The 72,089-nt window shown below is 35.3% G+C and overlaps 2 protein-coding genes and 2 long non-coding RNA genes across 4 annotated transcripts; 3 read left to right on the top strand and 1 right to left on the bottom strand.

Moving 5' to 3' along the window:
- Nucleotides 1-26,080: 26,080 nt before the first annotated feature.
- Nucleotides 26,081-27,316, bottom strand: LOC118491167. Its single transcript, XR_004890671.1, has 3 exons — nucleotides 27,186-27,316; nucleotides 26,616-26,668; nucleotides 26,081-26,302 (listed from the first exon to the last, which is right to left on the bottom strand). It is a non-coding gene; the product is annotated as an uncharacterized LOC118491167 (long non-coding RNA).
- A 4,433-nt stretch (nucleotides 27,317-31,749) lies between these two features.
- LOC110937512 (rho GTPase-activating protein 5) lies at nucleotides 31,750-34,352 on the top strand. Its single transcript, XM_022179944.2, has 5 exons — nucleotides 31,750-32,432; nucleotides 32,986-33,106; nucleotides 33,180-33,299; nucleotides 33,383-33,613; nucleotides 33,693-34,352. The coding sequence occupies exons 1-5, from the start codon at nucleotides 32,020-32,022 to the stop codon at nucleotides 34,101-34,103; spliced, it is 1,296 nt and encodes a 431-aa protein (XP_022035636.1). The 5' UTR covers nucleotides 31,750-32,019; the 3' UTR covers nucleotides 34,104-34,352.
- A 6,285-nt stretch (nucleotides 34,353-40,637) lies between these two features.
- On the top strand, nucleotides 40,638-41,256 carry LOC110935155. The gene is made up of 3 exons (XR_002588911.2): nucleotides 40,638-40,827; nucleotides 41,046-41,096; nucleotides 41,236-41,256. It is a non-coding gene; the product is annotated as an uncharacterized LOC110935155 (long non-coding RNA).
- Nucleotides 41,257-42,634: 1,378 nt separating this feature from the next.
- LOC110937514 lies at nucleotides 42,635-45,285 on the top strand. Its single transcript, XM_022179945.2, has 4 exons — nucleotides 42,635-43,089; nucleotides 43,154-43,463; nucleotides 43,546-44,613; nucleotides 44,698-45,285. Exons 1-4 carry the CDS (start codon nucleotides 42,635-42,637, stop codon nucleotides 45,199-45,201), a joined length of 2,337 nt encoding a protein of 778 aa, XP_022035637.2. The 3' UTR covers nucleotides 45,202-45,285.
- The last annotated feature ends 26,804 nt before the right edge of the window (nucleotides 45,286-72,089 follow it).

Below are 72,089 nucleotides of genomic sequence, written 5' to 3'. Positions count from 1 at the left end.
GTAGATGAATCATCCTTCGTTGGTTTCCTTTTTTAGTTGGACAATTCCTTTTATCATGCTCCTTACCCGTTTCCCACAAATACTACATTTTCTTCTCTTTTTTTTGAATTTCTTATTGCTATTTCCTTTGAGCCACCGGTCGTTTATGCTTTCCACAGCCTTTGTTACTTCGGTGCAGTACACGAGAGCTCCTCTGGTATGGCATGCGAAAGAATTTCCTGGTAGACGACATCCTTCTTATTAATTTCCGGATCATATGGAACTTCTGCAAAGATCTTATCTTTTAATGCCTGTACTTGAGCATCGAGTTCCTCTAATTTATCAATCTTGCCTCTCACTCCTGTCTCTACACATTTCCAAGTTATCTAATATGCTGCGCCATAATCTTCCGCTACTGCTTTGATCAATAGATAACCTGTTCTCAAGGCTATACACACTGCTAGGAATAGCATCTCTCCTCCATCTTGGGTTGAATATATTGTGTTGGAATCTTATGTACGTTATGATGGCCAAGTACGCAGAACACATGACGACATAGATATCCATTTCGGGTGAAACCCATACACTTGCAGGAACTAATAGTTATACACAGGGAAAAATATGACTGAAAACTCTAGTTCAACCAACAAAAGACTAAAACTATAATTCGAATCTTGGTACCTGGATGATCCATTGTTGTAACGAATATATTATCGCCAATGTTTTGGTCAGAATTGAGATTGTCGATTTCTGGGTCGGCCATGAATGATCTTGATACAATAGCACCTGCCAGAAAAAAACTCAAATATGTTCAGCAATGGAGTCAAAACGACATCAATTTAATTACATAAAATAAACACTCAAGTTCTCAGTCAATATTCAAGACGTAATTGGAGCATATTCGCCGGAAATTTATTCCGGCATAATTTTCGATTTCCGGCGTCTGACGGCGACTTAAGCAAAAAAGATGAATGTTACTGATGATATCCAGCGATTAGAGAAGACTTACTCAGCAAAAATCAAAAAGCGGCGATATTTTCAGATCCTTGAAAAGGTTGATGTCCGGCACGATTTTAGGTTTTTGAAAGAAGACGATGTCCGGCGACCTAATCGTAAAAATCGTGAACTGTGGATGATATTTATCATCTAGAATTGTTGATCATGAAGATATCGTTTACGTAAGAAATTGTAACTGAAGATTATGATATGAAAAGATTATGAAATATATTTTTGATAAATATAAAATATGTTAAGATAATCTTTAATACAAAAATTTGAAATTTAAGATTCTATAATTCTCCTTGTTTACGGAAATTGTAACTGAAATTATGATATGAATTTGAAATTAATAATATAATAATTAAAAATCAATATTTATATGAAGTTACAATCTTACCCTTATCAACTGGATATGAAATCAATGGTTCAAAAGAGTTCACGCAGTTCACGTTGGAGAAAATGTTCACGTTTGAACCTAATCCTATATATATATATATATTATATATCTATACAATTAGTAACTTAAAGTTGCCTCTAAAGCAACATCGCATCTTTTCAACGCACCATTTAATAACAAATTAGAAACGTAACGTGTACATTAACAACGTTATATACCACTTTGGGTAACCGCTTACAAAAAAGCAACTTGCACTGCCATTTTGCCATATAAAAAAACCACCAAAAATTGAGTCGGTTTATGGACGCACCGCTTCACGCTCAAGGGCTGCATTGTTTCGGTTTATGACGCGATGCTTCAAAAGATATTCCCTCGCGGGTTGCGTCGCTTCCGTTTATGGACGCACCGCTTCACTAAAATTCCGACAAGTATAAATACTAGATACACAATTGTAACTGTTGGTTCGATTGGTTCAACGTTAAATGAATCATGTAATTGTTTTGTTTCTTGATTCCAGGAAGTAAAGATCATAAATTCCTGATGCTTACTTGCCTCCCTCCTCCACCATCGAACACAAAGATGAAAGAATATAATCCATGTTCATTTTTCTGGTGAGGGGAAACCAATCCGCCTCCGATTGAAGAAAACCCACTTCATGTCTTCGCGTCAGACATTGCCTTTGGTCGAATAACTGCTACCTACCGGTGGTAGTTGCGAGAGCCTGTGAATCACGGCCAGTTCAGATCATGGTGGTCATATTATTTATAGCCGGTTACCGCACTTGGCTTTACGGGATGATAGTGTTAGTGTTTTTGTAGGCGACTGTTGCTTAAATTTTCTGGACCCGATTGTTTTCGATTTGTCCAGAAACAACCGGTAATGACTGTGGCAAAAGTAGGTTGTGTAGGGGTTGATTTCCTGCGAGAAAGCCATTAAATTCCACATATTGGGGTGTATGTGTTTGAACGGGTTGTGTGATTGAAGATGTGTGTGAGCGACGGTGGGTGGCTGTGTTTGAACGGTCGACGATTAGACAATAGGTTGTCATCTTCGTATTTAGCGGAAATATTCTCGATCTGAGGGTTCGCCGGAAATATATTCGATCGGCGGTTGTGGGAGATGGCGGTGGTTGTTTTCCCTTTAGCGGTGGTAGTGGTTTATGACTCGGATGAAAATTGAAAACGTAAAAGCTATATTTGGAATGTTATTATCATAATATTTTAATATAAATAACACCCTATTATAAAAATAATATTTTAATTTAATAAATACCTATTAAAATCTATAAATAAGCCACAAGAGCAGCTTAGGTTAGTTGTACCCTTGGCTTTGGGTGTTTTTAAAAAAAATTGGATTATGTGTTTTGCTTCATACAACATCGTCTTCCTCACCATAAATCCTTCTATCATCAAGAATATCCTGTGTCCCCTGTCTCCGAGCATTCTTTCCATCTTCCCCACCATAAAACCATTCTGTCATATAAAATATCCCCTGTCTCCGAGCATTCTCTCCAAATCAGGTAATGTTTGAGTTGTTGATTTTTAGGGATCGATTTATGGTTGCGGTGTCTTTGTGTTTAAGTATGATGTTTGTTAGACTTTCCAACTTGCTTTAGGGCTGCTTATGGCTAGGTTAGACATGATATGTTTTGTTTTTTGTTGCTTAGTTTATTCTCTTGAGTTTGGCTATAAATGAGAAATGGGCATGAATTGTCTAATCTAGACCTTTAGATTTATTCTCTTGAGTTTGTCTAACCTAGACCTTTAGGTTTATGTAATTGTGCTATATTTTGTTTGATTGTTGGTTGAATGTGTTTTTTTTGTGCGTGTGAATTGTGGATTTGTGTTATGTTTATTAGTTTGAAGACGAGCGGCAAAAGAAAAAAAGCCCAAAGTTTGTGTCCAACCCGATGAACACAAACACAAACATGTGGAACGAATTCGAAAGTGAGAAAAATGAAGACCAATGGGATACACTTATTGAGGGGAGAAAGCCAAAAAATGCATTCGGGGTCCTTTATGCGTGGAAGGAGAACAAAATTTCACATGAGCGGTGGATTTTGTGGTTGTGGCGATGGTTATATAGAGTGATGAAAATATGTCAAACGGTAGGAAACATTGATGGGAGGATATGCCTCGGTTAGGTCGCTAAGTGTGATGAAGCCACACTAGAAGTTGGATGTTTGTGGCCGTTTCATTTGGTGTATCCCCATTGTAACTGTAACCACCACCGATGCGATCACACTCTCACCTTTCTGAATCTCGGTATAGGTACGGAATAACCTCTATTTCTAAAATTCATATTTGAGTCATATGTTTTGATAAGGAACGAATTAATAGGCTTAACATAAATATTAGAAAAGATGATGCGTAAGATTTGAACGTATATATGTATTTTTTTGGAATTGAATTACGTGACTTTTTAGAATTGAATTCTGTGATGGTAATTAAGGTGAGTTTTTATATAATAATGTTAACGTTAATTATTGTTTTTGTTAGTATTATAATTATATAATTCAAACCATAAATGCTAAAAGGGTTTTTAGATGAAAATGGTAATATATATATATATATATATATATATATATATATATATATGTTATCTAACCAGATTACCCATAAGTTAATTGTTATTTTTGGACGAAGTTAATGATTTGAACGAAAATGTATTTTTTTTCAAACCTCAGGGACCCAAACAAGAAAAAAGAATTATTTAGTAATCAACTCCCGCCGCAGCGCGCGGGTAGCGTCACCTTGTATATATATATATAAATTTAAAAATTTTCCGGTCCCTATATTGATTTGGGCCCTGATCGCAGGCACCTCCTGCACCCCCTGATAGACGGCCCTGCAACAAACGACGAATAGTTGAGATTATTAAAATTAGGTGCAGTTAAATTGAATGGTGGATTAGTGACTTGGGTATTTGGGCTGGATGGGTGTCATATGTGTGTCAGAATTTTACAAAAGCTTAATTGGATTTGGATTGGATGGACGGTGGGCTTTGGCCCACCCTCCTTAAGCTTTAAGAATCATATCAATTACGAAGGTTTTAGTCGGATTATCATTGACAAGCTGTTTCCATAGTTGAATCAGCTTTAAAAGCGTTAAGTTTGTTAATCACGGTTATTTTTGTTGAATCCATTTAAGTTGTTGTATGAAGATCAAAATAAAAATGAAATTAATGCAATATATTAAAGATCTAATTTTGTCAAAATTATAAAGATTTTAGAAAATGAGTAAAGGTTAAAAATTATACTCGTTTTTTGGTGTTTAAAAATGTTTTTTAGCAAATGTAACACTCGACAAAAAGGTGCAACAACTTTTACACCTTTCTCTTTTCTCTTTTCTCTCTACTCTGACCCAAAAGGTGTAACAGCTTTAATTTTTACACAAGAATCTTGCCGATCAAAAAATGTAACATATTTTTTTACGTGCACTGCAAATTAAAAACTCCGTAAATTCTAAGTTATAAAATCTATACACTTAAATAACTGATATCGAAACCCATAAAAAATGTAACATGTGAAGTTACAAAAACTGTAAACATGTGAAGGTTGTAACACATTCTCTCTCCTCTTTCATCTGACACAAAAGGTGAAACTGCCAAAAGTGTAACACGTGGAATGTTTGTGTCCACCCATTTAAGTTGGTTTGGTTTTCTTAACTCAAGAGAGATTTCTCTCTATACTTGACCTATATATATCTACACACATTGGAGTGTAGATCCCGTACAAGAGAAGAAATGCATATGAAGTATACGAGACACTCACAACCCTTGTTTCCAATGATCAATGACTCAAAATTAGGTAATGGCATTATGGTAAGTCTCAAGTTCAAAAACAATTGAATAAAACAAATAGAGAAAGGGTATTCTGGTCTTTTTTCACTTGAACTCCCCCCTCATTGATTGTAACGTTTCGTAATTCCGAGACTTGATCATGATGGAAACTATATTTTATATCATTTTTGTTTAATCATACTTGCAAAATTTGTAAACAATAACGAAAAACGCGTTTTGTATTCAAAACCAAACAATATATCGAGATTATATTTTCTCGGAATAATAACGAAAAACGCGCTTTGTATTCAAAACCAAACAATATATCGAGATTATATTTTCTCGGAATAATATCCATACGTGTTTAATTATTATTATTCATGCTTGTATACACCTTAAAACCCTAAAAACATGTTTAAACATTGAGTTTTAGGCATAAAATAACAAACCAAGCAACACAAGGGACTAAACTTGAATTTTTAGATTCCTGACGGTCCATGCGGACCATATGGGATGTCCCCTACGGTCCGTATGGAGCCCATCTGATGCAGAAAATCGTGAATTTTGAGTTTTGAACTCCTTTCCATCTCTTAACTCCCAACCACCTTCATTTACTCTCAAACCCTAGTCTCACTTATAAATACAACACTCCCACACCTCCTAAACACTTTTAACACCTCCTAAACACTTTCAACACCTCCAAAACACTTCCAAACCCCTTTAATCTACAAATTTCTCAAGCTTAGGAAGATTGTTCAAGCTTCAAAACAACGAAGCTTTTCTTGCACTTTTTCTTCTTGTTTTCTTCTTTCCCCTTCTTTAGATAACCTCTAGGAGTATTACCACATGTTTACCAAGGTAAACGAAGATGGTATACCATCATTTTGAGGTCCAAGTTAGGATTTTTTTTTTTTTGTTAAACTTTATGAACTTGTCCTTCTTTAGCTTTGTTCTTGGAACTTTTGCAAACTAAACGAAGCCACCAACTAACTTTTATGTTGAATGAGTTGTGTTAAGGTTTTGTTCCAGAAACTTTGAGGTCATACACCTCCATTTCTTATTCTTGTAAGGCTCTAAGTAACTTCCAAGCAATAAAGTGAATAAACTACACTAAGTCTCCAACCATCAATGTTGGAAGCACTCGTCTAATTATCCTCACTTGGTTACTTAGTAAATTGGATAGTTTATTTATGTAATCACACTTGCATTCATGACCATCCGAATCATCCATGTTGATGATTTGTGCATTGACGAATTTTTGAGGTTAATATATCTAATAATATATACATAAATAATACCCACTCCAAAAACCCAACTATGATATCAACCAAACCATGGTTAAATATTATGTTAAGGTGGAGAATATCCAAAGTCTTGGATTCGTTATTTCAGATTTCTAATGGGTAATAGGACTCAGGAAAAACACAAACAAAATAATAGTTTCCGAATAAGTGTCTAAGACGGGATACATTTTTATGTAATTTCATACTTGTAACTTTCGTTTACATTCCAATCTCCAAAATACTCATACACCTTTGTTTACCATTTTAGGGTAACTTCGGTGTTCCATCCTTCAAATCCGCTCGCTCACACTTTGTTGAAAATCTTCGCAAACTGTGAGTTCATACTTGACCCATTTTACGCTTTAAACACTATTTAGGTTGTAACATGTATCCGTAATTAAATACACAATCACACACATACAGCCAATCTTATGCAAATACCAATCATTTAACATGCTTATTTGTTATGCTAAATCATCATACATGCTATAACAATCTTATGCCATGCTATCTATCATTAACTATAAAAAGTCTCCCTTAACATGTATAGTGTTATAGGAGTAGCACACTGCCCCATTTGTTGGGTCATTGTTAGGTATTCAATCTTTACGGTCTTATTCACTTCGGTGATAAGGTTACGTTAGTGGAAATGTTGGGTTGATTTTTAGCTATTGCATTCTTGTATGATTACATGATTGATATACTTTAAACATGTGGATTTGAGACTTTATTCATACTTATGTTGTGTAGACAAACTAGTATGTTCACCGACATAATTTGTGTTAACGGATATTTTATACATGTTGCAGGAAACATTTGATCAAGCAAGAAATCTACTTATGGTGGATTTAGAAACTCACCAAATTTTTATATGCATTTTTACGTTTTAGTCTTGTAACTTGCAGTTTGTTGTATTTCCTTTCGAGACAATGTAATGTTTGAATTTGATGAAATGAAATGAAATTTTGAATTTTAGTTTATTGTCACAAATTTAGTGTCATATTGTTTTTGAGCAATCTATTACGTCTCGTCCCGATGTTTTCGCCATCGGTTGGGGTGTGACATTGATTTTACGGTGAAATTTTTATGAAAAAATAATGTCGTATAAAAAAGTTATGAAAGTTTAAAAAATGAGCGTGAAATATGCATGTGCCTTGCATGTGGAGAAGGAAAGTCCATAAATAGGATTTTTCCATGATACCCTTGCACTCCTCCTTTTTCCTACACTTTCACCTTAACCATTGATTTGAAAAATGAATGGTTACTAACCGACTAGCGATTAATCACCGACTAGTCGCCGCCTAGTCGCGCTTTTTACAACACTCGTACTTGTCTATACTTTCGTTTGCTTTGTTATCTTCAACCTTGCGTGAGTATTAGTTTTTCTATACTTTCGTGTGCTTTGTTATCCTCAACATTGCGTGAGTATTAGTTCTTTCTATTTATAGACCTTTTAGAGTATTTACTATTTAGTACTTACACAGGGGTTGGTACTTATCTTCATTCTCTCTTTGCTATGTTATATGTAGCTATTATGGTTTCCTTATCATAGTTTGTAGTTTCACTACTATACATACTTTTGTATGTATGCTTAGTAACTCTTTTAGCTTATGTTATTTAATTAACTTACTAGACTTTATACTCTATGCTCTATATTGTTCACGTAAAAAAAGGATCATGCTAATTATACACGACCAAAATAATTTTCACACCCCTAAGCGCTGCGCTATGGTCAAAGCGGGGCGCTTAGGGCGACAAAAGTTGATACGAGGTTTCGAATGACTGACTGACTGACAGACTAACAGACATAAAGGTGATACGAGGTTTCAGTCGCCCCGTGAACCCTAAGCGCCGCGCTTTGGCCATAGCGCGGCGCTTCGACCCCAAATGCTGCCTTTAAATCCCTGGCCAGACTCGACATTCATAATTCGGATTGTTTTTTGTCGATCTTCTTTGCTCTGTTAGTTACATTTTTTGAAAAAACGATGTCGTGGTTCAGTAACTATCTTTTCGGTCAATATTCTGACGAGTCAGTTGTTCCTGATTCTTACGAGGGGACCGCTATTTCTGACTCGTTTGAGAAACCGGTGTCGTCCAACTTGAGGGAGACAGAGGTTGTATCTGGCATTCGTTATCGTGATAACACGGTGCAGCTGGATTTGAATACCCCTGTGGAAGACCCTTATGCACAACAAGGTTATTCGAATTTCGGTTACGGTGGCGACAGAAGTCAGTCCTTGTCTGTTGACCAAAGCCAAAGCGCCCCGCTTTGGCCATAGCGAGGCGCTTTGGATGTGCAAAAAGACAACAGCCGTGTGCGAATAGACCTGGCCTAAAAAAATGTTTTTGGAGCCGATAGTTTTAGCGGGAGCAACCTCCCTATTAGGAATGGCAATGGGCCGGGCTTGGGCCGGGTATTGGTAATCCCAGGCCCTTACCCGGTTGTAATTATTTGGCCCATACCCGGCCCGTTACCCGTCGGGTATTTTTCGAGTAATTACCCGTCGGGTATCGGGTATACGCGTTAATTTCTTAAAAATACATGTTAGGACAAATATGCAATTTTTACTTTGATGTTTATATAATTTACTATTTTAATGACTATAATAAATGAAAATATGACTAATAACTTACGTATCATAATCAGACCACATATACTAAACTAAATTAAAACGATTACTTAATTAAATAATTGTATCAGGACCACCTATTTGCATAAAACATCCACATAATAAAGGGTGATAGCTTCCATATCCAATATACATGCTTAAAAATAAGTTATATGTTAACTAAACACTTGCCAAATAAATAGCCACATATGACTATAGAGAAGGTAATAAGTACATTTACTAAGTTTGTATATATGGAAATCTATAATTCAGGTATTATTCGGGTAAATGAGCCGGGTATCGGGCGGGTATCACTAATTCCCATACCCGTACCCATACCCGATTTTTTTCTATTTTTAAGCCCGTACCCGGTCCATACCCATTGGGCTTCGGGTATACCCGGCCCGAATGTTTCGGCTTTCGGGTATACCTGTCGGGCTTGGGCTTTTTTGCCATCCCTACTCCCTATCTCATGAGATAGATGTAAGACTTGCTTCATCACACCTTTTCAAATTCTACCAATAGCTCTGCTATATATGAAAATTATATTACGTATGTTGTTTGCTATGAAATTAAAAACTAGTTTGTTGACACGCAATTCAAAACATAGTAAACGCTACCAATTGAAATCAATACTAGAGTTCCTACCATGTCACTATCACGTAAGCAACAAGGCTTTAACTAACTAAACTCTCAAAAGTGTGTAGTGCTTTAACCCCTCCTTAGCGCCCAAATGGGCATTCACATCCACTACACCCTACACCTAGTCTAAAAGTTACCGATTTTAAATGAGGAAAATATCTTCAGACATTTGAAACTAGAAGGGTAAATAAGTCGACTACTAATCTCAAAACTTGATTGGTTAAAATTTAAAAGGATTTGAGTTCGAGTTGGCACGTTTTGAAATCTATTTATAAAACTCAAGCTTGACTCGTTTATTATTTATTTATATAGAGGTCAGTTAACGCACACAATGGCTTAACGTACATTGCATACGCGATTGTTTTTCAACGTGTGATTTTTATCTTCACCATGCGATTTCTGATAAAACACAATCATGCGGATTTGTTTTTTCATCCTCCCATGCGATTTCATCATCTTCACCGACATGCGATTTCATCATCTTCACCATGCGCTTTTTCATAACGTGCGATTTCTAATCGTATACGTAATGTAAGGCCAATTATAAGATACACTTTTTCTATTTATATATAACTTCTTCTAATACTATGCATAATAGTTTTTGTAAAGCTATAATTATATATAACCAAACACGTATGTTGGTTAGAAATCCATGTATCATTGTATTACACAAGTTCAATACATAGGTAGTAATGAAAGATTGACATTTGTTAATTAACCTTTTTAGATTAAGAATAAAATACAAATTAGTGAAATAAAAGAAACAGGATAAAAAATATTAGATTCACATAATTGTGATACATATAATATTATATTTATATAATAACATGCTCATGAGCTAATCAACTCAATATATGATATTTGGGATTCATCTTGTTCAGTGGCGAAGCTTGAAATTTTTACCGGGGGGGGGGGGGGGTCGAAAACGTATATACCCAAAAATTTCTATAGAACCGGGGGTCGAAAATATATATACCCAAAAATTTCTATACGAAAACTATATATATAACACTACTGGCCGAAAAGTTCGGGAGGGTCGGGCGCCCCTCCCGGCCTCTTCAAAGCATCGCCCCTGATCTTGTTTATTAAACGAACTCCAGTTTAAACTTTAGTTCACCTTGATTCAAGTTTCTAACAGGTTGAAGCGCTATCTAGGCTTTATTTCAGCATGAACAACTCGTTTGTTTACCTGAATATAATGGTTCAGTCAATTTGATTTGAAAGCTTAGTAATAAACTAATAATGGTTCATGGTCTACCAAATTAGGATAGCAATAGGCCACTTAAGAGTAGCTTCAAAGGTACTCAATTTGAAATTAACAAAGATCAGATTATAAACTAATGATGCCATGAGATACCATGTCACCTTTTCATGCTAATCTAGATTAGTGAAATGGATGGAGTAAACGACATAGAGTTGGTATGATGTTCAAATCCCACACCCATAAAACAATAAAACACATGCATAGCATATACATTTAATAATAATTGCAAAATCAATATGGTTTGCATGTCGTATTTCTTTTTTAAATTATTTACTCCAAAATACTCTCATTTACTACCCTCCAACAAAGAGAACCAACGAGTATATCTCAAAGGTTAGAACTTGAAGTTGTTTGATGAAAAATATATTAATTTTTTAACCAACAAATGATCGAATAAAAGATTTTGCGTAATGCTAGGATGAAACAAAAGTGGTCACTCGTATCTTGTGCTTAACACTTGTAGGACACCAGATTTAATCGGAGAGACATAAGTGGATCATATAAAAAGTTGGAATTGATAGGTAGCCCGTTTAAAATATAAGGACGATTACTGGACCACACGGATCACCATGTGACCTTCTCTATCATCCCAACTATCTTAAGTTCACTTGTTGCTTTTATCCAAATATACACACATATATATAATATCATATACTTTATATATTTCATACAATATAATATTGGGTAGACTCATATGCATACCACTAATTAACACAGTATCTACACATCATTATTGAGTTTTTTAAAGAGTGAAACCCAAGGGTTAAACGCTTATACATAATTGCTCATTTATATGATTATATAGTTGTTTAAATAGAAAATATATGTCTATACGCTACGTTAACTGAAATGGCCAAAACCTAAACACCCGCTTTAGAGTTGAAACAATACGGGTACTAAGAATAATGTGCATGCATAGAACGCTAGGTATATACGTATAAAAACACTAGGGCTGACAAGAGATATCTGTATAAGACACGATTAGACCTATTTACTGAAAAAGTACACAACGTGATTTTTTTACTTTTTAAAAATAAATATAATTATGAGGTTAGGATCTATCATTTCTTCTTTTGGTACATAAAACGTAAAACTGTGTTATAAACATGAGATATAAAGTAGTTAAACGAGTTGTATTCAAGTTTAATACGTGTGTTACACGCGTCGTTAGAGACCTGTTAAACCCGATGAGACATGATTTGTCAGCTAAAAACATCACATAATGTTGCAAGACAATCATATATTGTTAAAGCTTGACAGGGGGTATGATTCTTACTTTTTACTTTCACTATAAATTTATATACGATTTATAATTTGCGAAGGACTAGAGGCGTAATGTGTTTTGGCCTTCAAAGAAACTTAATAAAGAAGATCTTTATTTAAAAGAGATTTTGGTGACAACTTTTTTTGTTTATTCATGCACAAAGATAAAGTAAAGTTATTTGTTGTTACCAAAGATATAAAATTGTAAAAGTACGTTAGGTAATTTTAACATTTTAAGGGTTCATGTCAGGTAATTTTAACCTTTTTAGGGTCTACATGATATACTTCAATTTTAATTGAGGAACATTATGAGATGTAAAGTTAGAATTCTAAAAGCTTCTTTTTTCAGAGGTTGGAACTAACAATTTTGTATTATGCATTATTTGATATGATTTCCAATAATTATATATTAACATATATAACTTTATAAATTAAAGTCTTTTAAAATTAGGGACAATGTGATACGAAATCATGAAATAATGGATTGGTAGACCCAAGTCACCATAACTTTGTATTGTAGCTGCTAGAGGTTTTGGTTGCAAGCATCGCACCTGAAATTGAAGTATAATTAAGTAGGTTAATGTTACATGTCTATTTGGGTCAACTCTATGTGGAATCTTTCAAAAAACTATGACTATAAAAGGTTGATATAGCTTCTCATGTATTGAAAATGTCCTAAATATTAAATATATTATTTGTTTATCGTCGTCACTAGTACATACGACAATAAGTTCAACATTATTTAATTATAATTTATGAACCATCCCATGATAAAAATAAAGAAAATGTAAGATCATCCCATGAGGAGGATTACCACACCTTCAATTTAACAAATAAATATAATAGAAATAGATACCCTCTTCACCCTCTAATAAACCATAAAAAATAGGTAGGTACGTAACACTTTAATGTAGCCTTTCTTATCAATTGTATATTTTAGCAATAGGTAATATCCCTATAATTCAACTATAGGGGTATTTGCGTGATGCGGCGACAAACACAATTTTTATTTTGTTGCGTTTTGAGTCTTCAATGCCACAAAAACTAAAATTATGATTAAGGGGATTTTAAAACAATGAATTTCGTTATTGGTGGTCATTTAATTCGGTTTTTTTCAGTTATTCGTGAAACCAAAACCTTTGGCATGAGCTATTTTTTTAACTCTTGGTTAAAAAATAAATCAAATCTAGATAAATATATTACAACTACATGAGAAAATATTATACTCATTTAATGAAAATAATATTATTTAACTTCAAATAGTCCTTGTAGTAATATATATGGATAATTATTATACACATTTAATGAAAATATATATGGATAATTATTATATTCATTTAATGAAAATATTATGATCAAACCTTAAATAATTGTATTAAGTCTTTGTAGTAATATTTAGGATGTGCATGGTTCTGTTATTATACTCAACCAAAGGCGAAATCGAAGTCATCGGTTTTTTCTTAGAAATACATTAAATTTAAGTATAAATACATGAAATGTTTTGTTCAGTTCAATTAATACGAAATACCTAAACGGAAGGTATAAAAACAAAAAATATATGAAAATATAAATGGTTCGCTTCAATTAATTTGGGTTAGACGAGGGTACAAAAAATGATAACTGGTTTTTGGTTGATTAGTTTTCGGTTAATCAGTTCTTAGTTAATTCAGTTTTTGTTGATTTCGGTTTAGTTTCATTTGTTTTCAGTTCGGTTTTGATTAACGATCTAGTTATTGTTCACCTTAGACACTGTTAATCACATAACATATCAATTTTTTAATTAAAAAACTATAGCAATACTATACTCAAATTAAAGAAAACAAAATGCTTGTTTTTATTGTGTATTATTTAAAAAAAAATTATCAACGTTCAAAAAAATTATGCTTGTTTAAAAATCATGAGGGTAGGTTGTTTTTTATAAGAGAATAAAGTGTAACTACTAATTAATTATCTATAATTTTGCTAAAGATTAGTGAATTAAAGTGTAACTAAGATGAGGGGATCAAAGTGTAATTAGTGTTGAAAGATTAATTCACCATCATTTTAGGTTATACCTTATAAATTAAAGCAAAAAAAAGTTCTTAACTTTTGAGTAACTTAAAATGCTATTGTCTCATGCATATTATATATATATAGCGTGGGGTTCATTGGGGAACATTAAAAAAGTGGAGAACAATGAATATAACATGTTAAATATATCATAAAATTCATTATCCTCAATCGAAGTTATCGGTTAGCCCATTTTATTAATCAATCGGGGTTTTATTAATCAGTTCGGTTTATTTGGTTAGAATAATGGTTTTTGGTTCGGTTCGTTTAATTTATGTTAATAACTAAAACCAAAATTAGGCAAAAACTTTTGCTTAGAAATATATGAAATTAAGGTATAAATACATGAAATAGAGGTACAAATATATAAAATGGAGGTATAAATATAAAATACATGAACTTAAGGTATAAATGCTATAAATTTATGAAAATATGAATGTTTCTGGTTTAGTTTGGTTAAATTTGATTAAACGATGGTATAAAAAACCCAAAACAGGTTTCGGTTAACCGCTTTTCAATTAATTCAGTTTTTGGTGATTTTGGTTCGATTTCGTCTAGAAGAGTGCTGTGATGCGGGGGGGGGGGGGGCAGACATTACTAGGGTGTGCATTGGTCTATTGGTTCGGTTATGATGCTCAACCGAAACCGAAGACATCGATTAGACTATTTTATTAACCAGTCGGTTTGGTGAGCTCGGTTAGAATGACACTTTTTGGTTTGATTCGTTTAATTTCGGTTAATAGCCAAAACAAAACTTGAGCTAAATATTTTGCTTATAATACATGAAATTTAGGTATAAATACATGAAATATATGTATAAATACATGAAGAAGTACAAATACATAAAATGGAGGTATAAATATGAGTTACATGAACTAAAGGTATAAACCATAGAAATATATGAAAGTATGAATGGTTCGATTTGTTTAATTTTGGTTAAATGATGGTACAAAAAAAATCGATAACTGGTTTTGGTTAATTATAGTTTCGGTTAATCGGTTTTCAGTTAATTCAGTTTTTGGTCGATTTTGGTTCGGTTTTGTATGTTTTCGATTCAGTTTCGATTAACGATTAAGTTATTATTGTTGTAGATTTAATTAAGTTAGATCACAAGGTTTGGGAGTATATCAGCTATCTGCTGAGCGATCATTGTCGCCTTTTCTGCATCCTGAGTGGCGTCACGGTGAGGAGGCTTCTTGAAGTAATAGCTATAGTGATATCGAATAAGTGAGATTCATAGACCACTAAAGGGTCTCTTTAACTAGATCAACACATGATCTCTTTAACTAGGTCAACACATGACCTCTTTAACTAGAAAGACGAACAATCTCTTTAACTAGACCACCAGATGGTCTCTTTAACTAGATCAACGCATGATCTCTTTAACTAGATCGACGAACGATCTTGTTAGGATCGGAGGCTGTCATGATTGTGTTTGTTTGTATAATTTTGAACAAATCAACAGAAATGAACAGAGTTTAAGTGCAGCGGAAATGAACAACAAACTTTGTAAACACAATAAAAAGAGAAAATAGCTTTGATAAACACTTGCTTTACTTCAAGCTGAATGATTACAATAGAATCAAAAGATTACAAAGCATGCTTACAAAGCTAATCTCCCCCTCAGCCTGATACTCCAAGGTTGGTTGCACAAGATGAAAGGATTGGACTGGAGGAGAAGAACCCACTCAGTCAATCAAATGTAACAGTACAGGGTACTGTTGCATTTATAGGCAAACCAAACCACTGAGGCATCTCAGTTGACGTCACCATGAAAGTGACATCTAACAAACTAACAAACTCTAACATCTGACCTATACAAACACTGCTATGCTAACTATTGATATTACAATACATTACATAAGATGAACAAAACTGCTGTTGCATCCTTCCACTGTTGTGAACCCAGCAGTACTTGTCATGATCAGCAGTGCTTGACTCAAGGCAGTAGATTGGGCAGCAGGGCTTTAGTTCTTCATCAGTCTTTGACTAGATCAGTAGTTTCCAGAATCAGCAGTTGTTGATAAGGGCAGTACTTGGAGCATATCAGATGTTGGAGCCACAGTCAAGGGGAAAGATTAGTGTAATCAGCTGCTTATGACTAATCCACTGTGGTGATCCGGTTTTGGCTTTTATTATCTGTTCCTCTAGTAGGGTTCAATCCCAACAATCTCCCCCTGGAACAGATAATGCCAAAACCCTTCATTATTTTGGATTTTTATTTCTCATCAAAAGTTCCCTAGCTTGTCTTTTAAATTCATCTTCAAAGTCCTTGGAACTTGAGTCATCCTCATCCCTGCACAGTGAAAGTTCAAGGAGATCCTGAAAATCTTCAACACCAAGACCTAGTGCTTCTTTCCTTGATATGTACTTCACTTCACCATTGGATCTGACTAGGGTCAATACATGGGCCTTTTGATCAGATATCCACTTTAGTATTTTTGCTCCTAATGGGTTTCTTGGGAGAGATTTATTTCCTGGTGAGTTTGGTGATGTTGGTCTTGTGAAAAGCTGTAAGCTATCAGACATTTGTTTAAAGGCCATTTCAATGACATCATTTGCTACAGCTATGTCTTCTGCAGTCTCTTTTTCAATCTGCTCTTGTCTCTTTTGTTAATCTGGCTCAATATCTTATATTTCTGCTGAGTCATTTGGTGATGCAGGTTTGGTTAATACCTTTTTGGCAAGGTCTTGAAGCTTTGCTGATCTGTCTTCTTTTAGATCCATTTTCTTGATGGCTTCTGTGAAGTACTCAGCTTCTTTCTCTTTTTCTTCTTCACTGGTCAACAGTTTTCTTTTTTCTTGGTTTTCCACTAGGATCGGATTATCTGTTGATGTGACCAGTGTTTTAAGAGCATCAATCTGCTGTTCTAGCTTTTTGTAGTCAGGCTTCTTTGGAGTGTCTGAAACAGTTGTTCTCCTTTTCTTAAGCCTTTCATAAGCCTCATCGGTATACTGCTTTGTCCATTTTGCTATGGCTTCAGTAGTGTCTACCTTAGCATCAACCAGCTCCTGTTTCTTCATTTTGTACTCAGATGTTAGGTCAACAATGAGCTTTTTGTATTTGTTCCAATTTGGAGCCGTCTTCTTCTTTCTTGGATCATTTTTAATCCTTTCAATTCTATTAGCCTCATGCTTTAAAGCAACCATTGGCCATTCTTCAAATTGTTTTTCTTCAGCAGGATAGAATTTTTCTTTCATGAGGTATGCAAGATATTTTCTTCTCATCTCTTTTCGTTGATCTGCCTTTTCTCTGCTCAGCTCTTGTGCATAGTCTTCCATCAGCTTGACTTTTGTGAGCAAGAATTCCAATTTTTCAGAAATGGCTTCGTCACTTTGACCTTCACATTCAATCGTGGCTCTTATCTTAGCCTGCCTTGCTTTAAGCTCAAGATATTCATCTATATCTTCTGGGACTATGAAGCCTATGAGTGAAGGGAATCTTCTGTTTGAAGGATCATCCTCAGTGTAGAACTGTCTCATCTCATTTTTTATAGCCTCTAGTTCCAGTGGATATTTTGTAGCAATAGGATCATATTTGTCCTCATTTTCCTGAGTAATTTTTCTTTTTCTGGTGTAAAGCTTTGTTGGTTGTGATGTAGGAATGGTGAGAGCAGTGGTAGATGGTTGACTAACAGCTGTTGAAACAACTGGTGTTTCAACCACTGTTGTCATTACAACTACTGATGTGTCAGCAGGTGTCTTCTGCTTTTGAGCAGGGGTTGAAATGGCAGTGGTTTGAGTGGTGGAAAGTGTCTGACTAACAGCAGTTGAAACAACTGGTGCTTCAACCACTGTTGTCATTACAACAGATGTTGTAACATCTGTTGTCTTCTGCTTTTTGGGAGGAGGAGATGGTGGGGTGGCTGTTTTCGGTGGTGAATTTGGTTTTGGTGATGGTGATGTAACCACAGATGATGATGATGATGGTAGAGCAGTGGTTGTGGTGGTGTGTGGTGATGTGGTGTGTGTTGATGCAACAGCTTTGGTTTGGCTATCTTTTTCAGGTTCAATGTAGATACCATCTTCAATTCCCTTTTTCTTCCACTTAATCTTCTCCCCCTTTTTGGCATTATCTGGAAAGGGTTCATTCATGAAAAGGACAGTGGGAGGGACTTTTCCAGTGGTACTTTGGATGTGAGCCTTGATAGCTTTGATGTCTGACTGAGTATCTTTAAACCTTGACTCAACCATGTTTGTCAACATTTGTACTTGTATTGCATGCTGTTGGTCGGCCATTTGTTTTTGTTTTTCAAGCAGTGGTTAGAACATGTTCCATAGCTCATTTGCAGCAGGTGCAGGTTGTGCAGGTGCTTGAGCTGGAGCAGCAGTGGATTGTGCTTTTTGAGCTTTTAATAGCTGTTGCACCATATCCTTTATTTCAGCAACTGATTTTTCAAGGTTTTCAACTCTGCCCGTCAATTCCTGATATTTTGAGTCATCACCCAAGTTAATGGGATCATCTGAATCCCCACCAGCAGTGGTTGTACCAATGTGTGACTTAGGAACTAAATCCCAAAAGTCATTCATTGATGCCCCTTGTTCTTGGTACTGGGGACTTCTATCTTCAGCACTTGACAACCTTTTGAGGTTACCAGTGGGCATCACAAACTCACTGGTGGTTCTCAGTGGTGCTATTGAAGAAATTGCCTTCAAGGGAGTCTTATGAATGTAGCCACTGTCCAAATGTAAACCAGTGGGTTCAACATTTGTAGTGGCTGCTCCACTTGAACTACTGACAGGAGTTAGTTGTAACTCCTGCAGTGTAACCTCCTTAGTTGTTGCTGGGATAGCAGAGGTATAGACATCAGACCTAGTCACTTGTGGGAGTATACTCTCAGTGATAGGTGATTGAGAGGAACTGGTTTGTGTCTGAGCTATATTAACTGCATGCAACAAAGGTAGCATGGATTGTGGTAATGTGAGGGGTGAAGATAATGGTGTTGAAAGAGACATGTCCTTGGGATCAGGACTGAGGAAGATGGATCCGAGTGGGTCCAGAGCTTCATAATGTGGGGTCCCTGTGTTTACAACCTGATCCTTTTGTGAGGATGCAGGAGGAGTTTGAGGCAAGGGTGGAGATCTTTCTTCCATCTGTTCTGAGGAAGTAGCAGCAGTGGTTATTGGTGACATTTGTGTTGTCACTGGCAGTGGCTCTGGGATCTCATCTTTCAGAGGTGCCTTTGTTTTAGGTTTGGGGGGCTTTCTGGATATTTTCTTTTTGGTCTTTTTGGTAGTGGCAGGTGTGGGTTTCAGAGCAGTGGGAGTGCTGCTATGATCACCTGGAGCAGTTGGCTCAGCAGCCGATACCTGAGGAGCAGTGTCATCTGCTAAATTCTGCTCAGGCATCTCTGCTTTTGTTTTTGAAGGTGTCAACATTCTTGAGAACGTCTCAGGTGTTAAACCATTTATTTGAAAATGGGTACCTTGTTTGAGCAAATCTGCATTTTCTTTTTCAATTTTTTGTTCAAAATAGTAGCTTAGAAACCTTGGAAAAAGCAGAAATGCTTTGCTATCAATTTTTTTCACCAAGTCATCAAATATCTCCTGGGAATAATTAAAATTTTCATTATTTAAAATAGCATATCCCAGGCATTGGATCTTTGATGGTATTTCGTTATAAGCAGTTGTTATATTAGAAATACACATCAAAAGAGTGTGGAATAAAAACCTAGGTGCAGAAGGGAAATGACCTTTTTGTAAGGTATCTCTTTTTGGTTGTTTTGCATACCCCCTATTCAAGAAATCATTTTTCAACTCGGTTTTGGAAAAAGAAGTTTTACCTTTCTGATCATCGAGTTTAAAGACTTCTGAAATGGATTGTGGAGAAATTTGAATTGTTTTACCCTGTATGGAGGAGTTGATGGCTGTGACAATGTCTCCTTGTTTTTCAAGGGTAGCATTTTTCCAGAACTCTCTCTGGGTTTGTTGGTAAATGGGAGCATCTGCTGTTAACAAAGTTTTGTACTTTGATGCAGATAAGGTGTCGATGATGGAGTCGAAAGTGTTGGTGGTAGTGGGTTTTGTGAGTATACCCAAATAATTGTGAGGGGATTTGTATGGTATTTCGATGGGTTCAGCGGCCATTTGAGTGGCATCTTTGGAAGCAGATGAAGAAGATGATTTTGATTTTTATTTCGATTTTGATTTCATCATTTTGGATGAAGAAGATCGAAGAAAGATTTTGGAATGAAGAGTGGGAAACTGCTTTGAGAAAGGAATTTTTGGAATTCAATTCGACAGTGTAAGCCACTGTTTGGGCTTAACCAGGGTTTTATTTAGGGAAAAAGTGAGTGCTGATGTGGCAGTGGATACAACGATCTGATGGCTAAAAACTGACCACGTGTCAACCCCTGATGAAAGATTAAATTATGGAGGACAGTTGTTTTGAGAGCCACTGATGAGTCAAACATCAGTAGTCACAACGGTAATAAATGAAGCAGTGGGTGATTTTTACTCTCAGTGGATGCTTCTTACTACATCAGTGGATAGCATATCAGTGGATAAAACACTGATTTTGAACAACAGTGCATATCATGAAGATGATAGAGCAGAGGTTGACTTTCAGTAGTGGACAGTGTTTAAAAACCATATGTTTGATTACAACAGTGGTAAGAAAAATGGTGAGTTTTTGAAAGGCTATTACATCAGCAACTGTTAGTGCAGCAGTGGTTGAACTTTTGACAAATAATTTTAGCATCTACTTGTTCAGATAAGGGAATTGATTTTGTATTGTGTAAACACAATATCATGTCCAACATCTGTTGAGATGCAGAAATGCTATGCTTAACAAAATACATTTTAGATGCAGATTATCAAGTTTAAATTGTCAGCAGTTATCCCAGAAATTTTTGTTCAAGGTTTTGCCACATGATCATTATTCCTGATAGCGGTTCAGCATCCCAAATGATGAAAGCTTCTTTACTAAGGCTACTCATTTTATGTCTAATTATTTGAATTAGAACATGAGTATCTTAGTAGTTTAAAAATCCATTTGCAATCAATTTTTGATCTGTGATAAACAAACTTGAGTTTGATATGACCTTGACATATGTACCATTTCCTTTTGGTCTATTTTTAGGGATAATAACTTCACACAAAAATAAGGAAATTACATCCTGACCGGTGAGAAAACTTTTACTATAAAAAATGAGTAAAAGTACAAAATATATTATTCAGAAAAGAAAAAAAAATGAATAATATATCTGGTTTTATTGGAGAAGAACACCTTTCTAAAATTAAAGGCTATTTTGAAAATACATGAAAAGGATCTGGTAACTTCCCAAAAAGGCTCATGATCACATCATTCTCAAGTTATTATGACCACTGTTTAGGATCATTTTCTTGTGAATTGATTGCAAATTCTTCTTTTAAGGTCAATCACTGAAGATACCATTGTTACCTGAACTTTTCCTGAATTAATGAATGCACACAGTTGCATGATGACCATTGTTTACCCAACTTTGGACTCATAAGTGTTTTATGTTTATACTCTTTTCTTTTGACTTCAAAAGTTTTGAGATAAACACACTTTTGAGTTTTGTTCACTTTCTTCTTCCCTTTTTACCCTTCCCATTCATAAGTACAAAAATACTTACTGGGAGATTTTATTGAGGAAAAACTTAATCCAGAATCATTTTGCAGTAATGTTTTGAGAGATATGGCCACATTTGTACATGTTTTATTACCAATTCTCACATTACGTATGATTTGGACTGTTTTGACCCCTGATTTTCTTAATGTGTTTTGACAGGGTTGATTTGGTCCTTTTGAGGATTCTCAACCTGCTTTTTAACACATAAGATTTCATGACTAAAGTTTTATTTCCCTCTTTCTATGTTAGCAAAACACTAATGTTTATATGAACATAGGTTTCGTTAATCTGAGGTTCATACTTTAGTATAAAATATGATGAAATCATCACAAATTTCATAACAACAGTTGAGATCAATTTTGAATGAAGATAATCATACCATAGTTACCAGACATGTTTTCAGATCTGAAAACTATGGGTGATTTGTGCATGACATCACTTATTGTTTGAAATTTGTGAATCTTATGACATCTTCGTTGTTTTACAGAGCTTTAGAATAGTCATTTTGAAAATGATTTCTCGTTGCTCTGTTTTTCAACTAAATACAATCAACCTTAGTATCAATAAATTTTGAGTTGAACTGTTCTGTCAAATTGATTGTTAGATCGAATTTGACTGTCCAAGCTCTGATACCAATTGTTAGGATCGGAGGCTGTCATGATTGTGTTTGTTTGTATAATTTTGAACAAATCAACAGAAATGAACAGAGTTTAAGTGCAGCAGAAATGAACAACAAACTTTGTAAACACAATAAAAAGAGAAAATAGCTTTGATAAACACTTGCTTTACTTCAAGCTGAATGATTACAATAGAATCAAAAGATTACAAAGCATGCTTACAAAGCTAATCTCCCCCTCAGCCTGATACTCCAAGGTTGGTTGCACAAGATGAAAGGATTGGACTGGAGGAGAAGAACCCACTCAGTCAATCAAATGTAACAGTACAGGGTACTGTTGCATTTATAGGCAAACCAAAACACTGAGGCATCTCAGCTGACGTCACCATGAAAGTGACATCTAACAAACTAACAAACTCTAACATCTGACCTATACAAACACTGCTATGCTAACTACTGATATTACAATACATTACATTAGATGAACAAAACTGCTGCTGCATCCTTCCACTGTTGTGAACCCGGTAGTACTTGTCATGATCAGCAGTGCTTGACTCAAGGCAGTAGATTGGGCAGCAGGGCTTTAGTTCTTCATCAGTCTTTGACTAGATCAGTAGTTTCCAGAATCAACAGTTGTTGATAAGGGCAGTACTTGGAGCATATCAGATGTTGGAGCCACAGTCAAGGGGAAAGATTAGTGTAATCAGCTGCTTATGACTAATCCACTGTGGTGATCCGGTTTTGGCTTTTATTATCTGTTCCTCTGGTAGGGTTCAATCTCAACAGTTCTCTTTTACTAGACCACCAAAGGGTCTCTGTAACTAGATCAACACATGATCTCTTTAACTAAGTCAACACATGACCTCTTTAACTAGATTGACGAACAATCTCTTTAACTAGACCACCAAAGGGTCTCTTTAACTAGATCAACACATGATCTCTTTAACTAGATCGACGAATGATCTCTTTAACTAGACCACCAAAGGGTCTCTTTAACTAGATCAACACATGATCTCTTTAATTAGGTCAACACATGACCTCTTGTAATGCCCACATTTACATAGGGTCAAAAATGACGAAAAATTAAAACTTTCATTCCATTTCACACGATTTTACCAAAAATACCCTTTACGGTTAACTATAACATTTACAACTGCCAAAACATTTTAAACTACATTTGTCCAAACTAATTAACCATAACTATCAACTAATTTACTTACAAAAGACCTTAGACATAAAATAACATCATACAACCCAAAAAGAGTTTTAACCCGTTTGACACAAAAACATAACCGGGAACGCATTTTGGGCATGAGTTGTAATGTATTCGATCCAAGCTCGCCGTCATCAAGAATGAGATTTACCTATCATAAACAATCACCGAAACGTTCATTAGTTCATTATGCTAACATAATTCATCACTTTCATGTATTTGTCTTTATTCGACCCATTAACAAAGTTCACATTTTGATAACATTCTTGTTGCAGTCATACTTTCTATACCAACATCAAACTCCGTTATATACATGCATTCTTATCATTTTGCTAACATTCAAATATGGTAACCTTTCGACCCATCCGAAATGATTCAAGGTTTAATCAACATCCTAGATCATCATACAAGTCATTATTTGACCCACATAATAGGTCAATATGTACCTTACATTATTGACACACCTTCATTATTTTGACCAGTTATAAATAGTCTTTACTTAAACCATTCCATCATCGTACTTTCCGATATTTTGACCCATTCAAGACGGGTCATTACGCATTCATTTCACTTTCATTTCCTAATCATCATTTAATACTCAACACATCAAATATGCCATATTTTACAATACAACTTTACACTAGAACTCATATACTAAAATTAACTTTCATACACTACATGAAGGATAAACAAAGTTCATATGAACTTACCGTGATCTTGCGTTGCTTGCGACTTTGAATGGCTCGTGCCTTCTTCCTTCTTCGTGCCTATACGTTTACAACTTCACACTTTTAGCTTTCATATAATTCCATTACATATGCATTTTTCTTTATTCATCATAGTGTTAAACAACTATACATACATCCATTTTCATTCTACAACATCAATTTAACAAGAATTCATATCAAAACACAACTAAATCAATCTAGACATTTCATCGAACACGTTGTGTGTGTATCATCAATTAAGCATAATGTACAAGTATCTTAAGCACATTTTCCATAATTCATCCATTGATTAGCATAGCAATTCCCAACTTTACAATTTGCCATCCTAACTATGTACATATAGTTCTACATCAATTACCCATCAAAATACCATCAACACATTTCTTCTAACATCAACATTATACTAACTTACATATAAAACTTCACTAATTTTGAGCATTCTATAACAATCAAGTGGGTTTTACCCCAAATCAACAACATAGACAAAATTAAGCATATTATAACATCTACACATTCATATCAACTAACGTTCTTGTCAAATTTTACAATACATTCATGGATTACACATAACCCACTTAATTAAACATCACTAAAACATAAAATTCAACTTACTTGATATTAGGAACACTTAAGTGATCATAATGCTTAGTTCATGCATTCATTTAGCCCTCAAATTTCCTTCCAATTTGACTGATTTTGTGTTGTTAAGGGTTTTGTTCTTCCCCCCTTGCTCTTCATGTCGCACACACATACACATATCCCTGATGTGTGTGTTTTGTGTTATAATTTAATTAAGTTACTTTTTTAATTGCCCAAGTTTGGCCCCTCAAATATTGAGCATTTTACTTTATGGTTAACGTTTTATTATCATGCATTTTTAACTTAACATTTTCATATTTATACATATATTTATACATATATTTATATTTTAGGGTGTTACACCTCTTTAACTAGATCGACGAACATTCTCTTTAACTAAACTACCAAAGAGTCTCTTTAACTAGATCAACACATGATCTCTTTAACTAGATCGACGAATGATCTCTTTAACTAGACCACCAAAGGGTCTCTTTATAGTTAACTAGACCACAACTACTCTGTGACTTACAAATCATCTAACCTTAGATGATTTATCCTAAACCCTTAGGCTTTGTGTCACAAGGTGTTTCTCAAAATGTTTTTTCTCAAACATTTTCATTGAAATATTTCTCAAAATGTTTTCTCAAACGTTTTCGTCGAAATGTTTCTCAACCTATTTATCTCAAACAATTTTTATCAAAAGGTTTCTCAAAATGTTTTCCTCAAACATTTTCATTGAAATCTTGGGTTTTAATAATGTGAACATATGCAATCTTGAAGGGTGGATACCTGTACCCCGAGTTTTCTGTCTAAGGGTAGAGTGTTCGTACAAATCCACATTTTCGGACCATTCACTCTTACCTGGGAATTCTTAGGGTGAGTGTCCACTTATAGGCTAAAGCATATCTTCTCGAAACATTATGAAGACCTATCCACCGTGATCATGTCGAACAATTTCTAAACACTACGACTTTTGTGACGCTATTCCACCATATTACCTTCGGTAATATTGAAACACCCTTATTCCATATACGAATATAATAATATTAACATACTAATTTAACAAAATTTGGGCATGACTCATTCGTAGTATTAGCGTTTCCCTGTTTTTAACAACCATCATTCAAACTAAAATCTACGACAAGTTTCCAAAAGAAATAAAAGTTGTAACATTTACATCACATTAAAAACATCCATCAACAAAAGACACTAACACCCCTTTTTGAACTCGATGAGCGGAAGCATATAAATGATGCAGTATGTGTGTTCGTTCATCCGGTCCAAGACTGCTCCATGAGACTATTTACCTACAACATTCTTAACAAGTCAACTAAAGTATACACAACAATAATCTAAACATAATCATTCTTTTATTTCATCAATTATCATCCTTTTTCAATCATTCATACTTTTCCATCTAACGGGTCTTTATGATCAAACCAAGTTCACACACTAAGACTTGATCCAAGACCCGTCTAACTTTTTAACATTCTTCATTAATTCGACCCGTTCACACGGAATGATCATACCAACATACCATCAATATCACAAAACAACATTAATGCACAATCAAACATTAATATCTATATTTCCTACTAGTTGAATAAGTATTAAACTTACTTTTGTCTTGTCTTGTTTGCGTCCCGGTTGACTCGAGTCGCCTTCTTTCAATCCTACAATTCCAAACCAACATTCTTAAATGATCATCCTTAATTTATATCATTCTTATTCATCCATTTCATATACTACACATTCTTGCAACGCATTATGTATGCATAACTATTTCATCACTATTTAGACATTTCATCGAACACATGGCGTGCGTACAAGATTTCCAGCCATGGGTACAAGCAATTAAAGCATACTTTTTCCCAATTCATATCAAGAACCATTATAACCAACAAAATCACTTTACCATTGCATCTACATCATGATTAACTACCAAAATTTACCATTTATCATACTATACATTAACCTAAACTAAATTCTTGACAATTTCAAGTTCCATCATCATATCATCATGTTCATTCAAATGGGTTTTACCCCAATTCATCAAGACAATCAAAAACACATATAATTTCAACTTCAACATAGTGATTTCTTCACCTATTCATTCTAATCTCAATCATTTACACCAATTCTTTCTAACCACTATATGGGTTTTAATCAAAAACCAAAATTAAGGCTTACCTTGCTTAGGACTTGTTTTGAGGATGAAGATTATGTATCATGCAACAAGGAAACAACCCAAAATCCTTCTAATATGCATAATTTAAGCTTTAATTGGATGAACAAGGGTTTTGTCCTCTTTTGCCTCCTGGTCGTCGACCACCATCACCATCCCCATTCTTTTTCTTTTCAATTTTTTTATGTTATGTATTTTACTTATAACAATCCATCTTTAACCCTTCTAGTTTAGTGTGTGTTCATTTTATCTCAAACTTCCCATTTCTTTCTAACTAGTCTATCCAAATAACTTAGTTAATTTAAATTTTATCCATTACATTTTCTTTCTAACATTTTACACCCGTAATTAGTACTTAAAATAAGTAAATAAATATCGGGGTGTTACAAATATGCTTTTATTCCCAGCAATCAAAACAAATTTCAATTCATCTCACAACACTTTGTAAACCTATTTCATTTTCAGATACTATCTTTTGTCTTTCATAATTTCAAAATTTTTTTATCATTTGGATGAGAATTTTCAAATTTTATGCACAGAGTTTCTTTATTTTTAAAAAATAAATTAAAAAAAATTTATCTTAATAATTATAAATTTTTAAAAGGTAAAGAATTTATAACACAAGCTATTAACTTGGTTTGTATTTCTCATCCAAAAACATAACAAAAGTTTATTTTCAAGCATTTCTTATTTCAAAACAAAATCCACAACACACAATTTTTTCATAAATACAAGAACAAGACTTTTGAACAAATACCAAGACAAGATTTTCACTACGCGATGATGTTTTAAACTTATGACAATTCTATGAATCGCACTTATTCGATTTCACTATAGCTATTACTTCAAGATGCCTCCTCCCTGTGACGCCACTCAGGATGCTGAAAAGGCGGCAATGATCGCCCAGCAGATAGCTACTATACTCCCAAACCTGAAGAATCCAACATCAAACATCGTAGATCCTCCCCCTGAAACTACTCCCGAATCAAGTTAGCGCGAACCATCATACTATCCTCGTGTACGATCTCATTTCGTCATGTATCTTTATTAATCAATCTCCTATATTCACGAATCCATTGAATCCCCGATGACTTTCATCGCTGATCTTCCCCTCAAATCAAGAAAGCACCATATTATTTCGAGAACAGACTAGCAACCATTTTGGAAGAGGGACCAAGAAACCAATCTTCTCTACTCTAAATAGCAACTTTATAAGGCTCAATCTTTAACAAGTCGTCACTCGAGAAATCAACTTCATCACGTCAATACTTGATTAAAAACACAAACACACGTGACAAAACTCCACACACACGAGCCTTTTTACGCACAAGCTTTAGATTTACAAAGAAAATAAGAAATTTTTACTCCTCCTATTTCTTTGTAAACTGTCAAAGTCCAATAAAGTCTTATTTTATTCACCTCTAATGCTCGATAATAGTCTCAATTTGTTACACGAATCTCTAGTAAGAACCACATTCTAACACCGAGAATCTTGTAAATAACCATGGACCACCGTTACTGAACAAAAATTCACGGAAAAATTTTCATCACCAAAATTTTCCCAAACACTCTACTTATCAAAATCCATCATTTATGAAAAATGAAATTTTGACATTTTCATGCCTTTTTTTTGCACCTCATCCTCACTTAATCCGGACAACATAGGTACCCTGAAAGTTTTTACAATAATCCAAAACTGACTTTAAGTTTCCGAGCTACACAAATTTCCGACTCTTAGCTAATTATCTGGTACCCCAGGTAACCCGGAATAATTAGAAAAACTCGGAACTTCCGAACTACACAAGCTTCTAAACTTCGCTAAAAATCCGGTACCCTAGGTAACCCGGAATTCTAGAAAACTCGAAACTCGTAAAACCCGGAAGCTTTTGAAACCTCGGATCAGATCATCTGAACAGTGCTTCTTGATGAGGATTAAGTCCTGAATCAAAGATAAAAACAAGAAATATGAAATCACAAAAAGGATGTTGATAGTAAAAAGTGTCTATAGGTTTCTGTTTGACTGCGATTTGAATATAATGAAAGTATAAACCCGGTGTTTTGTTTATATACTTTGATAAATCCTGAAAGATGTAAACCTGGTCCAACTGAATCCATAAACCCGGACCCGAAAAGAGTAACTCGGAGAACAGGAGTGAAAACGAACAAACCGGACCTTTAGAACACCGAGAAACCCAAAAAACAAAAAACTGATTTTAAAAGACATGGACCTGTTGTTGATTTTAATAAACCCAAATTCTTAACCCCGAAACTCTTATATCGTGCGGAGGAATAAACCCGGAAGGAATAAACTATTAATCCCCAGAAGAAACTTTTTACCCCGGAATCATTTTGAAAAACAATAACCCAGACTGAAATCAAAGAACAAATCCAGAAAGGCTGTTCTGTTAAACCCGAACTGCGTTGAATTTTAAAGACTTTATCAACTGTTTGAATATTATAAGGAACCCCAGAATAACCATTTAAACATTAAGAAACCCGGAAAACTGTTATCTGAACTAAAACTCGGAAATCCTTTGAGTTAGTAACCCGGACACCTGTTGTTCATTCATAAACTTGGAAACAGTTATCGTTTTGTTTCAATTAAAAGGAAACCCGGAAACAATGTTAAAGAACCCCTGACAACAGTTAACTGGGTCAATAACTCGGACAAACAGGTTTGACAGACAAACCCGAAAATAGTTGTCAAGGGTTAAATACAAAACAGTTTAAATAACTCAAACTCGGACAACACTTAAGGATAATCTCGGACTAGATTTTAAACGAAACAAACTCAGACTAGGCTTGATAATGACTATAAACTCGGACAGTTTGAAGTTACCTTAAACTAGTACCAAACTGTGCTTGTGTTAACAAACCTGGACAATTGTATGAGTAATAAACTCAGAACAACAAAAATCCAGAGAATAGTTGTTGTTATGGAATCCTAGACAACAGATAAACCTCAACAAAACCCGGAACAGTGATATAAACCTAGAGACTAGCTGTTTTGATAATCCTGGACAATGTTGTTGTTGGAACATTACTCCTGAAACTGGTAACTTATCAAAACTCGGACTCACTGTTTTATTTAACTTATCAAACCCGGAAAAGTTCTTTGGTGTTTCATTTAATAAACTCAGAAAATAGAGTTTATTGATTAACCCGGGCACTCGAAACCCGGAGAACTGTTGTAAGAGTGAGTAATCTGGAACTATCTACTTATACATGACTTCACACATGGTCACTGATAATCCGGAAGGAACAAGTTCGGACTGAATAAATTTAGAACTTTTAACACTTACAGAAATCTGGACAGAGCCTTTTTCAGATCAAAACCCTAGATCTACCAAAAAACCCAGCAGTTCTCTCCAAAACAGCTCGAATTTCTTCATATATGGACCAAAAACTTCACGTCTTCATGATGTTTGGCGGAAACAAACATCAAATCAAGAGCAATGGTGATTTGGAAGGCGGCTAGACCATTCCAAATTGGTAACCTGGCTCTGATACCACTGTGAAAGCACTGGATCGATGACGAACATCAACATTGCACTTGATTCAGGACGCGAAACATCATAATATGAACAAGATAGAAAGTTGTAGAAGATGAATCTCTTTATTATTGAATTAGTTATCACATATTACATAAACGAAAGAGTATACATCATCTATAAGCTGGTTTAGATTACAAAGATCTAAACCTAGCTCTCTCTCATTAACACATAGTCACTTTCTCACTAGAATGTGTACACACTGATGGATGATGGCTGGGGGTTTTGAGCGTTGCACAAAACTTTTTTTAGTCTAACCTATACACACATATATATAGGCTAGGGCAAACCTAACAAATTCGGACTCCATCATGACTTGAACCTTTGACTTTGTTGACCAGAATTGATAAAACACAGTTACCCAGCAAGAGCTGCACTTACAAGGTATACATTTTTAACACCATATTCAACCCTTAGTTTAAAGTAGACAATTAATTTCAGAATTTATAGGTTTGACCGGAATCTGGTCAGAATTTACAGATTTTGCCCGGAATTGCTAGACTGCCGCCAATTTTTGGACAATTAGAACCAGAGTTGACCACTATTGACCACCTAGTATTAATTGGCCGATTAGATTAAAATTACTCAGTGAACCTCCTACTAGTGATTAATTAACGACTAATCGAAGGCTAAGTACGATTTTTACAACCATAATATATACTATTACACCCAAGTGAGAGGTGAGAGGAAAGAGGGTGCGCAAGGTTAGAGCTAATAAGGATCCCATAATAGGGTTGAAACCTCACCACTTAGTTCCTGGGAGTTCATTCATTTCAGTGAACCAAAATCCTTGAAATCACATATATTAATAGATCAAAGAACATGTAACCCCAGAGTTTGTCCCATGGATATAAAGAAATTGGAAGTGACACAAAACCTTCCAAAACTTAGGCTTCCGTATTGTCCCCTCCCTCTTTCCATTCACGGGTCTACCACCTTTCTTCCTTCCATCTTTTCATGGATTTCCCCAAAATCCATTATTAAAATAAACCAAATCAAAACTAAATTAAAATACACATAAAAAGATAAATCACAATCTTATATAAATTGTACCCTCACACTCACACATTCAATATTATTGACAAAAAAAAAATATTACACATACAGAAATAAAGGTTATATACTATATAGTTGTCACTTTCCATATCACCATATCTATTATAACACCACCACCTCCCATTCATCAATCCTTTAAGTTTTCTTTCATTTCCTCTAAACTCTCAACCATCATTTGTTGTTGTGCAATTCAGTATGAATTAACAAACAACATATAATAATTAACAACCACATGACGAAGCTTTTTAGATCCAAATCTTACGCCGGAACTCCACCGCCCACCGCCGCCTTCTTTCACCAACCGTCTTTCTCCGGCGCCGGAGACGTTGACGTTGACTCTTTTTATCAAGATTATTCATACTTTCACGACAACCCAATTATCACCCCCTTCATTAGCCCAGACCATGAGCCTCAGTCCAATAACTATACGGTTTTAGCTCTCTTATTGGCTACACTTCGTAAGTCTATTGTCACGTGCACTGTTGATGATTCCGATGATGGTTCTTCCGACACTTCATCGTTGGATATTGGTCTTCCTACTGATGTTCAACATGTGTCTCATGTGACGTTTGATCGGTTTGATGGGTTTCTTGGTTTGCCGGTTGAACTTCAACCCGAAGTACCCCCTAAACCCCCTAGTGCAAGGTACTATTCTTCTTCTTATTATTATTATTTTATCTTGAAATTGTTGATTGCATAGAAATGTCTTGGATCTGGGTATGAGTTTGATTATTTTTTCTTGAATTGGCAAGTCTCTTTATTTAATTTTGGTTGAATTTGGCCAAAGGAGTGGTTGAAACAATTCATTTTTTTTGTATAGTTGAAAAGGACAGTTAGATGCTAATAATCTTGCTTTAGGGGTTGGGGGGGGGGGTAGGGTATAGTTTAGTTTAGGGTATAGTTTAGTTTAACAGTTGAGTAGGGTATACTTCAGTTTAACAGTTGATGATGATTTGGGAATCAAGAAAGGTTGATTGAAAGTTTTGTTGGAAAGATTCCTTGTTAATTTGTGCATTTAGTCACTTTTTACTGTTTTTGTACTTGCAAAGGAAGAAAGGAACAGGCTTTACAGATGGGAAATGATTCTTGATTACCTAAAGTGGATTATTACTTTCTTCCAAGTCAATCTTGAAATTTTATTCTTGTTTTTGGTAATTGGTGTAGTGTTAGTTGAGTAAATGAATCTGATTTGAAACAGTATACGCGTGTTTGGAGTGTCTGTGGAGTCGATGCAATGTTCTTATGACGAGAGAGGGAATAGCGTGCCGACAATACTTTTAATGATGCAAAAGCGGTTATATGCTGGAGGCGGCCTTCAAGTAATACTTGGTTTGTAATATTAGTTTTTTTATAGTCGTTTAATGTTAAATTAATTTTATGTATCGGGTACAGGCAGAAGGAATATTTAGAATAAATGCTGAAAACAGCCAAGAAGAAGATGTTAGGAAGCAGCTTAATAAAGGGTTTGTCCCACATGGGATAGATGTTCATTGTTTAGCTGGATTGATTAAGGTAGTAAGGTATCCTCATGATATTTATATATTTATTTAATTAATTATTAGACAATGAAGATGATTTATGTTTTTTAAATACAGGCATGGTTTAGAGAACTACCTACGGGTGTTCTTGATTCGTTAACACCCGAGCAAGTAATGCACTGCAACACAGAAGAAGAATGCACCACACTTGTGAAATCTCTTCCTCAAACAGAGGCTGCACTTCTTGATTGGGCTATTAATTTGATGGCAGATGTTGTAAAACACGAACCACGAAACAAAATGAACGCACGCAACATTGCTATGGTTTTTGCCCCGAACATGACTCAGGTGCGCTTGATTAATATCTTTTCATTTAATAAAAAGCTTCAAAACAAACGACTTCAAGCACCGAATTATTTAATTGTAGATGGCGGATCCTTTGACTGCGTTGATTCATGCAGTTCAAGTGATGAACTTTCTCAAAACACTTGTAATCAAAACCCTACGAGGAAGAGAAGAATCGTTTCAAATGATTTCTTCATGTGAAGATGATACCAAAATAGAGCAACCTGAATCTTTAAACAGAATAGGAAGTGAAAAGGATGAGAAATTTTGGAGTTTTCCAAGAAAAAGCGGATCAGTTGTAGAATGTGAATACATATCCGCGAAGAATTCACCGGTCTACCACCAGTCAAAACAGGAGGAGGAGGTGGTGGCGGAGGAGGGGATATTGGAAAAGTTGAGTTTGAAGAAAGGAGTGAGGAGACTATGCAGACATCCTGTTTTCCAGTTGAGTAAAAATGGTAAGAAGAACCGGAGCGCTGCTGTAGATACTTAACTAGAGGGTGGTTATTTTATAACTTTTTTTCTGTGTTTTATATTAGTTTTGTTATGTGAGATCGGCGAGTGCTTGTTAGTTATAGCATTTGCAGATCGTGATTAAGTTTAGCTTGGTTTGGTTTGGTTTGGTTTGATTTCGTTAATAATGTTAGTCTGAGAGTCTTGTAATGTTTTGTTTGTACCAAGTACTAACCATACAATGTAGCCAATGATTGTATATCGTATCATACTACTACTACAACCACTACTACTATTATTGTCTATTCACGTTTACTTTTATTTTACGTCCTACCAACATAAAACGCATGTGCTTTAAACGCACTTTTTTTTGGAACAACAATTTAAAAAAAAATAAGAAGAGCTAGTAAGAAACTAGCAAAAAATACGAAAGCAATTAGATATTAAAACCACACCAAATATGCCACCCTGGACGGGTCCTTAGATTTATTTATGACCTATGACGTATGAGATGAAAATCTCATGTATGGTTCTGCAATAGGGATGAGAACAGTGATGTTATCATCTACTATGATTATCTAACTGTTCAAGTACAGTTAATATCGTTGAAGTGCAGTCAAAATATGGTTTTTGGGGATGGAATTTGTGGCGTCAACCTATATGGTTTCTAGTTTTTCTGATTTCTTCCCTAGCCGAGTAAGTCAGGCATCTTATCCATATATGTCAGGCATCTTATCCATATATCATACGGGCAATCTTTGAGTGTCACCGTTTCGGAAGATATTGCTGGTATATTAAGCATGTCTACAACCGACGCAACTTGAGCAACTTGTGTAGATGAAGTGTTTCACCACCTGTGTAGATGAAGTGTTGCACCACCGAGATGCTCGAGACCAAACCTCAGCTGGCAATGAGCATGGCAGTAATAACACGTGATCCTATTATTCTGATAACTCAGAACAATAAACACAAGCTTCAGCAATTGGCACACCACTTTTACTCAGCTCCACCCTTGTTGAGAGATGATTCTGCATCGCGCGCTGCACAAAAAGAAATTACCTTTTTTGGAGCCCAATTGACCCCATTTCATAGAACAGATGTCCTCCTGGGTTTTCTTAATTTCCATATCCTTAGATCACTGACCGAAAAAACCTTACACGCCACCTCTAACACAAGACCATGAATCTGTAGAAAATGAGAAAGTGCAGCCCTCCTGCAATTGTTCACACTAAAGGATCAAGGATGGATCTACTTTCCACTAAGTTGAGCGTCGAATTTTTCCATTCCCAGTTGAAATAATTTAAATTAAAAGATTCAAAGAATGAGAGACAGACCTTGAAATATGACCATCATTTGTTCTAAAACTACTTCTTGGAACATATTTTAACCAAGTATGAAATCCCTTAATCGAGTATAATTTATTGTTTTATCTAATATCAAAATATATTTATGGAATTTTAGAAAAATATTTACCCAAAGTTCCATTCTGCACAAGCATAAGGATCAAATAATAAGATGAGCAGAGTCCAGCTTACTTAATTAGATTTATGAACTGCACCAAATCATACAGTGTAAAAATCCTAAAGAAAAAAATTGCGAGTGATCACCACCCCCTTAGGTGCATCTCTTGGTCTTATACTTTCCTAAATAACACTTTGTGATATAAGAGCTCTACTCATAAAAGCAGTGTATCAGAACTAATTAATTGAGAAATAATATATGACAAGATGTAACATCACCTCACATGGTAGAGTTTACTCTAAAAAAACTTATTATAATCAAATAGTTATTACAAATTACAAAACTATAAATAACCAACATGTTTATGCATAAAGTAGTTGTATTATTGGTTTTGGGAGTTTTTAAAAAAAAATGAAATTTTCATTTCTAACCTTAAAGTTTCAATACTTGACAATTTAAGTCTAAAGTTTCAATCTTTATTAATTTAACCTCTTTGATTAATTTGATTTTTCACTTCTAATTCAAAAGTTTTCACCTTTTGCAATTTAACCCCTTGATTATTTTTCATTTAACCCAAAGTTTTTTCATCTTTTACAATTTAACCCCAACACTTTTTTACTTTTGTAACACCTCGCAAATTTGTGTCCAGTAATGTACTGACACGTGTCCATACTTTCAATTGTGCAATCATTATTCCATCACTCACAACCTTTTTAGTGGAAATGGTCATCAGTCACAGCACCCTACAATACCCATCACTCACAACCTTTTCAAACGGCCATCACATCACGCGTGAGGTTTATCACACAAATTAAGTTTAACACGTGGAAATTGAGGGGTGGGGGTGGTGTGTTCGTTGTTATCACGCATGAAGAAATCCATCACGGAGGAATTCTCCTCCCACCCCGCCTGCCCTAAGAATAACTTTACAAGGCTATAATGGCCATCATTTCCATCCCTCGACAGAATGTGCAACAAGTTCTCGAGGAAGTCCACATTTGAATTTCTTTTTTAAAAGTTGAAAAACATTTTAATTCACCTTATTTATGTCTGTACTATTAAATATATATATATCAACCGGTTACATCTAGCTTTTAATATGAAACAAAAGTCGGTGTATGATTTTTGTTATGCATAGAGTCTAATTCTAACAAATTCAAGTAAATATCTGACACATGGTATTTGTCAACAGCACCAACAAGAGATAACGGTGGCCAACTGAAACTATACTGGTTTAAGTGACCCTTTACTTGAATGCATTGCCAGCAGAACAAAATTATAAATTAATAAATAAACTTATTGTATTTTGTGAAAATCATAGTCGTTGTCATTGATATATGAGAAAATCATATATTGCTTGGATCAAAAACAAAATGACAGACATCAAGATTAATATTAAAAAAAGTTTAAGTATTAAAATAACATATAATATCTTACTGCTCCAAAAGTGTTCCATGACTCCCCAATTAAAGAGACAAAGTCTACATTGAAGTTCTATAAACAGATAACATCTTATTAACTTAAAGAAACTGATGAATGTTGTATTTAATACTTGTAGATATTTGCTTTACCTGGATCTCTCATGAGTCAGACATCAAACAATTAGCAGAACCATTTCAAATTATACTTTTATATAATTACCAACTTGAGTCATGTCTTTCATTTAAAAGTCACATCGTTTGAAAAATTATATGTATTACATTATACTCTTATACAATTACCAACTTGGGTTATGTGTGATTTGTTTAAAAGTCACATCCATTAGTTCATTTTACTCACACCCTTACATTTTATTATGTATGGGTGCCTCATAGCACCATCACACCCCTTCGTTCTAAAGCCACCAAATCATTTAAAAATTGCACCGATTCATTCATGTATTCAAAATGCATTGAAAAAAACATGATGTCATACATTCAACAACTTCGGGTAAAAAGTTACTCAAAGTTATATTATATTCTGTAAAAATAAATTTAATAACTTTCAACCATCATAAACCAAACTTTCAGATTCAAAGTTAATAATATATACCCTGTTGAGTCAAAGGGTCACATCCTTATCCAAACATTCAACCCACCGCTTCAAACTTAATAAACTTACAACTTTAACCACCCAAACATCACAACTTGCAACTTAACGTTCCAAAGAAAATCTTCATGTCCTTTTTCAAAAACGAAAACCGATATCATATAACTTTCACCTTTCACCTTTCTTCAAACTGACAACAAATCCAACGTTTCGGAATCACGTTGTCCTTTTGCAAATTCCATTCATCTTTATTTCCTTCACAAACGGCATCGGGGGCCTACATAACCGTCGGAATCTTCACCCCCGCCATTATCATGTATGTCTCCTTTATCATTCCTATGAATTTAATCGACTCATACCTTGGTGAACTTGAATTCCTTGATGATTCATCAATCATTTGCCACTTTATCTTCATTTAACGCTCTTTTTATGTATCGTTTTCGTTGATATTTTGATATAATTTGTATAATTGTCACTTGCATTCCTTGACGCATCGATTTATAGTCTGCCACTTAAATTTTGTTCAAGATCAACTCAATCATATGCGTTTTCTATAAAGGTTGTTATTATCCTTCTTGAATTGATATTAGGGTAACATTCCGATTCAGACGCTTAAATTCTATGCCATTGGTTTTAAATTTTGTTGAATTGTTGTCTCGATTCCGATATGCGTTAATTTTTCATACCAAACATAAGGGTTCTGCACAAACTGTGATCACGATACTAATCACGTAAAAGTTTTTTGTTTTTAGAAGGTTGAGTCATAATTCTTGGAGTTTTAAAGATTGAATTGAATAAACTTAAACTTTAAAAAGCATTTGTTGTTTGCAAATTGTGTTTCAACAAAAAGTTTTTAATTCAAAAGCCAAAAGAACCAATGTTTGGACAGTACAAGTTTTTCATCAGATAGATTTTGAATTTTTTTTTTTTTTTAAATCTGTATACAGAGAGTGATTTTATATTAATTCTTTTTGTAAGATATAATCTTCAACAAGGCAACGTGAACATGTTTTCGTGTTTGAATCGAAAATCAAGAGAAATAGTAAATCACCAATCAAACGGACTTGATTATTTAGAATCAAGTTGTTTGATCAACCCTTGCTCCTTGATCAGAATCGATCAAGTTTGATTAACCCGATTATTGTTTTCGGAATAATTTTTTTATGTTGATTCTGTTAGGCTTTGTTGTTGTATTGACATGTTAGTTAAGATAATATACATATATGGAGTATTATTAAAATATAAATATAAATTAACAATATGTGTGAATGTAAAAAAAAAAAAAAAAAACTCAAAACAAATTTTCGCAAATATAAACCAACTGAGTTAGTATTGCTAACTTTCTAAGGTTTGTGATTATTTTATATTGTATTATAATTATAATGTATAAAATGTTACGTTGATAGAAAAAACAACAAATTAATGTTATGCAGTTCGAAATCTTTTTTGATTGTCCGAAGGTATAGATAATCTTTAGCCTCCTAATATCAATATGCAATTCTTTTGTTCAAGTATCTATGCATGTGAAAGATTTAAGTGTTGGTTTTATTAGAATTTAATGGTTTCTTTGGTTAAAATTCTAATCCATTTGATTGTTGTTTGGCCATGTTTTTACTTATTTATTGAGATTGACTATTCAATGCGACAAATGTAACAAAATACGCGGTTAACATCTTTTGGCACGGGTCAAAACGTTTTGCATAAACTTGAAAATTTTCGTTTCTCATATAGTGATACTAAATACATTTATTATCATCATCCCGCCGTAACGCGCGGGTTGACGTCAAGGAAGATGGGTGGACCATTGAATGGTACAGAGGAGTCTCATTTAGAAACCCACTCACTCCCTTTCCGACCAATCAAATCCTTTGGTCGTCGCGCTCTCTCTCTCTCTCTCGCTCCCAACTTTCGTGCGAGGGCAGAAAATTGGAAACAGAAGATGGAGCCGATGTTCCTTGGTATGTGAGTTGATACCACTTCCCCGAAGGGTTGTGTCGTTGCTAGAAGACAGTCGGAGCCCAAGGTCCACCACTATGGTTCTCAAAGGGCCAATTTGCAGCTTCTTGCACTCTTTATTTTCTCTGTATTTTCATTAGTTTAACTTTTACCAAGTAGAACGAATTATACAATGAGTACTTATTTTATTTAATCTTTAGTTAATTATTTTTTTTAATATTTATAAGTACGTGATTTCAATATTTTTAAACTTTAAATTATGTATTGTCATAATCTATATATATTAATAAATGAGATGATGTGGGCTATGTGTCCTTGAATGGTAAAGCTATTTTGATGATGTGGCATCCTATGGTTGAGGAGATGATGATTTTGGGAGGGAAGACACAATATTAGATGGTTTGAGAATTGGACACGGGATCCGAATTATAATCGGGTCAAGTTAATGGATCTTATATATCAACTTTTCCAAACAACAATTGTTCACATCCTCACTTTTTTGAAACCCTAGATCTATTTTTCTCTAATCTGGTTCTTCCTTCTTCACCGAACAAGCATAGGTATGTTAATTTTCTTTTCTGTCTTTGATTTTTCTTTGTTATTTTAAACACAATCTGTCTCTTTCTTAAACCCTAGATATCATCTATCGATCATCGCCACATTTTCTTCTTAAATCACCATATATCAGGTTCGTTCTTGCAAATGAGGTCTTATTTTTTCGCCATTAAATCTTCTTTTAATGTTATTTGTAATACAATCCATACAAACTTGGCTGAATCATTTGAATCGTCCATCGATTTGAGCAGATTCATGTTGTATCATTCATATTTTCCTTTAATTAGGGTTTTTTCTATCATTAGAGTTTTTATTGATATTTAACTTACCTGATCCATACAATTTTTTTATGTTTGAATTGTCCAGCAATTTGTCGGAAAATTCGAAATTCTAACGATTCAGTAACTAGGTTTGCGATTTTGTGTAGTATTTTTGTTTTTATAATATTCATTTTATGTATGTTCTTCAGATCTTCTACGTTCCAAATAGACTGTTGACCAGCATGTAAAAATATTTTGAAAATTTTATAAAATTAGGGCACATCACTAGAATATGGCGTGAAAAAGAAGTTTTGTCAATGAATATTTCTTACTATTCTTGGGTTGTTTTTTTTACAGAGATAGAAGTTGAGTTTTGTTTATTTATCTTGGTTTTTTTTTCTGTTCATGCTCTTTCTATTTTTGGGGACTGATTTTGCTGTTCAATTTTTCAAGTTGCCATGGCTTAATGCTCATCTTACAAAGATCTGGCCTTTTGTTAACGAGGTTAGTTGATTGTATTCAATGGTTATTTGATGCTTTAGTTGAGTGGTGTATGTCTGTATTTTAGGTTTTTGATATTTATTATTGTAAATGTTAGTAGATATTTATTTATTGTAAATGATATGTCCACATAATTTGCAGGTATGTAGTCTATAGTAGATATTTATTTATTGTAAATGTTTAATGTCAATTTTTGATAAATTTTCTTTTTTTATATGTAGATCGAACATGTTATAGGTGTATTTAATCAATAATCTATAAAAAGATTTAAGGTAAAACTACATGATTAAGGTTAAATACTGTTTCTTTATGTTGTTCGATCTTCAATTTATTCAAGAAAAGTTATGTTTTTGATGTTGAAAACTGTTTTGGCAGCTGCTAATGTTTGTTGTTCTTCTTATATTTTTGTAGATCATTAGACATATAGTCAAGGTATGTAAACAATATTAGATTGTTTGTTTTTCATCATGATTCATATGAAATGATGTTTTGTTAAAAATTTATTTACTGTTTTTGAAATTCGGACTCGGAATGTTCGTCTACCAAAACAGGTTAGTTAAATGTTGTTGGTATTGTTTGTTTTTATATGTATACTCTTTCTTATTTCTTATTAAATTTTCTGTTTAGGCATAATTTTGAAACTTTATGTCATTATCTTTTGAAGTTCATATTGTTAGTTTTGTCAATTATGAGTTTTTCTATTTACGTTTAAAGATACATTTAATTTCTTTCTAAAGATGTTTTTGTTTCCATAAACACATTACTGTTTTTAAGGTTAATTTTTCTATTATCAATTATAACTCGGTTTCTGTAATTAGACATTGTTTCTATAAATAAGTTACCGTTATATTTTTTTTAAAATTTCTTTATTCCTTTGCAGTTATGAATCCTAAAACAACGCTCCAAACGTTTTTAAAGTTGATTGATGACTATGATCCTATATAAAAATCGGACTCCGATAATTCCTCAAACAAAAGAGGTTAGTTAAATTTTATAGTTTTTTTAATCTTTTTTAAGTTTGTAATATTTAATTTTATCATTTCTGTTCAGTATTTTTTTTAAGTTAGTAATATATGTTCTGAATGATTTATGGTTTGTATTTTCCCATGGTTAACCGTCAATCTTTTGTGAAATTCGTACTCGGAATGTTCGTCTACCAAAACAGGTTAGTTAAATGTTGTTGGTATTGTTTGTTTTTAGATGTATAGTCTTTCTTATTTCTTATTAAATTTTGTGTCACTATTTTTTTTAAAGGGATTTTTACATATTTCCCCCTCCTAAGCCTCCTTATTACATATTTCCCCAAACTATAAAATCAATTACATATTTCCCTTTTTTTTGAGAAATTACCTAACTACCCTCAAATACTCATGTGTGTAATGTAAATGCTAACCGTATAATCAATTCATATTCCAAAACCCTACACGACGACTTTTCTTCTCCTACCCCCACAAGTTCGACGTTGAACTTTCAGGTATGTATATGTTCATCGTTCCACTTAAGGGTTTAATCAAATATTAATCATATGTGGGTATTTGACTTTTGTACAGTGGACCATTGACATTGTTACACGAGTAGGGAACCAAGTTACTTTCAAATATTCATAACTTTTATCTCAACTTTCATCTTATAATATAAAATATGGTATTTGACTTTTGTACAGTGAACCATTGTTTTCTATAATCTTTCTAGGTATTTACTTGTTAATTGGATCGAATATGATAATTATTGTGGTGTGTGTATCTCAGGTTTAAACAATTACCCAACTGCTAGTTTTATTTAGTATGTGAAATTTAAAGTGTTATTGTATATGAATCAGGTGTTTTTTATGGAAGATGATATGGAAAATAATTCATTTACACCAACTTGGGAGAATGGGGCAGAATCACCAATATTGCTTGAGAATGTTGTTGGCCAAGGATCAACTAAGTACAAGATAAAATTAAAATATGGAGGTTACTTTCGGTTAGCTAAGAACTCATACAAAAAACGTTATTGTTTTGGCTTTCAAAAATGTCTTAACATTGACACTTGCATATACGACTTTGATGATTTGAATGAAGAGGTTGCCACTCATTATCCTCCGGATCCGGAGCTATCCTTTTCAATTTTTTATATCGACAAATACGCTACTAAGCAAAAATTTGTGAAGGTTGATTCGAATGACAACTTTAAATTGATGCTTAGTATGTACGAAGTTGAGAAAGAATTAACCATTTATGTGACGATGAATAATAATGTCGAGACAAGCTCGGTGCAAGAAAGGTAAATTTTGGTTTAGATACATTTTAAATATGTTTAGATACATTTTAAACATGCTTTTTTATAGGGAATCGGATGATGCTCATGATGAAGAAGATGAGGAGGATGAATCAGTAACTTTTAGTACAGATGATGAAGTTGGGCATGCAAGTTCCAAACCGGTAACTGTTAGCAGCAAGTATGAAACTATTAAAGTTAACTCCACGTTTGAAAATGTGGTAGAGTTTAGAAGAGCGTTGTCCCATTATGCAATCATAAATGAATTTGCATACTTTAGTGAGAAAAGTGAACCTACACGGGTCACAGCAAGGTGTAGTGACTTACAATGCAAATGGAGAATACATGCTTCTGTTATGCAAGACGGAATTTCATTTGAGGTAAGTGTATTGATATAACTAATTTAAAATTAGAATCTAATAATATTTTTAATAAAATGTATCTTTTATTAAAATTCTGTAGGTTAAGAAATTGGTCGAACCACATTCTTGTACTAGAAGCAACAAAGGTGCTAATAAGGTGGCAACACAAGGATGGGTTGCAAGTGTGCTTAGACATAAGTTGAAATGCGATGGGGATGTCTTAATTAAAGAACTCCACAAGTGGGTTAAGATAAATTTCAATGTTGATCTACCCTATATGAAAATCTTTCGAGGTAAAGAACAAGCTTATAGTGATTTGTACGGGAATTGGGAAGACTCGTTCATAAAGACGAATGCTTTTAAAGAGGAACTATTAAGGCGAAACCCGGGAAGCGTTGTCGAAGTTGACATTGAGACTAAAGGTAATAAGAAACTATTTTTACGCTTTTTTGTTTCACTACTAGCTTGTTGGAAGGGGTTTCTTGTTGGTTGTCGTCCCTATATTTCTCTAGATGCATGCCATCTAAAAGGCAAGTTTAATGGGGTACTAGTCGCTGCTAATAGTGTTGATGGTAACAATTCTATTTTTCCGGTGGCTTATGGTGTACTTGAATCTGAAAACAAGAACTCATGGATATGGTTTCTTGAGTTACTTAAGAAAGCAATCGGTACGCCTAATGGACTAGTTATATCATCGGATATGCAAAAGGGTCTAGACATTGCAATTACACAAGTTTACCCTAATGTTGAGCATAGAGAGTGCATTAGGCACTTATTTAGTAATTTCAAGAAGCGTTTTCGTGGTGATTTATTCACAAGAAATTTATGGCGAGCTGCAAAGACCTATTGTGTAAACGAGCATGATCGACTGTTAAATGAAATTGCTGGAGCAAATAAAGATGCACTTACTTATCTTAATGAGAATCACAATAAGATATGGAGTCGTTGTAGGTTTGGGGAGACATCAAAATGTAACTATGTTACAAATAATATTTCGGAGTCATTTAATGCGTGGATAGGTGAGGTGCGTTATAAACCGGTTCTTGAATTACTTGATTCCATTAGAGAGAAGATTATGGTACGATTTGACAAAAAAAGGAGGCTTTCAAAAAAATGGAAGGGTACCTTAGTACCTAAAACTAAGACTTACCTCGACAAAATCTCTAAGGTTCGTATAATGTTCCTTTTTTTACATATATTTCAAATATATTGTAGGTTAACGATTTTTTAATATTTTGAATGTTGTATGTAGAAATTGGGTGCATATGAAATTTGTAGAAGTGGTGAAAATCGAGCTGAGGTGAAATACGAGGACAAGCGTTGGGAGGTTTCCCTTGATGAGAGAAAGTGTACTTGTCGGGTTTGGCAGGTAAAAGGTGTCCCGTGTGTGCATGCAACAACTTTTATTATTTTCACAAGGGATGTTAACTGGGACATGTATGTTGATCCATTTTATACTATTGAGAAGTTTAAATTAGCTTATGCTTTAGAAGTTGCTCCAATGCCTACAAAGGATCAATGGATGCATATAGATAACGAAGAGAAGATATACCCACCTGCAATCAAACGTCCACCTGGGAGACCAAGAAAGAACAGAATTAGACCAGGTGACGAGCCTAAAAAACGACAAAAATGTCCACGATGTGGTGAGTATGGACACCGTGAAAAGACATGCAAAAACTCAGCACCTGAAGATCCTACTCAACAAGCCTCAACAAGTAAAAGGGGACGAGGAAAAAGTACAAAAAAGACGTGAAAGTAATTAGTCAAAGATGAGCGGTTGATTTCGAATTTTTGGTATCGTATTTATGTTTTTTGACCGGAAATTTTTATGTTTTCATTATTATGAACGGAAATTATTATGAACGGAAATTATGTTTTGTACTTTTTGGTTTTATGTTTTTATCATTGTAAATAGGGGCGAAGAACTATATAAGAATTGGGGTGATAATACATAAATTGGGTAAATATGTAATTGATTTTACATATTACAGTGGGGAAATATGTAAATATTCATTTACTAGTTCATTAAGGGTAAAATAGTCATAAATAAGGGTCATTTTAATGAAAAGGGGAAATATGTAATATATATCAGTTAGGAAGGGGAAATATGTAATTGATTTTTTGGTTTGGGTAAATACGTAATAAGGCAGCTTAGGAGGGGGAAATATGTAAAAAGCCCTTTTTTAAATTAGTAATATATGTTCTGAATGATTTATTGTTTGTATTTTCCCATGGTGAATCCTCAATTTTTTTTGAAATTCGGACTCGGAATGTTCGTCTACCAAAACAGGTTAGTTAAACGTTGTTGGTATTGTTTGTATTTTGATATGTATACTCTTTCTTATTTCTTATTAAATTTCCTGTTTAGGGATAATTTTGAAACTTTATGTCATTATCTTTTGAAGTTCATATTGTTAGTTTTGTCAGTTATGAGTTTTTTTATTTATGTTTAAATAAACCTTTAATTTCTTTCTAAAGATGCTTTTGTTTCCATAAATACATTACTGTTTTAAAGGTTGATTTTTCTATTCTCAATTATAACTCGGTTTCTGTAATTAGAAATTGTTTCTATAAATAAGTTACCGTTATATTTTTAAAAAAAATTCCTTTATCCCTTTGTAGTTATGGATCCTAAAAACACAGCTCCAATCGTTTTTAAAGTTGATTGATGACTATGATCCTATATTTTTGGTATGTTTCTTTAGTTTTCATTTTATCAACAGACAATAAGTTATTTAAGCTTATATGTTTTTTGTATCGATTCATAGGAAATACCGTATGATTTTGCAAGCTTATTGTGGGGAAGAAAAGTTCCATATGGTCAATGTCTTGAACTTATTGATGATGACTTATGCAATTGCAGGAGTCTGAATCTTCTTCGAACACAAGAGGCAAGTTTGATTTTATCGTTTTTTTGTGTTTTTTGATCCAGTATAATGATAGTTTTCATCGTTTATGCTAATCTCTATAATTTTTAAGTTATTTTGTTTTTTTTTTGGCAAATCTAACTATGATATTATTTGAAATTTGAAAATCTTTGTTTTTTTTACTAATAAATTTTGTATTGTATTAAGATGTATTAATGATTCTTTTGTTTTGGTTTTTTATTTCTGTTTTTCTTTATTCATGATTAACTAATAAATTTTATTTTGTGTTAATTTTGAATCCATTAAAGATTATGAAAATTTTAGTGTGTGATATGTATTTACGGAATATTGATTGTGTTTCTAAAAATAAATAGGTTTAAATTTTTTTTGAAACCGTTCATTTTTAATTATTTGTTTTAGAAGTTTCTCCCGATATTATAAGTTTGTTTCTATAAATAGTTTACCGTTTTAATTTTTAAAAAGCCTTCATATTTCATTTCCAGATATGGATCAGAGTAACGACTTTCCTTCATTTTTAAAGCTTATTGAGGAAGATGACCCATTATTTTTGGTATGTTTAGTTGTTTTCTAATTACTTTTTTTCATTGTTTTTTTTCTTATTTTGTTAAATTTAATTACTATTCGTATTAGATTGTTAAACATTTTTTCCCCTTATATGTAGTTCAAAGATGATTGGGATAAAAAAACTGAACCGAAAGGGAAAGCAAGTGTTCTTTTATGATGAAAATCTAAGTTCAAAGGTTTGTGTTCATTTACTAAATTATAGGAGTTTGTAAATTAACTGAATTGTTTTATCTTTATTTTTTCATGTTTTAAAGGTTAATGTTTTATGTTTCTTAGGATGATCCGAAGGGGAAATCAAATGTTGTTGTTATGAAAATCTAACTTTAAAGGTTTTTGTTCACTTAGTTTAATTTTATCTTTTCTTTGGTGTTTTTTGATCCGTTATAACGATAGTTTTCAACGTTTATGCTAATCTCTATAATTTTTAAGTTATTTTTTTTTGGCAAATCTAACTATGATTTTTTTTTTTGAATTTGAAAATCTTTGTTTTTTTACTAATAAATTTTGTATTGTATTAATATGTATTAATGATTCTTTTGTTTTGGTTTTTTGTTTCTGTTTTTCTTTTTTTTTCATGATTAACTAATAAATTTTATATTGTGTTAATATTGAACCCATTAAAGATTATGTAAATTTTTAGTGTGTGATATGTTTTTGCGGAATATTGATTGTGTTTCTAAAAATAAATAGGTTTTAATTTTTTTTGAAACCATTCCTTTTTAATTATTTGTTTTAGAAGTTTCTCCCGATATTGTAAGTTTGTTTCTATAAATAGTTTACCGTTTTAATTTTTAAAAAGCCTTCATATTTAATTTCCAGATATGGATCAGAGTAACAAATGTCCTTTATTTTTAAAGCTTATTGAGGAAGATGACCCATTATTTTTGGTATGTTTATTTGTTTTCTAATTATTTTTTTTGTCATTGTTTTTTTTTTCTTATTTTGTTAAATTTAATTACTATTCGTATTAGATTGTTAAACATTTTTTCCCTTATAAGTAGTTCAAAGATGATTGGGATAAAAAAACTGAACCGAAAGGGAAAGCAAGTGTTCTTTTGTGATGAAAATCAAAGTTCAAAGGTTTGTGTTCATTTACTAAATTATAGGAGTTTGTAATTAACTGAATTGTTTTACCTTTATTTTTTCATTTTCAAAGGTTAATGTTTTATGTTTCTTAAGATGATCCGAAGGGGAAATCAAATGTTTTTGTGGATGAAAATCTAACTTTAAAGGTTTTTGTTCACTTAGTTAATTATAGTTTTATGAATTTAAGTGGATTACTTTACATTTTTTTATTTATATTTTTACCATTTTTCAGGTCAAAAGCAAGTTTGAGATGGATCTGGACAAATTTTTGATACCGAATAATAAATCTCATGTATACCTGGTTACTTAAGTATTATATAATGCAATTCCATTAAATAAGTAGATCATTCCACTTATTCTGCATGTATATAATCAAGATTTGATTGTGTATTTTAAATCTTTAATCGCAATATTTTTTTATCATTTATATGTATTTTTTGTGTTGTTGATGATTATTTAAGTTTGTTCGATTATAATGTTTATGAATGGATCTATTATTTGATGTGAAGGAGGTAGGGGTTTGGGTACTACAAGTTGTAAGGGGGTCTACGGTGAGGCCAAGTTTAGACACGGACAATCTTATAAAGTTGTTTCAAGGTTTTGGATTCGTTGAAACTCGAGCTTAATTGATTGCAAATTGAAGTCACAGGTGATTAATGCAAATGATTTGTTGGATTAATTGAATCTTTTTTGTTTTTGAATGTTGATATTGTTTGTTCTTCTGCAGATTATGATCGAGAACCGAGCGAATCACAATATTAGATAGATTTTAAATTAAATGTCTACATAAGAAAAAAATGATTGAAAACTATAACTTTAATGTCATTGTGGGTTTTTATTGGTTAATGACCTTCGAAGTTGCTCAACTGCTCATTTAATTAGTTGATGGTTGCATAGGTGTTCACGTGTTGAATACATTATTTGATTTATATACTTCATATTATAGATGGAAAGGATTATATAGAATTTAGATCTTTAACTTATATAGCCACCAACTATCTTACCTCCACCAACAGATTTTCATGTATTTTCCATTGAGTAATGTATATTAATGTTTCACGGATTATTTTTTTTAACGAACTGAGCCATCTGGGTTGGATTTGTAGTTTACTTTTTTCCATGTTTATATATTAGTGTTAGTTGGTTTTGTTTTTTGTTGTAGCTGATGTAGGTGTCATTGTATCATAATATAAGAATCCAAACATGTATTTTTTTGTTGATGTTTTTTGTTGTAGCTGATATGGGTGGGGCAAGGTTGGGAATAGGTATGAGTCGGGTCAAAATAGTTTGATTTAGTGTGTAGAGTGACAGTGAGGTATTGTTTATACGTGTATACAAATTATAAAAAAATAATCCGTTATACTAAAAAATATACATGATTAATATACATTCTTGCTTTTGTATGTTTTTATGGCTCTTTACAACAAGAAAAAGTTTAAGAAACCGAATTAAAAATTTTTGGTGGAGAAAATGGAAAGATGACACTTTAGATGTTAATGTGTTATTTTTATATTTATCTCTAATGGCTCAAGTAGGTAAACTTTGAAAAATTGTTTAAAGACGGACTTATGATTAGTTTGTTTGTATTTACTTTGAAAAATTTACGGAACTGTTTCAAAGGATTATGTGGCTGACTTGAAGCAATCATCAGCCGATCTGAAGCGTAAGCTTAGTGATTTGTATGCGATTGAACAGGGACTTGGGTCATCAGTAAGTAAACCTCGCATAAGTGTTGATAACATTTGTCTTGATGAATATGTTGCCAAGAATTGATAAACGAGAGAAGTGATTGTTACAATAAAAAACATTTGGTTTGTTATTGGAGTGTTTGCTTTGAGTTTTTTATTTTGTCTTTAAAACATTTATATGGTTTCCCTATTTAATATGACATTTTGAGTTATCTATTTTGGCGTTTGGTTCGAAATGATGTTTACTTATGTTTCTTATTTTATGAGATTACATTTTTTATTTACTAATCTAATCATACAATAAAAAAAAAACGAAAATTACAAATTTTATATTACTCTTATCCTTAGTTACTTTTCATGAAAGTAACACTAATTATTTATTTTAAATTCTTTGCACAAATAAGTTACAATTTTATATTTAGTTTATAAAATATCCTGATTATAGAAATTAGATTGTAGTATTGACTAATTTAAAAAATTCGTAATCTTTCTAAATTTAACATCCTTTCGATAATTAAGCTCATTAATTTGATTGTAATTGATTTGTAATGATGTCATTATTTATTCCTTAAATAGGTTATGTCTATAAATAGAAAAAAAATTACATACTTCTTCATTTCATCTTCAAGTTTCTTTAAATCTTGATTCTGACTTTTTCTACGTTGTCATATTTTTTCTGTCACTCTTTAAATTTCCAGTAAGTTTTCATGTATTGTACTATCATTTCTATGTATTTTCATGTTTTCCATTGATGATAAATCTATGTTAGTTTTAATTATTTTTTTAAAAGATAAAAGTTTTGATTCTATAATTATAATCGTGTGTTATGATGTTTTATTTTAGCTTTCTGCTGGTGTTTAGAAAATGTATAATGCGTAAAACAACTATATTCATCTTCTTCTGAACTTCCAATGAATGTCGTGCTAATGATTGTTCCTTTGCTTCTTATTTTGTTTTATCATATATTATTGTTTAAAACATTGAAGAGACTAATGAAATTCTTTTTTCCCAAAATCTTTCAGATTTCAGATGTTGGTTCTCTTACGTTATGAAAGGTAATTCAATATTGTTCTCAATTTTACATGTATTCTTACGTTTTAAAACTTAATCCATATTGATTTTTAATTTTTTGTTACTCCTTACTTTACCTCTTTAATTATTTTGGAATTGAGTTAGAACTTATATAACAATGCAAAACACATATAAACAACCACATTTTAATTTATAAATATATATATTTGAATATCGATAATCAACAAGCATTTAGATTCGATACCACTGTTAGATATATTCAAAAATATGGTATTTGTCATGATGATATACCACTAATTGTCTTTAAGCTTAAACTACCAACGACCAAAATAAAACATGATAAGAAGAGAACTTGCATGTCCAAAAAAAGATACATAAAAGCAGTAGCACAAAAGAGTCATGATTTCGTCTTCACAAACACCTTCAACATTATCTTATAAGATTACATGTTAACCTACATTAATTGCATCCATGTGTGATAAGATCAGGAGATTTCGTGAACTTACAAATGTGCTATAACCGTTTTTCCTAACCGTACATGGTTGGTTGTTATGGAAAAACATGGTCAAAATATTTATATGACTACCGGATGGAATCAAATTAAAGAAGACATGAAAATTGAAGATGAACACTTTATTATCTTCGACATGATTTCGGAGTCAAAATTTGATATGATGGTTTTTAGAGGCACAGAAGATTTGGTCCATATTCCTGAATGACGTCTTGCACGTGTTAAAGTAGAACTTAAAGAAGAAGTTAATGAAGAAGTTGCTGCTTAAAGTGTTTAGTATTAGGGTTTATAAATGTTTTTCTCAGTATTACATTTTATAAATGTTTACTTCTACAGACGTTTGTATCATTGATTAATCTACCCTATTCATCATGAAATTTTCATTTATTCATATATATGTATATATTTATTTTTTTTAGAAACATAGATTAACAACCCGGGAGTATTCCCGGGTTATAACCTAGTACTATTATATGATTTAACTGTTATTTTAATTGGAGTGCCTTCCATGGGAAGAAAGAATTTTAAATGCTGGTGTGAGTTTATCGTAATTTAGTAATTTATCTGGTTACGTGTTCACTATCATAGAAAATTTTAAATAAAATGTTTAAAAACATTCATATGGATGGAATTCGGATTGAGAAAAATTGAAATTTGTTTCAATTATCCGAATTGTGAAGTTTGTTTTGATGATTTTGTATCACATAATCCGTTAGATCTTGCTGCAGTTTCGCATTTTATATTATGATACTAAAAACATTCCTAATTAACATCCCGCCGCAACGCGCGGTTGGCGTCAACTCGTTTATAACAAATATCAACTTGCGTTGTACGCTTAAAGGGTTGCATCTTGCATTTATGTACTTACAAAATCTAACAAAACATTGTTCAAAAACAAATTCACACCGTTTAGTTTTTTTTCTCCCGCCACGTGTTCCTTTATCAAACACAAACCGTTTGATCTTCGGTCAATAAACCGACTCGACTATTATAACAAAATAATGTCCAACCCACTTCATTTAGATAAAAACTTCCGTCAATAAACTGACGCTATCAATATCCAACCATGTAAGGGACAACAAGGAGACAAATCTCTTCGGCAAGAACGGACCGGCACCCATATATAAACCAACCCAACGCGCCTGTTTATTTTCTTCCCATGCCCTCCACGTCGTGTTCTTCATCACCAAAATATAAACCAAACCCAACGCTGCATTTTTTTCAAATCAATTGCCAGATAACCATCTGTGTCGGGACGGAAGTGTTGATAATTTTTTCTGTTTCTTTTGAACGCCGCCGCTGCCACTGTCGTCAGACAAGAAATTTTCGTCGTCCGCCTGAGTCGTCTTAACTTTTCGTCGGACATCACCGGAACGCCGTCTGAATTGCATGACCGCCGCCACCGCTCGGATTTCTCTCTAAATGTCTGATCTCTCTCTAAAGTGTTTATGTGTGTGTCCTGTGTACACTGATACGAATCTAAGTCTTCATGTGTGTGTTGTGTACCTTTTACAGTAGAAAATGGTATTATAAATGGTGGTGTTGATGGTTTTCAAAACGGTAGTCTGTTGGTTTTGAAGGAAAAAAAGAAAGAGTAGAGATACAATTGTTTAACTAAAATAACTAAAATTGTTACAAAACCAGATATACATACCACCCCCAAATAACTGTTGTGGGCAGTTTTACAATAACTGTTTAGAAGTTATTACCTATATCTATGGTTTTACATTTGTATCTGCATGAACGATTATATGAGACTAGATTTGCAGATTCAATAGAATTCCATTTGTTTCGGTCAAATCACAAACAACAAATGTTGTTTTATTATATTTGAAATTTAGATTTTGACTAACACCTCAAAACCAAGTATATCAGTTTTCAAAAACTTTAATCCATTTTTTTTCCTTTTAATCTTATAAACTATAATAACCGTTCTGTGTAACGGTTTTTTCGGCGAATAACGACGGTGATCGGAATTTGATCATTGTTTCGTGCAAAAGTTTCGATACGAATCAAAGCAATCGAAAAAAAATTATAAATTAAGGGTTTAGATAACCGTTTTTTGTGTAGATTACGTCCAATATGATGATCAAGAATCGAATAAACCTTCGATTTGATCAAAAAATTTCTGAGCAAAATCCGTCAAAACGGAAAACAGGGATGATGAACTTTTCACCGGATGCACTTTTTGTTTTCCTTTTCATAAGTTATATTCCTAACACAGGGTGGAGTTACTGTAAAAAAGACCAAAAGTGTGAGAAAGGTAAGAAAGAATCTCAACCATTAGATTAAAATTAATTGAAAAGGGTAGGATTGTAAATGCATTAACAAATTCAAATATGGTAATCCTTGATTTAAGGATTTGGAGAGAGAAAAACCTGGATTTTAGGACTTATAACCGTCCATAAATATAACACCATTCAGAGCATGTTCATACATGGTGTTTTAAATATAACACAATTCAGAAAATATAACACCATTCAGCACAAAAATAACACCATTCAGCACAAAAATAACACCATTCAGCAGTAAATAAAAATACCACCATTCAGTACAAGAATATAACACAATTCAGTACAAAAATAATACCATTCAGCACAAAAATAACACCATTCAGCAGTAAATAAAAAAAAACACCATTCAGTACAAAAATAACACCATTCAGTACAAAAATAACACCATTCAGCACAAAAATAACACCATTCAGCAGTAGATAAAAAAAAAACAATTCAGTACAAAAACAACACCATTCAGTACAAAAATAACACCATTCAGCACAAAAATAACACCATTCAGCAGTAAATAAAAAAAACACCATTCAGTACAAAAAATAATACCATTCAGTACAAGATATAACACCATTCAGTAAAAAAAAAAAATAACACCTCTGTATTATCTTCTCCACTTCCGGCACCACCACTGGCACTTCCGGCACCACCACTGGCACTTCCGGCACCACCACTGCTGCACCACCGCTGCCGATCCGCACAACCACTGCCGCTGCCCGCTCGCCGTCGCCGCTGCCGCTCGTCACCGCTGCCGCTCGTCGTCGCCGCTGCCGCTCGTCGTCGCCGCTGTTCGATCGATATGGAGGTTTAGCGGCATTAGGGTTTTGAAATTGTAGAAAGAGAGAGAAACTGTACGATCAATTGGAGAGAGAGATCGGAATTATAGGAATTTTGATTTACAGTTTCCTATTTTGAATGGATATAAAGACTTTATTACCCCTACAATTTTCAATTCAGTCCCAATTAAGAAAAATATTTTACATTTTGGTCCCTATTAATCTCAACCATTAGATCAAAAGATCTAATGGTTGAGATTCTTTCTTACCTTTCTCACACTTTAAGCCTTTTTTACAGGATCCTCTACCTCCTAACACAAAACATTAAAAAATACAAACTCATCACTACATATGAAAACTGTCTGCTTGTATAGAACCCGAAGTTCTAATTATAGAGAACCCGAAGTTCTCCTATAGTATCCATTATATACACATGCTTGTTATTAAAAGTCATGTCTCTTTCCTTTGTAGATAAAATGTCGAACTTATCAAAACTTGAATTCACCGCACTTGACATCTTGGGTAACAACTACCTCCCGTGGACTCTTGATGCTAAAATCCATTTGACGGCAAATAATTTGGGGGAGACAATTAATGTTGATAATCAGACCTCACCTCAAGATAAAGGGAAAGCTATGATATTCCTCCGCCATCATCTTCATGAAGACTCTAACCAACTGAGATTTATCGGAAATCTGAAATCAATCACAAGAATTGGTAGCCGTTTCTGAAATCCTTAATCTCTACACATCCTTAAGTACAAGGGTTATTGTGTATATAGTTAATAGTTATTTAGATGGCGGTTACTTGGCGGTTACAAAGTATGGGGACTGAAGATGTAAAACTGAAAGATTATAACCGCTTCACTAAAGGAAAAGACATGTCTCCTTAGAGACATGTCTGTTCGCGATCGGCAGCCACAAGAAGGAAAGGGACGTGACTTTTGGCTTATGGACACACCTCTTCAAGATTCATTCTCATCCACACAATCTAGAGACACACCCGTTCACGAAGAGACGCGTCCATTCACTCGTACCCTTTAGAAACTATAAATAGGGATAGATTTCTCATTTGTAAATCACTCTCAACAATTCATGTATTCAGAAATTCAGTTTATATTTCAAGATTATTCGATTATCTAGAGATCAAGATCCATTTTGGGGCCAACAATTGGTATCAGAGCATCAGGCTCTAGGCATGGGAATCGCAAGGCATCGAATCGCAGAGTTATTCGCAATCAGGTTTCATCATTCTATTTTTCAATTCGCAAGTTTTTAGTTTTATGGGTTCAAGGTTAACGAACCAGGGTTAGGAATCTAGGGTTATTGATTCCGGGGTTTAGTGCGAATTAGATTCTTTCGGTTATTACGTATTGTGGTTATACGCGGATTAAAGATTTGAGAGTTTGTTGAATTCAAGGGAATTGAATTTACCAGTACAGTGGTTTCGTATTGGTGGCCAAGAAATTTTAGAAAGAAGAAAGTAAGGGTTGTGAGAATTCTAAGTTAGCAATCAGACTAAGGGTTCATGAGTGTATCGAACCAAGTACAAGAGCGCAGGACAGGGTTTTTTTTTGTTTCATTTGGAGTGCTAGGAAGAATCAAAATTTAATCCGGTGGTTATACGCAATCAGTTTTATTTGCGGGTGAAGGGTTGAAGGCCAAATTCATAGTATAGAAAAGAAAATTGAGTGAATCAATTGGGAAAAAGAAAATCGAGTGAGTCGATCGTGAAGAAGAAGCGAGTAAAGACAGAATCATTCGAGTGATTCGAAGTGTGTTCGAAGAATCTAGAATTACCAAGTGAAGGCTCAAAGGTTTTTTTAATCAGAAACAAAGTGCTATGCGGAATAGACAATTGTAGATGCAGTGAATGCAAAGAAACACGGTGATGATGCGAATGCAGAAAAAGGAAAAACGATGCAGTGAATGCAGGAAACAAGTAGAGAAATTGTTGCAGTGAGTGCAAGAAAAAAATGCAGTGAATGTAGAGGAAAAATGAAGCAGTGAATGGATCAGATCAAAGCGAAGAATCCGTGAGGGAAGCAATCAATGATGAAGAACTCGTTGTGAGAGACAACCGTGAAGAAGATAAATCAAGGAGAAGACGCGCGTATCCTGTGACTGGGTCAGAAGAAGGATTATTGTGTGATACAACCGCAAGAAAAATCTAAGTGAGTTAGATTATCCAAAATCTATGCGAGTCAAATCATGTGATATGATGGTGGGCAAGTTAATCAAGACCGGGTGAAGTTCGTGTTGAGACAACTACACAAGAAAAGAGATTCGTGTGATACAAATCAAGTACGGTCAAGACAAGTGTGAAACAAAATGTTCGTGTGAAGCGAGTTCAAGTGAAACATGGTTCGTGAGGAGCAAGGTTCGTGAATAAGAAGATACATGTGAAATGTTAGATACCAAGGAGACTCGAGATGATAAAGCTACTCGGAGTTCAAGATCTACAACTCAAGGATGTTCAAGATTAGGGGGGTGAATGAAATCCTTAATCTCTACACATCCTTAAGTACAAGGGTTATTGTGTATATAGTTAATAGTTATTTAGATGGCGGTTACTTGGCGGTTACAAAGTATGGGGACTGAAGATGTAAAACTGAAAGATTATAACCGCTTCACTAAAGGAAAAGACATGTCTCCTTAGAGACATGTCTGTTCGCGATCGGCAGCCACAAGAAGGAAAGGGACGTGACTTTTGGCTTATGGACACACCTCTTCAAGATTCATTCTCATCCACACAATCTAGAGACACACCCGTTCACGAAGAGACGCGTCCATTCACTCATACCCTTTAGAAACTATAAATAGGGATAGATTTCTCATTTGTAAATCACTCTCAACAATTCATGTATTCAGAAATTCAGTTTATATTTCAAGATTATTCGATTGTCTAGAGATCAAGATCCATTTTGGGGCCAACAGTTTCTCGTCGCCGGCCACAACACATATTCATCAGACTCTGTTTCTGTTTTGTGATTCCGAACATCTTCGGCTCATACATCCGGAAGAAATATATCTGGTGTCAGTAACCTTATCGAAGGCTCCGGCAGAGCACACATAATATTATCTTCGGGTACCCAATTAACTATTGATAATGCATTATATTCTAGTAAATCCAGAAGAAATTTACTTAGCTTTAAAGATATTCGAAAAAACGGGTACCACCTAAAAACAATATCTGAAAGTAATATTGAATATCTTCAAATTACTTCAAACAAAAATGGCCAAGAAACCATTGTTGAACAATTAGCAGCCTTATCCTCTGGATTATATTGTACTAATATCAATCTTATCGAATCATACATGGTGAGTAACCAAAAGCTATTAGATAAAGACACATTCAATATATGGCATGACCGTTTAGGTCACCCTGGTAGCATAATGATGAGACGAATAATCAAAAGTGCAACCGGGCACCCTCTTAAAAACTTAAAAGTTTTGCTACCACAAGACTTATCATGTGCAGCATGCTCTTTGGGCAAACTTATTACTCGGCCCTCACAAACTAAATTGATACATGAAACCCCATCATTTTTTGAAAGAATCCAAGGGGATATTTGTGGGCCCATTCATCCTCTGTGTGGACCATTCCGCTATTTTTTGGTCTTAATTGACGCATCCTCAAGGTGGTCACACGTGAGTCTCTTAGCTACTCGAAATGTAGCATTTGCTCGACTTCTAGCTCAAATCATACTACTGAGAGCTAATTTCCCGGACAATTAAATTAGAAATATCCGGATGGATAATGCGGGAGAGTTCACATCTCAAGTTTTTAATGACTATTGTACGTCAATCGGGATCAATGTTGAACATTCAGTACCTCATGTTCACGCACAAAACGGTTTGGCTGAATCTCTGATTAAACGATTACAAATAATCGCTAGACCATTCTTAATGAGATGTAAACTACCATCTTCTGCATGGGGTCATGCTATTTTGCATGCCGCTGCACTGATTAGATTGAGACCAACTGCTGATCACGAATACACCCTATTGCAACTGGTCTCCGGACGAGAACCAAGTTTGTCCCACCTTAAAATTTTTGGTTGCGCGGTATACGTACCAATACCGCCACCACAACGTACTACAATGGGACCCCAAAGAAGACTGGGTATCTATATTGGTTTAAACTCCCCGTCCATTATTAAATATTTAGAACCAATGACGGGAGACATGTTTACAGCACGGTATGCTGACTGTCATTTTGATGAAACGATGTTCCCAGTCTTAGGGGGAGATAAGGACAAAGAAAGACTGGTAACACAAGAAATAACGTGGAATGCATTATCGCTATCAAATCTCGACCCCCGAAGTGGTCAATATGAATATGAAGTCCAAAAGATCATACATTTGCAAAGAATAGCGAACGAATTACCAGATGCATTCACAGACACGAATAGAGTATAACTGAAATATGAGGTAAAACAAATAAGCTGAATAAAATCATTTCAAAATTAGACATTTAACCTATAGCCAATGAAGTTTCCCTAGCTTTACCGAGTGAACTTGCGTCAGGCTGTACGAGCTCTGTGACAACTCGAGTTTCCGAGATTCCACTTTCGCATTTATTGCACGTTCACTGTTTGTCTAGTTGCTTACTTACACAATTTGTTGCTTTGTAACTGTATACGTTTTGATTTGATAAAGTTTTACGGATGATTTGACAAATACATGAACTTGGTGATGAAACTGTAAATTGTATGTCTTGTGCATGTATTATGTAATAGATAATACTTAAGGGTGTTTAGTGTTAATAGTGAAAATAAAACAAAACCCTTAACCCTAATCATTCTCACAATCATCATACGTACTTCAACATTCCTCTACAATTCTCTCTACAATCATCTTCTTGGCACAAGCTCTTCATCACTTTTGATCTCCCTCTCCATCTAGAATCAATCCAAGGTAATTGTTTAATGGTTATTTGTTGTTAATCATTGATTGTTTGATTGATGCAAAAACCCTAGTTCTTCATATGATGGTTCTGTGTTTATTGATCAATTCTGATTATTGTGAAATGGTTATGATTAGTTGTGTAATCATTTGTCTGATGCTAAGATGCCTGATATGATAGAGATGGTTGATTGTTGATTAGATTACTGCAATGCAAATGTATGAAATTAGGGTTTCTTGATCGTAAGTGTAACTGTTCCATTGATTCTGTGAAATAGTTTTGGAATTCACGCATGATTGATTTTTAGTCCAGAGAATTGTGTCAGGGTTTTGTGAAATCACAAAGTCTGAGCTTTGATTGAATGATATGATCTGAGTTTTGTAAATGTTAAATGATCAGAGTTTTGCAATGAGGGTATAGTCCGAATTTTATTAACATGTATAAAGTCCGAATTTTATTAATAAGGTATGGGGTCCGAATTTTGATTGTTAAACTCACAAGGTCCGAATTTTACATAACTCACAAGGTCCGAATTTTATACATAACTCACAAGGTCCGAATTTTATATATAAGCACACAAGGTCCGAATTTTTCACAAGACACAAGGTCCGAACTTATTGATGATATGTAGTGTCCGAACTTTATGAATGGAGACTTGTCCGAGTTTTGGCTTGATGACCTTGTCCGAGTTTTCAAAGCATGATGCCTTGTTCGAAATCTTAGAATGATTATAAAGGGGTCCGACTTTTAGAATGAAAATAAAGGTCCGACTTTTATTTGGCTTAACATGGTCCGAACTTATGAAGCCCCTTGAGTCCGAGTTTTGTGTAATGCTCTCTTGTCCGAATTTTATGAGGGGAATTGCACATGGTTCGAATTTTAAGGCAAAGGGTCCGAATTTCTTGTGATGCACACTAAGTCCGACTTTTGTTAAGAGGATTTGGTCCAAGTTTTATGTATTGTGTATGGTCTGAGTTTTTGTTGTCTGTTAAGTTGTTAGGTGGTTAACTCTATTAGTTTGTTAATTATGTATAGCCTATTAATACTGGAGGGCATGTTGTTTCTGTCAAGCATGTTAACTGAGTTAAGTTATGCATGTAACTTTGTTAAAATGTAACTCTGTCATATATGATAATCCAGTTAAGCTTATTAACTCAGTTAAGTGTATTATTGGATAAAGATATTAGAATAAACTGTGAAAGACTCTGATGTGAAGTATGTATGACATAAAATCGATTAACTGCTTATACGATACATGAGATTAACTGTCAAGCACTTTGTGACATAGATTGTAAGTGAAACTTGACCAACATGAACTGACTGTGTGTAAATGCATTACCTTAGGCCTTGATTGATTGATTGATTGTTTGCGAGCACATAGTTTAGCATACTGAGCAAACCAAGGTGAGTTCACACTCTTACCAAGGCATGGGATTCCCAGGGTTTGGGAATGGGATTGAAGGAATGAGATTGAATAGATTTATACTTACAATGTTACTAGACTATCTACCATCGTCCTCGGATGCGCAGGATACATACGTAAAACCTATGTATACTTGTACACATCACTGTCCTCAGGTGGCGAAGGACACTTACGTAAAACCTACGTAAACTTATACTCACTACTGCCTCGGGTTGTGTCAGGCACTTACGTAAAACCTATGTAAACCCCCGCGTACCCCTGTCCTCGGTTGTGAAGGACACTTACGTAAAACCTACGTAAACTTTGTACGTACTACTGTTCTCGGTAAGAAGAACACTTATGGTTACAAATAGTCTAGTGTATATGCAAACATGGGAAGCCCCCACTAATAGAATGTACTATCGGCCCAGTAGAGCCACATGATACGAAACAAACGTACTATTACGAACTTACTTACTGTGAACTCGCTTAACTAGTTGTTGACCCTCTGTTACATGCCTTGCAGGTCGTTAGGTATACATGGAGCTTGCACTGGGAGGCGCGGTCGTTGTGGACAAGGATCGTGATTGCTTTGATTAAGCATTATGACATTACATACTTATTTATGTTGGGCTTTTACTCATATGCTTCCGCTAAACGTTGAATTTATACTTATGTTTTGAACACCTTTCATATGGAATGAGGTTAAATTACATTTACTTTTACTATATACATTGTTCTATATGATTTGTGGCTTGATCCTGGTCAGTCACGCTCCCAAGCGGTGATACTCCGCGTGTGGATTTTGGGGGTGTGACAGATTGGTATCAGAGCCATTGGTTATAGAGAACTTGGTTTTAATAAAGGGAAAAACATTTTTAGTAAAACCAGACTATAACTAGTACAGTGCTCAACGATCCACAACGACGCCTCGCTCCACGTGCAAGACTCAACATCTTAGGTAATAAGGTTTATGTTTATTGCCTACATGCTAGAATTACATAGAACTTTGCTCGTGGTATGCTTAGATTACATTGCCTACTATTCGTTATTGCTTGAGAACACTTGTGTGCTTACTCTCTTCTGTCATTGCACTATTCGCGAACCTCTCTTACTTATGTTACATTTGCTATGAAGATCATGGCTGGACGTATTAACATGACTCAAGCCCAGTTGACGGCTCTTATCAACGAACAAGTTGCTGAGGCACTTGCAGCTGCACAAGTAGGAGGTATACTGATGTGGAAAAAGTAGTTCAACTAATTAAACTAAAATTACCCTAAATTAAGACTCAAGTAATAAAAATCTAGACTCTTTAACCTGACTAAACTACTCACCGGCAAGTGTACCGGTCGACTCTAGCACAGAAAAGTAAGTCCGGATGTCGAACCCACAAGGACTCTACGAATTACGTTAACGACTAAACTTAGACTAGACACTGACACGACTAAACAAATATTGTGTTTTGGGGGGGGGGGTTTACTAAAATCCTAAAATTATGATTAAATTGAAATTAACTAAGACACGAACGAAAACTAGGGTTTTGATTCAGATGAGATTAAGGACTACCTAGACTTGAATCCAGTTTAACTACGAATGGACTTCTAACGGTTTTATTGTTGTATGGAGCCGGGATCGTAAAGTACTAAACCTTAAGGTATTTCAATGCTAAGACTTCCCGACCCTTCTCAGGAAGAAACCTAGGAAACCCTACAAGGCTGTTATGATTACCGACTGTTAGATTTCCTCTCAGTCCTCTAACGACTGTAAAAGTGCCCTAATACGACTATCTACCTCTCAGCGCGACAATCTAAGGCAATTCTAGGTTCTGACTTGGTTTGCTGGACACAACTGCAATTAGGGAACTAATGTCGACTTCTCTCAAAATCTAAATTAGCTATATACTGCACCGCGACCCAATAACTAACCCGAGCCTCTCAGCGACAAGTTAAGCAGAATACTCACTTCTAATTATATTTTAGTTACTGTTTCTAAGGCTATCGGCCGATTTACCCAAAAATTACCCGAACCCGCAAGGATGCAAATAATCAACACAGATCTATTATGTGATAAAGACCGTCACTAAGATCTATATGAAACAGCAAATAATCCACAATCAAAAGTAAATACGCACACGCACCAAATGAGAAAATCTAGAATACTTTACTTTCAAAATCAATCCATAGTCAAACAATAAAAACCGTTAAAAGATCCAAACATAAATTAAACCTTCATCAAATCTAGGTAGTATCTAAGTTTAGCCAAGAAACATGTTGTTCAAATCAAACAAAACAAGTTCAAAACAAGAATTCATCGTAAAGTATCGAAAACGCGAAAATAAGGAACACCGGGAGATAAAACCCGAAAGATCTTCACTCTCACGATCCAAGCTTCAACCGGATGATTCCCGTTAGCCAAAATACTCCGAAAAGCTCAAAATCTCCTCTGAAATTCGTCCTAGGGTTTCTTGGTTCGTAACTAGGGTTTTCAATTAAGTTTCTTGGTAATATCAAGTCAAACCCTAAACCCAGAAGTCAAAATCAGTCAAATAAGGACCCTCGCGTGGCGCGAGGGTGGCTAGGCGTCACGCGGCGCCTCCAAACTCAATTTCTTGATTTTTTTATTATTTTCCGAATTCCAGCTTCTCCGACGCGCGTACGAATCCCGTTTTTCTTCCGAACTGCTCGTTTTTACTCGTTTTTCAACACTTTAAGCTACGGGACCTGAAATCAAAGCTTAACGTCAGCAGTATCATAGTTCTAACCTAAAACAGACTCAAAATGACTGAAAACTGACCAAAATATACACTATAAACATATGTACTTTTCAGTACATCAAACATCCCCACACTTACTCTTTTTTCGTCCCCGAAAAAGAATTATGCAACGGAATCAGAAACAAACAATTACTCGGGTCAAAAGTATAGGTACAATTAATTAAAACCAAAGCTTGCGTTAGCTGCGATTGCGAATATACTTTGTCCACTCTAAACCCGAATCCAATCCCAAACCCTTATCATGTGAATTTAATTTAAGTGCGGTCAATCCACCTAGGGTCTCACACTAGAATCAACAGTCCACCTACTCCCAACTCAAGCTTATAGGACTAAAAGAACGATCATTTGACCAATTCGTAACCGTTTTATACCAAGATAAAGAGAGTTTGAAATCAAATCTATATTTTTTTTTCATTTTTTTTTCTTTTTCAGCTTGCTTTTTTTTTTCAAGTTTATATTCGTGAGACTAGACGATGCTTTCCCTAACCCAGCGGTATTCCGACTGTAGAGTCGCTATCCCCAATCACAGATTACATAGGTTTCGGTACTTTTATTCGGCAAGTCGATTTCACACATCCCAGAGGCATTCCGGCTGTAGAGTCGCTATCCCCAACTCGGATTACATAGGCCTGTGTTACTTTCATTTAGTTTCTAGCTCACTTTTATTCTATAAATTTTTTTTTCTTTTTTCAGCGAGATATGATAAAAAACTCTAACCATCTTAGCTTATAACGGCATCCCTTATACTATTTTTGCCAGTTTTAGTTTCCCATATTTCCCAGGCGAGAACCCACTAGCAGACCGACAATTAAGGTATATTAACTCAAAGGGACTTAGAACCAAAACCCGGGCCTATCCACATATCCCAAACTAGACGCAAACTCAGTTTATTATAATCTCATATTATTATTATTTGAACCCGAGCAAAAATTCGTTTTTTTTCTATCATTTTCCGTTTTAATTGCAAACTTCTTTTTTATTCGAAAGACATTTTCTGATTTTTCAATTTTTTTTTCTTTTTCAATTTTTTAATTTTTTTTTTCATAATTAAGACTCAATATTTACATGTATCCCATCCCCACACTTAGAGATTGCATTGTCCCTAATGCAAGAACGCAAATACGACTCAACAACTACCTAAAAAAAATAAAAACTAAATAACGAACTAACGAACTAGACTCGACGACGAAATAAAAATACAACAACAACAAAAAGAAGGAAAACGACTTAACTCAATATGTGAGACTGTCAAAGTGCCAGTCGTTTCCACATAGGCCCTCCAATACCGAACGTGCTCAGCAAACAGTACCAAACTCCCTCACACACGAACGGAAAGCGGCTCCAAATCATCAACCTAAAACCAACATAACATACCAAACCAACTACTACAAACGTTCAACGTACCAACATCCCAAGTTCAAACAGAAAATAAAAATATGTCTGCTAGTACAACCATATCGAATCTACCAAAACAGCATAAACAAAAATAAAGATATCAAAGGATATATGCTGCTTCAGTCCATCTGCTCCATCACTCCTCATCATCCCCAGAATCCTCCTCCATCTGCTGAATACCTGAACCGCCGGCCTGCTGCCAACCGAACTGACCACTGTAGGCATACCCACTCTGACCTCCCCACTGGTCATACCCCGGGTACTGACCATACACATACGGGGCCTGCTGGTCGCCTCCATAAACTGGTGGAGGTAATAGTCCGGCAAAAGGCTGTGGTACCGGTGCATTAAGTGCCATACCTGACATCATATATCGGAGCATATCATCCTGCCTGTGGTGGCTCTGCATCACCCACTGCTGGTCCACCCGCATCCTACTGTCCATCTGATCCAACCTCTCCTGTGTGTAGTCAAAAGCAGCCTCGGGAGTGAACGGGTTGGGTCTCGGCGGTCTAACCGGCCGTGGTGGAGGGACCGCACGCCTCTCTCGAGGTACCGGCTGTCTCTGTGGGGGAGCTCCAACCTCATGGTTCCACTCTGGTGGATCAGATTGGGTAAGAATACCCGCCAACTGAAGGTCCAAAACACCCCAACGAACTGTAGGCATACCCACATTCATCTCAGTAAGTTTGTACTTTGTGAGGGCCCGAATGTTCCTTGCCAACCTAGTGATGTAAGGGCCCATATCCAAAGCAGCCCTTTTACCTCCCCGACGAGGCCTATTGAATGACCACGCGAAGAAGCTAGCCAAATTCCAGTTCCGCTTCTCCACCATACACATCAAGGCGAAGATATCTAGCCAATTTGCCTTGTTCTCCCCCGACTTTCTCGCCACCACAGTCGTCGCTAACATCTTTAAAATATACCTGTAAATCGGGTCACGAACCGATGAGATAAGGTTCGTGTGCGAGAACAACTGTGTCGAGATCGAATCCCAAAATTCACCCAACTCTGTCGGGCCCAAACTCTTCGGCCTATTATAGTTAAACACACCCCGAAGCCCATTCACGAACTCTTCCGTCGCTACCTCTTCCGACGAATACAAACCCAGTGCCACCCCAAATTGGGGTATAGTCATCTCGTACAAATTCCTCCCCAACGAAAATGATACCGCATTAGCTTCAGAAAATGCACCCTCCTTGTGACGGAAGGTACAATGGAACTCTATAGTAAGCTCGGTATATTGCGTGGTATCACACGCATCCATAGCCATCCGCAACCGTGGCCCTAGCAACTCATTGACCCGCTCACTCGCCCCCATACTCTCCAACCATTCCCAATCTATGATCCGATGTTCCAAAGTTTGGGTTACCACATACTTTTTCATCTTAACCCTTTCTTCAGTATCTTCATCAAAGTCTAACATCGGATGATCACTCAACTTGTCAATCTTGGCGTAGACTCTCCTATCGTTCCCACGATACTTGATTCTTCTCTTCCTTGGGTTGGACGAGGACCCTGCACCTGACATGATCTGCAAAACAAGAAATATTTGACAAGAAAACAATGCAGATTATTAGTACCACGAGCTATTTTTGGTATTTTTAATTTTTTTGTGTTTTATATTTTTTTAAAGAAAAAGAAAAACAATAAAGAACTAGCCGTATAGCATTTCGTTCGCGGCTAATTTCGAAAAAATGGGTTACCGTTTACAAAGGCGTAAATTACACATCCTTCCGCCCGAATGGAGATTGAGTACGGGCAAAAAGTTGTGAACTTGTACATGCATATAAGTAAACCCGACACTAGACTCAAACTACTATCCTAAAAACACTTCTAGACTCACGACTCGAACGAACTACAACTCAATGTACACTATCTCCTCCCGGCACTTTAATTGTCCTCAATTAAGCATAAGTGCCAAAATATCCCCACACTTGAGGCGAAAACACGTGAGAGTTGGACATTTTAAACCTTAACATAACATTTGAAGCAACAAAATCTGTTAAGGAAACTAAATTCGTTTGCAAAAATCAGTTCAACAACTTATTTTTTAGCAAAAATCCATAGTTACACCCAAACAAACCCGCAAAGCTTAAACATGATGTGTAGTGGTCCAAACATACCCCATACGTGCCAAACAACCTCAAGCAAACCAACCCGAACCATCCGCAGACCCGATTTGTAAGTAACATCCAAACCTTACCACCCACATACCACTAACATGACAAAGAGGAGCAAAAATTCTAACTTTAAGACCCTACACAAACCCTAACACCAAGACAAGACTGACCCGACACTAAAACAAGGCAATAAAGCTACCTACTAGTGAGAAATTACAAGAAACATACCTTGGAATCGGATTGAACAAGAAAAATGAGGTCTTGAACTTTTTTTGCACACGAACTTGCCCAAAATCGCGAAAATGGGGTGAGAAATCGGGTGAAAAAGATGGCTAAGATTGTGGGGAACGTGATTGTGGTGATTTTGGAAGAAAAATGGAGCGATTTGGTGAAAAAATGAGTGAGATATGGTGAAAATGGTGAAATTCGCGTTTTAGGGTTTGGAAAGGGGAAAGGATGGGTTTCAGCGAACAGGTTCAACTTTAAACTGATTTGAAAAGGGCCAGGGGGCGTCGCGTGACGCGACAGGGGGTCACCCAGGCCTTGCGTAGCGCGGCGGTGAAGAAAACAATTGATTTGAACCCTTAACCCCTCGCGTAACGCGAAGGAGCTAGGCGTCGCGCGAGGGTCTGTTTTTGGCAGAATGTTTCGTGAAAAATCCTTGTTCATGCCTTAGAAAAATTTTCAAACTCTTTCCCAACCCAACCAAAAACCTCAAAATTTTTCTAAGTGTTTAAAACACTTACCTGGGACCTCTTTTCTCGTGCTTTCTCCGTCTGGTAGCGATGATGAAACCTTCAAAATTCTCAACGACACAAAACACAAACCGAAAAACTACGAAAAACTATGAAAAACACGAAAAATTAAGAAATTTACAAACGGTACATACTCTACACGCGAAGCTTTTCGCGCTCACTGCTCGGCAAAGGTAGGTGGGTCCTCTAGAGGAATTTCTTCCTCTTCAGTAGTATCAATAGGACCTCCCAAGTAATGTTTCAGTCTATGGCCGTTTACCTTCCACACACCTTTGTCGACCTCATCGTATAGCTCAACCGTGCCGTATGGAAACACTTCTTTCACCACATACGGGCCACTCCACCTCGATTTCAATTTTCCTGCTATCAATTTCAACCGTGAGTTGAACAAAAGTACTTTATCACCTACCTTAAAATCTTTCAAACCTCTCAACCGCCTATCATGCAATGCCTTAGTTTTCTCCTTGATACTCCATGATCTTTCATAAGCGGCATCCCTCAATGCTTCCAACTCATGAATCTGGAAGAATCTCCTCCTTGCGGCTTCGGTAAGGTCAAGGTTTACGGTTTTTAATGCCCACAACGCCCTATGTTCTAATTCTACCGGAAGATGGCAAGCTTTGCCATACACGATCATAAAGGGTGTTGTGCCTAACGGTGTCTTATAGGCGGTACGGAATGCCCACAAAGCGTCGTCGAGCTTTTCCGACCAATCCTTTCTACTTTTTCCTACCGTTTTCTCTAAGATTCTCTTCACCCCTCGGTTAGCATTCTCTACTTGGCCACTAGTTTGCGGGTGGTACGCGGTAGAAAGACGATGAGTGACACCGTAGCGTGCAAGTGCCTTTTCCGTAGCGGAATTGCAAAAATGCGTGCCACGGTCACTTATGATAGCTTTAGGGACTCCGAAACGCGTAAATAACTTCTTAAGGAATCTCACCACCACTCGGGCATCATTGGTGGGCAAAGGTTGAGCTTCGACCCACTTCGAAACGTAGTCAATGGCCACGAGGATGTACGTATTCCCACTAGAGGATGGGAAAGGTCCCATGAAGTCAATGCCCCATACGTCAAAGATTTCCAAGACTTGGATGGGATTTTGAGGCATTTCATCCTTGGATGAGATGTTGCCGGTACGTTGGCAACGGTCACAAGTCCTAACAAACTCTACGGCATCCTTAACTATCGTTGGCCAATAAAACCCACTATCAAAAACCTTTTGTGCCGTCACATTCGCTCCGTGATGGCCCCCCGTTAAACCCTCGTGCACATGTCTAAGGATGTCTAAACCATCCTCCTTTGAAACGCATCTCCTAAGCACTCTATCTCCACCTATCCTAAAGAGGTAAGGGTCGTCCCAAATATACTTCCTAGCCTCCCTAAGAAGCTTTTTCTTTTGTTGGTAGGACATACCCCTCACAAGATCTCCGGTTGCCAAATAGTTTGCCAAATCCGAAAACCATGGCAAACCCTCTACCTCGGCACTAACAAAATCTATGGTTTCGTGGGGAAAGGTATCTCCTATGGAATCCTCACGAACCTCCTCTCTCTTTGGATCCTCTAATCGTGACAAGTGGTCGGCGGCCACGTTTTCTGCTCCCTTTTTATCCTTAATTTCTATATCGAACTCGGAGAGCAAAAGAATCCATCTAATAAGACGCGGCTTTGCGTCTTTCTTTTGAAACAGAAATCGCAAAGCGGAATGGTCGGTGAACACGGTGGTTTTAGAAAGCACGAGATATGAGCGAAACTTGTCAAACGCAAACACTACGGCTAAGAGTTCCTTTTCCGTCGTGGTATAGTTCTCTTGAGCATCGTTTAGAGTTTTGCTCGCGTAGTAAATCGGATGAAAGTGTTTATCGACTCTTTGACCTAGGACCGCACCTACGGCATAATCGCTTGCGTCACACATGAGCTCGAAAGGTAAGCTCCAATTGGGCGAAACAAGTATCGGGGCACTAACAAGTTTTTCTTTCAAAAAGTCGAACGCCTTGATGCACTCCTCGTCGAAGACAAAAGGTACATCCTTCTCTAAAAGCCTAGTCATCGGGCGTGTGATTTTGGAAAAATCCTTTATAAAACGCCTATAAAAGCCCGCGTGACCCAAAAAGCTCCTAACGGACTTAACACTAGTAGGTGGAGGCAATCTACTTATGGTATCTATCTTGGCCCTATCCACCTCTATGCCTTCTCTCGACACCTTGTGTCCTAACACTATCCCCTCCGTCACCATAAAGTGACACTTCTCCCAATTCAACATAAGATTTGTCTCTATGCACCTCTTAAGCATCCTATCAAGATTAGAAAGACATTGGTCGAAAGTGGTGCCATAAACCGAGAAGTCATCCATGAAAACCTCCATGGAAGTCTCAAGCATGTCTTGGAATATGGCTACCATGCACCTTTGGAAAGTTGCCGGAGCGTTGCATAACCCGAAAGGCATGCGGCGATACGCATAAGTGCCGTAAGGGCATGTGAATGTCGTTTTATCTTGATCCTCCGGTGCGATGGGGATCTGAAAATAACCCGAAAATCCATCGAGAAAACAATAGAATTGTTGACCCGCTAGACGCTCCAACATTTGGTCAATGAATGGTAAGGGGAAGTGGTCTTTCCGGGTGGCGTCGTTTAACTTTCGATAATCTATGCATACACGCCAACCGGTAACGGTACGGGAAGGGATTAACTCGTTCTTTTCATTCATGATCACCGTCATCCCACCCTTTTTTGGGACGACTTGGGTCGGGCTAACCCATGGTGATTCGGAAATGGGGTAAATTACCCCGGCATCTAACAACTTAAGAACCTCTTTCTTAACAACCTCTTGCATGTTCGGATTAAGGCGCCTTTGAGGTTGCACCACCGGCTTATAGTCATCTTCCATGAGTATTCGGTGGGTACAATAGGCAGGGCTTATGCCCTTGATATCCGAAAGACGCCATGCAATGGCTTCCCTATTCACTCTCAACACCTCTAATAACCTACCCTTCTCTCCCTCCTCTAACTTAGACGAAATAATGACGGGATTCTCGGAACCCTCACCTAAGAAAGCATACTCTAAGTGGGATGGGAGGACCTTGAGTTCTAAAGGGGCGGGTTTCTCTATAGGAGTACTTTCACTCTCACTCTTAATTTCACTCAATTCTAGCACCTCGGGGACCCACTCGTCCTCGTCTACCTCTTTGCTCTCACTAACAATCTCCTCTACCTTCTCAACTACCTCCTCTATCCTACTCTCGACTAGGTCGGCTCCACTAATGTAGTCAAAGCAATGGTCAACACAAGATAAGAAAGACTCTATGAAATAGACCGAATGACAAGGACTACTAAGATCGTCGGAACCACTAGGGTGTTCCATGGAGCGTGCTATCTCGAAAGTCACCCTCTCCTCGCCGACTTGAAGTGTGATTTTCCCGTCGAAGACATCGATGATGGCCTTGGCGGTACACAAGAATGGGCGTCCTAGAATGATGGGAACCTTTTCGTCGGCTTCCATATCAAGAACGACAAAGTCTACGGGGAAGACGAACTTATCCACTTTGACTAGAAGGTTTTCAATAATGCCTCGTGGATACTTAACGGACCTATCGGCTAGCGACAAAGACATGCGTGTAGGTGACAACTCTCCTAGACCTAACCTCTCATACAAAGAATATGGCATTAGGTTTATACTCGCTCCTAGGTCGGCTAGGGCCCTACACTCGGTATCACTCCCAAACAAGCACGGGATGGTAAAAAGGCCCGGATCCGTCAATTTTTCCGGAACCTTGTTCAACACTACGGCGGAACATCCTCCACTAAGGGGGATGTTAGAAACCTCTCCTAACCTATCCTTGCGTTTTAGAAGGTCTTTTAGGAATTTTGCATATTTCGGCATTGATTGAAGAGCTTCTATAAAAGGAAGGTTGATCCTAAGCTGCTTAAAGATCTCTAAAAATTTCCCGTACTCTTTGGAATAAGTTTGATTTTTAAGGCGGGAAGGAAACGGAGCACGGGAAGTATCAACATTGGGTGAAGGAACAACCTGAACGGGTTTCTTTCCTACACTCATCTCACTCGAAGGCCCCACGGTGTGTGCGGTACTTTCTGGGATTAACCTAGGTTGCACTTTACCGGGCGCCTCCATTTCAATCTCCTCATCTACGGGGTCCTCATCTTCTATCTCAACACTCTCGGGTCTCACTACCTCTCCTAAGGTCCTACCACTACGGGTCGAAATTGCCTTCAAAGAGCCAGATGGGTTGGGCCTTGTGTTGCCCGAAAATTGACCGGGAGGTCGTTCTTGCAACTGGCGTGCAATATCCCCAACTTGCCTTTGAAGGTCTAAGAAGCTTGAATGATTATTCTTTAGGAGCGTGGCATGGTCCTCTAATGTACGTTGGGTAGCCTGATCCTTAACCAATAATTGGGAAAGAAGGTCCTCTATCCTAGACAAACTACCACCTGACC

This window comes from Helianthus annuus, chromosome 4 (genome assembly GCF_002127325.2).
Source record: "Helianthus annuus cultivar XRQ/B chromosome 4, HanXRQr2.0-SUNRISE, whole genome shotgun sequence".
NCBI lineage: Eukaryota > Viridiplantae > Streptophyta > Magnoliopsida > Asterales > Asteraceae > Helianthus > Helianthus annuus.
The sequence above is the reverse complement of the archived record's forward strand: the minus strand, read 5'-3'. Positions and strand labels throughout refer to the sequence as shown.

What these genes read in the sequence shown, in the direction of transcription:
- LOC110937514 (XM_022179945.2), top strand. Translation starts at nt 42,635, where the DNA reads ATGAATCAGGTGTTTTTTATGGAAGATGATATGGAAAATAATTCATTT. An exon ending in ACAAGCTCGGTGCAAGAAAG is followed by an intron (nt 43,090 to 43,153) that starts GTAAATTTTGGT and finishes GCTTTTTTATAG; the next exon opens with GGAATCGGATGATGCTCATG. An exon ending in ACCTCGACAAAATCTCTAAG is followed by an intron (nt 44,614 to 44,697) that starts GTTCGTATAATG and finishes TGTTGTATGTAG; the next exon opens with AAATTGGGTGCATATGAAAT.
- LOC110937512 (XM_022179944.2), top strand. Translation starts at nt 32,020, where the DNA reads ATGACGAAGCTTTTTAGATCCAAATCTTACGCCGGAACTCCACCGCCC. An exon ending in ATGCTGGAGGCGGCCTTCAA is followed by an intron (nt 33,107 to 33,179) that starts GTAATACTTGGT and finishes TATCGGGTACAG; the next exon opens with GCAGAAGGAATATTTAGAAT. An exon ending in TTGCCCCGAACATGACTCAG is followed by an intron (nt 33,614 to 33,692) that starts GTGCGCTTGATT and finishes ATTTAATTGTAG; the next exon opens with ATGGCGGATCCTTTGACTGC.